The sequence below is a fragment of the Clytia hemisphaerica genome, unplaced genomic scaffold, assembly GCF_902728285.1.
Source record: "Clytia hemisphaerica strain Z4C2 unplaced genomic scaffold, Clytia hemisphaerica genome assembly, whole genome shotgun sequence".
Lineage (NCBI taxonomy): Eukaryota > Metazoa > Cnidaria > Hydrozoa > Leptothecata > Clytiidae > Clytia > Clytia hemisphaerica.
Genome location: NW_027103602.1, coordinates 3,656 through 64,603, shown reverse-complemented (window position 1 = coordinate 64,603; position 60,948 = coordinate 3,656). Strand labels below are relative to the sequence as shown.

The window sequence follows — 60,948 nt, the reverse complement described above, 5'->3', positions numbered from 1 at the left end:
AGGGCTTAAAATATAGCCTAGAAACCAAGAAATCCCTCCCAGATCGAAATAATCGATGAAATCAAGTTGAGGGCCTGAAATTGACATTCTCGCTCGAACTTCAATTTTCGAAAAATGGTAAATTAGCCAAAAGTGCAAATATATTATGGCATGGATTGTAGTTAACTAGGAATTTATTTTTCGCGCACAAGTTTTCGAGTTAGCTATCTTGGGAAAGATTTTCACATCTGAAAGGTTTAGTGCTTAGATTACGGAATTTTGCAAGACCACGTAAAGGATTTTGCAGCGAGGAGTCTGGTAACCCAGCAACCTCGTTCCCTGCGTATTATTAGCTTTTTTGCCCCCGCAAGGAGCGCAGCGACTGAGGAGGCACTCATAGCTTCACGCAATATATTGGACTGGAATCTCGATTTTTTGCGAATTGTTTTTGTTTTTGTGTTTGCGTCGTAATCGGCTTTCCGGCCAATTAAGTGTTCCGCAAAAATATGGCGGTAAATTATACAGCGGTAAATGTTATACATATTTTCATATTACGTTATATGCTATTACCATTATTGCGTATTACATTTTATTAGTTTTGATTTAGAATTGAAAAGCTGAAGCGAGTGTTATAAATGCAAATTATAGAAAAAGTAGTGATTACACCATAACACGAATTACAATATTACTTGTGTAAATCAAAACAAACAAAATGGCAGACTGGTTATGATGATGAGCTGATTCATTGACTGGAAAAAGTGTTTTGTATTTCAAATTTTGTTTCTTGTCTTTGAAACTGAATACTAAATACTGTAATTTAGTCAGAAGTTCATTTCAGCAATGATTTCAATTCTTTTTCTGGAGTCTTTAAAGAAGTTTGCTCAAGTTTTCAAATGTCAATGTACATTTGATATTTTTGTTCAAACTGTAATTTATCTTTGTCTGTTATTATATTAATAACTAGCTTTATTGTTTATAGAGCTTCTTGAGCTTTAAAGAGCATCATATGGTCGTAACTCGAGAAAGTCCTTCTTAACTTGGTAAAACAGGTAAAACAAGATACCGGCAAAGTACAAAAAAGTTGAATGTACACGCATAAGTAAAGTTGAATCCAAAAGTGGTTGAATGTGTTGAATGTCAATCAATGTTTTTTTTTTGGTCTTCAAAATAGATTTACCTCACTTAGAGTGTTTTCACTGTTTGTTCAGTGTGGTAAATCTATTTTAAAAACCTGAAAAAAGTTTGTTTACATTCGTTTAACTTTGCATGCGCACGTTCAACTTTTTCATGCAGTTGTGATAGCTTAAATAACTTACGCTCCAGGGGTTCGGTGAAATAGCTCCAATTCTAGCTTTCCAAGCTAAGGCATTTAACGGTGGTTAGACTAGGCACACAGGAACACCATAAAGTGAGAGTATATAGCTAACAACTCAAAAAGTCTAGTTTCCTGAAGGCCCGTCTCTTCATTGTCTGCGCTGCAATCATATCTTAAGGGCTTCAATCCTTTCAGCTTGGAGAAGAGATTGCATCATGAAAAAGTACTATGTACTTGAAAAAAAGTTAGGCACATTTCAACTTTTCGACTGTACGTCTGAATGGACCTTTTCTTTTGACTGCAATCACAGCGTATGCAAGTGGAGCCCGGGCCTTAACTAGGATTGGTCTATTTCAGATGGCGCAGAACTTTTTGATAAATTTTATCATCTTATCATCTTACTATTGTTTGTTAGGTAAAGTAGCAAAGAGAATTGTTGAAATATATAGCAGCCAATGAAAAATAAGCAAGCTATTTCTATTTCTATTTCTATTGGTTACCTTGTTGATTTATTCACCGCTATATATTTTGCCTACAATCTAAGATGTCTGCAGCATTATCGGAAAAGGTCTATTTAGTGAATGATCATGACATATATTTTGTTGTAAGAAAAAACAAACAAACAAACAAGGAGATGTGAAAGTCAGTAAGATAATGACACCATGATTTTCGAAATATGTTTTTGAGAAGCTTTTCCAGCTTTTTCTTGAATTTTATTAAATTGTCAAGCTGCATGAATTCTTCAAGTATTTTGTTAATGGAATATGATTTTTTTTTCAACCAATCAATAAATAATTAAATCAATCAATTATTCCTGATTATTTTTTATGCTTTAATTTTTAAAGCATTAAAAGCTTTATAAGTGCATGACATGACCTTTCTGTGGGGGCATTTAGTGAAAGCTATGACTAGTATATGCTTACTGATAGCACACCCCCTTCTCACAGCCCCACTGGGAACCCCTCCCACTGGAAAAATTGTCCAAAATATCGTCCCCGGTGGGAAATTAACCCCGAATTTTTGTCCCCATTAAAAATAATCAAATAATGTCAGATCTTTTGTTTTATGACGTTTTGTTTTAAGAAATTCCCCCACTGAGGTCCTATAAATTAACCTTTGTCCGTCCGTCCGTTCGTTCGTTCGTTCATTAGTTTTTTCTAATTTTTGGCAAAAATATGCAAAATGGCAATGCCCAAAATGTGACAGAGCCCAATTTTCGGAAAAAAATATGCCGGAAAAACCGTTTTTTTGGCATTTTCTCGAGATTTCATCATTAGTTTTTTCTGATTTTTTTTACACAAAGATGCGTATTAAAAATGCCCAAAACATTGCCGAGTACGATTTTTGAGAACAACTTTTTTCCGGCCGAAAATACCGGAAATATGCCGGAAATCGCCGTTTTTACAGATTTTCATCGGACTTTTGCCTTATATTTTGTTGTATTTTCACACAAAAACATTATTTATAACAATACCCACTATCAAGCATGGTTCAATTGTCAATTAAACTGATTTTTGAAGCCGGAACTTTCTAAAAATCGCCGGAACAGCCGATTTTCGCCGGAAAAGCTGAATTTCTCGAGCTGTACTTTTATTTTTTCACAAAATTGATGCAGAATGGCAATATCCGGTATAAGATATTATAGAAGTCGCTGTGCATAAAACATACTATATCATATGATGTATGATACCCTGATAGCGTTATATTGTAAGATAATATGACTAAATGAAAAATTATTGCGTGTGGATTACGGTGTTACAATTCTATGATGTTACATACTATTTTTTGATGTTGCAAACTATTTTCTAAAAAAAACTTTTTGCGCAATCATGCAATTATTATTATAGCAAAATAAGAAAACCCAAATAGGAAAACTTCACTCTTTTTCTTGTCAACGGCCGCTGCAGCGAACGAAGCGAAGCGACCTTTCAAATCCGTGCCTGTCTGAAGTTGAGTCCAGTGCTTTAGCATGTTACAGTTTTGAAGATATTGCACTGCAGCGTAATTCTGTAACGTCAGATCTTTTGTTTAGGATACTTTGTTTTAATAAGTTTCCCCACTGAGGGGGAAACTTGCATCTATCAACACAACAGGGTATTCTTAGTCAATTAGATTAGACTAATGTAAATAAAACCTGGGATACACGGGGGCGAGGTTGGTAACCCAGGGATTGGCGGGTCCAACCGTAATATTTTTAGCTTTACGCTCAAGCTTAGTTGCACCCGTTGCACATAAAAAGTTGACTATCACTCATTCCTCTCCGATGGGAAATTGGCCAGTACATACACGAGAGGATTGGAAGAGTATTCCCGAGATAATTTTTTCCGAGTTAATCAAACCGTTTTACGAAAAATCAGACTTTTTCCGAGTTATGACCTCATATCTTGAATTTTGGAATTGGACATTCCATAACTACAAGCGTTAAAACTCAGAGCTAAAACTCTACACTTCGAACCTCCTTTAGAGCACTTACAAGTAGATTGCGTGGTTTTAAAACTTTCTGGGGAATTTCTCTTTTTTCTCAAATACTATGACCATGCTTGTAGGTTTATTTTTCTTCCTTTAGCTTTTCCGATTTATTTTTTTCATTTTCTAACTTGGGGATTTTGCTTCCTTTTGCTTTATCATCAATTTTAGAAGAGATCCAGTCTTCCTTCTTGACAAAAGTTGAAACCAAAGTCAACGAAGCCCAAAAATCGTATGCCAACGCAACATCCGTGCCAGCGAGTGGCTTGAAATCAATCGTAAAAGAGACAAGGTACGCTGAAATCAAAGAAAAGAGAGATCACGACCAACGCCAAAGGAACACCATAATCCATGGAGTAGCCGAACAAAGAGATAGTGAAACAACTGATGGTGACAAAAAGTTTGTCAACGATCCTCGTTAAAACATCAAATAAAACGGTGGAGAGCGAAGCATTGTTTTTCCATTGTTTTAACAATCGAGGATGTAGCTTTGTCCGCAAAGGACAACTGTCATGGCGGCTCGAAGGTCTCTGATTTTGAAAAATGATTAATAATCCAATTTCTAAAAAGTCCTGTAACTTGTTGTTTTTGTATATTTACCGGATGAAACTTTGAAAATGAAAGCAAGAAAGCTCAACGAATACATTTATGAAATCAAATGTGACAAAAACATCATCAAACAAGAAAAATTTAGTAAAAAGCCTAGAATGACGCTAAAAATAATTTTATTGCATAAATTATTCCGAGATTACGAGTATAAAGCGAGATAGAACGGCAAGCTGGTCAGTTCATGACGGATCAAGCAACAGGGCGGAGAAGCTGCGAAAACGTGGAAGAAACAAGAATCAGATAAGTGTTTTTTCTTTACTTTCTTTCTTCTCTTTTAGAACCTAAACAAAATGTCAGATTCCTCACCAGATCATAATTCAAATACAAATGAGCAACTAAGAAATATAGTCAACAACATGCAGAAACAAATAGATGCTCTGACATCATCACAAACCTCCTCGAAAAGACCAACCCCTCAGCAGGGCATAGATACCTCCCCTCAGAGGGACTATTATGAAGAGGAGGATGAGGATATGGAATTTAATGAACTTGATTTTGACGAAGAATTAGAACTATATGCCTCCCAAAATGAGGATTTTGAAAATGAAATAGAGGAAAATACTAGCTCTAAAACTAAGGACGACACCCCTTCTGCGGTCCCCACCAGCATCCAAGTGCAAAATGAACCATCTACAAGCACACAAGATGACGATATTTTCTCTGACATAAGGATTGTCTCAACAGAAGAAGACAAGGGGGAAAAAATAAAAGATGACTTTGCTAGAATAATTCTTGACAGCTACAATTCCAAGAAAGATAAGGAGAATATCAAAAAGCTCAGACAGAGCTACCCTCTACCTGAAAACTGCAACATACCAGTGCCTAAACTAAACGTTGAGTTATGGCAATTACTCAACAGTTTTCAACGAAAAAGTGATGTATCCATGGCTATGATCCAAAGAAATCTAATTTCTGCCCTCTCTGGGGTAATAAAAATTATTAAAAATGTACTCAATGAAGACGCGAACAAGAAAGAGCTTGTTCAAATATCTTCGGATATAGCAGGCCTCATTGGTCAAGCATCCAAAGACATTGCCTTTAAGAGGAAACTTTTTATAAAATCAGCCCTTAAAGATGAATTTAGACTTGGTATCCACAGGAGACAACAACAAACTAACTGAAAAACTTTTTGGGGATAACCTGAGCCAAAATATTAAAGATTTGAAATTAAGAAACAAACTGAAAAACAATAACAAAACATCAAACTATAAACAGAAAAGCCAGTTCTCAAAGCGAAACAGTGAATACAATCCTTACAACAAAAACACTCGTCCAAATTCTTTTTTAGGCCGAGGCCGGGGGAGGATGTCCTCCTCCACAAACACCAACACAAAAAGAAACTAGAGCTAAAAACAAGTGCAACCAAGACCTCAGATGTCAAGAAATCAACCTCAGTTGTCGAGAAATCAACCTCAGAAGTCGAAAAACCAACCTCAGAAGTTCAAGACTTACAACAAAAGGTAAAAGAATTTATTAAAGCATCTCAGATAAATGTCCAACAATTTAAAGGGGGAAGACTAAAAAACTACTTTTCAGAATGGGAAAATATGACCAAGGATCAAAATATTCTGTCAATTATAAGAGGAGACAAATTAAAGTTCACAACTCCTGACTTGCCAATAAAACACTTTGCGAACAACAGCTTCTTAGATAAAGAAGATCTAGAAAATATTCGACATGAAATTGAAAAACTGCTAAAGAAAAAAGTTCTAGTAAAAACAAACCATGAGAAAATAGAATTTATATCCCCTATATTTGTAAAACCAAAAGATGATGGGGGTACAAGGATGATTCTGAACCTTAAAAGTTTAAATCAAAATATTGAGTTTCAACACTTCAAAATGCAAACTATTAAAGATGCTTTACTTATGATATCAAAAGGGGACTACTTGACTTCAATAGACCTCAAAGATGCATATTACAGTGTTCCCATACACAGGGATTATCAATGTTTTCTAAAATTTTCATTTCAAGGAACCATCTATAAATTCACATGTTATCCCAATGGCCTTGGACCTTGTCCAAGAAAATTCACCAAACTCACTGCAGTCCCTATGAGCAAACTGAGGACACTGGGAATACCAATATGTGGCTTTATAGATGACTTCCTACTTGCCAAAAATAAATTTATAGATTGTATGCAATCTACACTTAAATCAGCACAAATGTTTACTATAATAGGGTTTGTAATACACCCAGAGAAGTCTCAGCTCACTCCATCTCAGAGGATTACTTATCTAGGCTTTGTAATAGACTCAACCAAAATGACTATAACTCTTACTGAAAAAAAGAACCAATGCTTTAAAAAGACACCTCAATATTCTACATAGCCTGTCAGAACCTACTATTCGATATGTAGCAAAAGTCATTGGACATATAATTTCAGCTCTACCAGCATCAAAGTATGGTGCTCTACATTACAGAAACCTTGAAAAAGAAAAGATTAAAGCTTTAAAACAAAAATGTGGTAATTTTGATGCAAAAATGACACTCTCAGACCTTAGCAAACAAGATTTGAAATGGTGGATCCAAAACATCAACAAAATTGAAAACTGGATCCAACCACCTCCTATTCAGAAAAAACTCTTCACTGACTCCTCAGATTTTGCATGGGGTATAATTTTTGAAAAACACAGAGTTGGAGGTTCCTGGCATTATGAAGAACTAAAACTACATATAAATGTTAAAGAAATGATTGCTATTCTCTTTGCTCTCAAAACATTCTCTGAAAATTTAAAAGACAACCACATATGTATCTACTGTGACAATACAACTGCCATAGGCATCATAAATAAAATGGGGAGCTGCAAAAGCAACATCTGCAACAAAGTATGCCAAGAAATATGGTCTATTTGTAAAACAAACAATATCTGGGTCACATGCACCTATATACCAGGTAAGGAAAATATAGAAGCTGATGAAGAATCCAGAAAAGACTATAGTGACAGCAACTGGATGATAAATGACAAAATTTTTGCTGATATTTGCAAAAAATTAAACTACCCTCCTAAAACTGACTGTTTTGCAAACAGAATAAACAACAAAACAGATAATTATATCTCATACAGGCCAGACCCAAATGCCCAACATATAAATGCATTTACTATTAACTGGTCAACCTTGAAAAACCCTTATTTCTTTCCTCCCTTCAGTTTGGTAGGGAAAGTACTACAGAAGCTCAAAACCGACCAATGCCAAGGATTGATAGTGACACCAGATTGGCCAACACAAACTTGGTACACGACACTGACTTCAATGACGGTCTCAGAAACCATAACAATAACACCTGGACAACAAGTTCTTGTTCTTCCAGAAGACCCTCAGCGGCTACACCCTCTCTGGAGGAAACTGAAACTCAGAGCTTGCATAGTCTCAGGACTGAATACTTAAAACAAGGTATGTCTAATACTACTACAAATATTATAATGAACAGTTGGAGGGAATCAACCCAAAAACAATATGAACCTGCTCTTAAAAAATGGCTTAAGTTTTGTGGGAACTCTATAGACCCATTTAATCCAAAGATAAACGAAGGACTTGAATTTCTTTCTCAATTATACAAAGATGGGGCAAGTTTCCATGTTATTAGCAATGCTAGAAGTGCACTCTCTATTTTTGTAAAACCCTTCGAAAATGTTACATTTGGAAGACTACCTATAGTAAAACGATACATAAAAGGTGTATTCGAAAGCCGACCAACCTTCCCAAAATCATGTATCACCTGGGATGTAAATATTCTTTTTAACTATTTCAGATCCCTTCAAGATGTTGAAAATCTTAACCTAAAACTCTTATCCTTAAAGCTAGCGAGCCTCCTCGCTATTGCATCAGGAGGACAAAGAGTTCAAACTCTTCAATCTTTGGACATTAAAAACATCAACTTCTTAGCAGATAAAGTTATTATTCCCATAACATCAAAAATCAAACAGACTAGACCATCGAAACACATAGAACCCTTAGAGCTAAAAGGTTTCGCCCAAGAACCAAAACTCTGTCCAATCCTCCATTTAAAACACTATATAGCAAGAGTTGAGAAACTTAGAAATTCAGACAACCTTTTTGTCAGCTACATCAGACCACACAAAACGGTTTCTAAAGATACTATATCTAGATGGTGCAAACAAATGATTGCCAACGCAGGCATCGACACTAATTTATATACTGCTCATTCCCACAGATCAGCAACTACATCCAAGTGCAAAGCCAGTAACATGTCGTTGACTGAAATACTGAAGAAGGCGGGTTGGTCTAACGCAAGAACATTCGCCAAGCACTACAACAAAATAATCGTCGAGGACGTTAACCTCATGGAAGTCTTAACACATTGATACAAAATATTATTTAACAACACCTCAGATTGTGTTTTATATTTGTAACTTTATTAGAAACTTTATTACACCTTAGATTGTGTTATAAATATACGTGTTTAATGAGCTGAACAAAGCTCTAAAGCTTATAATCAACCTCTCACTGCTTCCCTTCTAACATTTAAGGAGACTAATCATGCTGGCATACTGTGAAATCTCGCTTTATACTCGTAATCTCGGAATAATTTATGCAATAAAATTATCCCAAAACAAACGGTACTTACCTGTAAGTTGAAGTTTGTTGGGAGTTTTATTAATAAATTATTCCAGATGGATGAGTATAAAGTGCCCACCACAGGATGAAACCCTCCCATTTATCCTCATCCTTCATCATGCCAGCATGATTATTTACAGCTATGAACCCTGACCAGCTTGCCGTTCTATCTCACTTTATACTCATCCATCTGGAATAATTTATTAATAAAACTCCCAACAAACTTCAACTTACAGGTAAGTACCGTTTGTTTTGGGACAAAGTTGGCAATATCTTTCCAAATTTTTTCTGGGAAGAGCTAGGATTGACATATGTTAGACCGGAGTATCTTGGTTTCATAGTGATATGAAAATCTTTTGGAGGCACGCGGTGGCACGGTGGTTTTGGCGAGGTGGAAGTTTGAAATTTTCTGGTGTCAACATTCAATTTCTTTTACATAGCATGTTTGTCATATTTTTATCATAGTTTGAAACGTCATAACGACATATCATTAGCAATTCATTTGATGCATTTGACTCTCTTGAGAGAACTTTAGGTCTCATTTGAGAATCGTATAATTGTGTTTTGATGAAAAATGCAATAAATAATTTTACGAAAGTTGATTAGTGAAGGGAGGAGGGTTAACAATAATGTCATTACTGCGGACAAGGCTAGTACACGAGAAATCGATGAAAAAACCAGCTTGTTGTGTACACATTTTTTTTTTTATAAGCAACTTCATTTTTCGGGTCAGGCCTAGAGTTGCTTAGGGTTTTTTGAAATCCAGGCCCAAAGTTGCTTGTAAGGTTGCTTAAAAATTTTCAAGCTTAAAATGGTTGAAAAGCACATTTTTGCATTTTTCAACAATTTTTCAATTTTGAATGGGCAGTAGAGGCATTTTTCAAAGATTTTCAAGGCTTTCTTTCAAAGTTGTGTCAAAGTTATTTTTCATTGCTGAGGAAAAAAGTTGCTAATTTGGATTTGAGGCCTCAGGGTTGCTAAACAAGTTGCTTATTTTTTGGGCCATTTTGAGGCCTGAGCCCTTAGCAACTCGGTTGCTTATAAAAAAATGTGTATCCAGAGTCCTATCTATGATAAATCCATGTAACTATAAATATTCCGGCAACGGCGGTTACAGAAGGTACTCAATCTTTTTTACGGAGAGTGTTTCTTTTGTTATTATTCCTTTTATGGGAGTAATTGCTCTCCATTAAAAACACTGAGTACCTTCTGTAACCGCCGTTGGATTCCGACACTAACCATCAAGAATATATCGAGAATCGGTAAACAGGCCGTTTATAAAAACGACCAATAAAGATTGTGCTTGTATCAGAAAGAGAAAAAATTGATATCTTATTCGCTTATCTTAACAATAATTCTCTAAGAAACAAAAGAAAAGATTTGAAAATGTTAATATTACCTCATCTACTATCAGAGTCAAAATATTATGAGAATTTTGGTCGTTTTTCGAAATTTGAAGTTCAGACGAGAAAGTCAATTTTGGGCTAAAACCTCTACTCGTCTATTCCTTTTTTAGAGCAGTTACGAATCGTCTGTAGTTTTGAAACTTCCTGTGGAACTTTCCTTTTTTCTCAAATATTATGACCATGATTGTAGACTTCTTTTCAAAGGATTTAAAAAGCCAATCAGACTCGATTTTTCAAAAAATAGCAGGGGTGTTTTAATATGGAAAAAAACCATCTTCTCAGTAATAACCTGATCTCGCCAGGAATAGAATGCTTAACTATTTCAATACCGCCCAGCCAAATTTCGCTTATTTTGGAACGATACTTTCGGCTGCTGGTAATTTTTATTGAGGACCTAATTTAAAAAAGTTGAAAAGATAGCATTTGAAATTAAAGTTTGAACATCGCCACTTTGAAAGAAAAAAAACCTGAAAAATTACGAGGAGTTAACGTTGGAATTAACCCTTTAAGTGCCGATGACTTAATAACTCGTCATTTCGAAACCTAAAAAATTTTCTTTGAAGAGCTTGATAAAAAATCCATCAACATGCCTTAAGTCAAAAGAGGATAGATGCATTGATTTTATTTTAACAGATCGGCCTCTTTGTTTCAAAAATAGTGGGAAACAGGAATCAGTTACTACCACCGCTACCACCATTTGATTTACAGCATAGACCATAAACTTCTAGTCACGGGTGTTTTGTCGAAAAGATTTTATAGTAGAGTTTGGTGGTCTTTGTTCCAAACTCTACCGCCGCTATATTTTCCGTAAACTGCTATAACGGCTGTAAACTCTGCGCTTATAATTTCTCGGCTTTTACTATCCCTAACGGACGATAGCATCGTCTAGCGGGAGAGTTGACAGCTATATGACATATCGGGGGTGGGGGATATAGTGCCTGGGGGTACTGGGTCAGTGCCGTAGGAAGCATTTTCATATTGGGGGGGCTGAAGTTTAGTGACACCGCGAGGGCCAACCATGGTTTGGCCCGAGGGGGGAAATTTTGAAAATTTGAGCTCTTGATTGCTTAAAAATACACTCAAAACATGCACATAAAGACAATTATGATAAATTAAAAAAGAAAAACTTTGCATTTTGCAAAATAACCATTTTTGAAAAAATTATTGGGGGGCATAGCCCCCCCTTGCCCCCCCAGTTGCTACGGCACTGTGGGTGTTTGAGGGTTTTTGAATGTTTGTCCGGGAATTATACTTGCTGTCCAGGGGTCAAAAGTCTTAATGTTGTTCGGGGTATATTTCCAAACATTTTTTATATCCTCCGCCCCCTCCTCCGAAAGCAGCCGTAAAATATCTGTTCTAAGAAAAACTAGAAATTTGTCTACCTGGAAATTATTGATCTGTTCTTACATAAAATCTGGCTGATTTTTTGGAAATTTGTTATCTGTTCTAAAAGCCCCGCATCACTAGCCTTTACTTTTCTGTGATCTGTTCTGACAGGTTTCCACTTGGAAATTAGCGTTCTAAACATCAAAAATTTCTAGCTGGCAAGTAGAACAGATATTCTCAAAAAAACTAATTTTCATGCCTGTTCTAGGATTGAAAATATTTCGAGCTGGCAAATAAGAACAGATAGGTATTTACGATTTTTTTGTCGTTGGCTGCTTCTGCCCCTCCCTCATATTCGATTTTTTTTTCTGGAAAAGCCCTTTATTTGTGATCGCAAAAAAATAAATACACGAAGTTCGAAAGAACAACCACAGAGATATGTAGATATCTGTAAGTTCAGGGTCCCGGTTTGCCGAATTTCAAAGTCCTGGTTTGCAGAATTCAGAGTCCCACTTCAGTGTCCCGAATTGTGGGTCCCAACTTAGAGTCCTGGTTCGCCGAATTTTAGAGTCCCACCCCAAAGGTCCCGGTTTGCAAAATTTTAGGCCCCCACCTCATGGTCCCACTTATAGAATCCAACTTCAGGGTCCGGGACCCACCCACACCTCATTTTTATGTTGTTTTATTTAACGAGTTTTGAAATAGCCGTAGAATAGAATTCAGACATAGTAGACATAAAGCAAGAAAATATGGAGGGGAAATTTTAGTCGTCTAGAAACCTTTGTGAAAAATATCTAGGGGTCTTGTTCGGAAGCAATGTTTGCTTGATTTCATAATCGATTTGATTGGTTAGAAAACAATCGAGACGCACATAATCGGTGAACAAGGTTGAAACACATAAAAGGAGATATCAGTACACAAAACAATTTCCTCTCCCAAGAAATTATTCTCCATTGTTTTAAACAAAAGAAAAGTGTCATTATTTTCAATTATATTTTTTCCCGCTCAAAAAAAAAAGTTGATTTTGTTTTTTTTTGATGTTTGTGTCTCAGTGCTTATGTTATGATGTCCACTCATCTCCATGTTTATTTATTTACTATGATTGAAGCATCAAAAAGCTGATGATACGAGGATACGTGTGTTGCTGATCAAGAATTAATTTAATTTAATCTATACCCTTCGTGCTTATAACGGAATAGCACCCCCGTCCGATAAACTCTTTTTTTTAGAAAAAGACCCTTTGTTTTCTCGCTACGCAGTTCTGCGTAAGTAGCCGGGATTCTATAAGGCCGGATTACCGGATTCTTCCCAGTCGTTTATACAAACTAAATCCCGTAAATCATAATATCATATAACATATATACTACGGTATCACACGCATAAACGACTCCAGCCTATGTAGTCTCGATTTCCAGACCATTATTCTTATTACGCAAAATAGGACGGCAATTCTACTACATGTATGTCTGCCATAAAAAGCCGCTCTAGAGAGTGTTTTGAATAATTTTCCTCTTTTCATCTTTTGACGAGCGCACTTCTCTTTTGCAGTACTGTTCACCTTTCAGTGTTTGATAATTAGGTGGAGCTAATATAATATTGACCTGGAATTTTTAATTTATAAGTCTAGCTCTAGACTACAGGAGGCCCCCAGCGGTTTGCGTGATTGGGACTTTTTCTTGCGTGATGGCGTGATTAGAGCTGCCGCTGGGGGGCCTCCTACAGTCTATACTTTTTGAGAAAAATGAAATCCGAGTTGATTGCTAACTCGAAAATCCTTTTGGGAAAATGGAAAAGCGAGTAACAGTTAAGTGACGTCATAACTTTCACTTCATCATAATTTAGCTAACTCGAAAATTGCTAACTCGGAAATTTCTAACTCGAATTTTGGTAATTCGATAATTCCGGGCCTAGGTTTTCCGGGCCTCGTTTCATTCCCGTTATTTTATTTTGTCGAACAACTGGTCCGTCGAACTGATGCGCTGTCGAACAACTGATCGCTTAATTGTTCGACATCCACTTGTTCGACAAATGAGTGTCGAACAAGTGGGTGTCTAACAACCATACAGTCGAACAAGTGGATGTCGAACAAGTAACTGTCGAACAACTGGTCTGTCGAACAATTAAACGATCAGTTGTTCGACAGCGCATCAGTTCGACATTTTTTAAGATTTGTCGAACAAATGTACCGTCGAACAAGTATACTGTCGAACAAGTGGGATTTCCCCATCAGTAGCAGAGGTATCGTGGCGATTGCATAAACTGCCATAGCGATCGGGTCTCCTTGAGTCGTACCTTCTTGTGAGAGCAGCTCGAAGCCTCCAATAACAAAAAGACGAGCTGGGTTTGAATAGCAGTTCGAAACAAATCCTGAGACTTCCGGACAGACGACTTTGATGTTGTGTAGGAAGGCTTTTCGGTTTACTGCATTGAATGCGTTGCTTGCGTCAATTAGCAGGACGGCTTCAGTCTCCTCGTCGTCATAAATTGATTTCATGGCATGGATGGCAGCCTCACAGCCACCTTCCTGTCCGGCACAAACTTGGAGAGACGTGACTGATTTAGTGATATGATCGCGAGTGGTAGCGACAACAGCTTTACCGACAATTCTTCGGAGGATTTCTCCAACACCGATCGGCCTGAGTCCTGGGTTTTTGTTTAGTGGTATCAGGCGACTTGCTAGGAGTGCATCGATGTTTTTACATTCTTCAGTGCATAACTTTTTAGTGACGTTGGCTATGGCTTGGCATAGATTTGACGAGCTGTTGCCAAATGATTTGCTAAGAAGAATTCTTCTCCAACCGTCTGCATCCATGTTGGAAGGGCCAGATCCTCCTTTTGTTTTGACGGCAGCTTTCATGATGGTTTCAGATGTAATGCTTTCGAACAGGATCGGATGTACATCTCTCGGTTTATCAGGAAGCAATATTGATTCGCATACATCTTTTGGCTCAGGATGTTTGGCACGGAGTAGTTCGAGTGTTTGGTCATTGAGCGGAAGAATACCATCTTGCACGTTTATTTGAGTTTGCTTAAAATTCTGGTTAAGTGGTTAATTTTCGATATTATGATGTAATGTAGACAAATTGGCCAATCAGTGCTCGGCAAAACGATTGAGTGCTGAGCATACTTTTGGAAAGTTAGTAGTCTAGCAAGCTAGACGACTAATTTATACATAGTAGAAATAAAGCAAAAAGTAATAAAGGGAACAATTTTAGTCGTCTAGAAACCTTTGTGCACCAACACCAAACAAAAGAAAAGTGTCAATATTTGCANTTGTACATTTTAAGTTGGTTTAAGTTCAAGAATTGGTGTTTGCATTTTACATTTTCTGTTCTCCATTTTCTGTTTGGTTTCCTTAGGTTAGGTTCCTTTTTGTCCATTAAGGCTGAGATATTTCGACCAGTCAAATTGTTCAAAACATCTTCGTTCTCTCCACTCACACTCGGTGCTCTTTTCTCCGTTGATAGCTTGCAATTTAATTCTCATTGACTTTACCACACATACCAACAATTGAGCTTCTCCATACCGGGCGATCATCAACTATATGTTGCCAACTATATAAAATTCTTCCCAACTTGAGCACACTTTTACACGTATCTTTATATCTCAACTTCGGACGACCGACAGAGCGAGACCCTTTATCGAGTTTGCCAAACATTGGAGATTTTACGGGACGATCATCATTCATCCTTGCGACGTGGCCGAGCCAACTTAGGCGACTTTCGATTAAAATAATTTCAATATCTTCAGCGCCATATCGTTGTAACACCTCCTCATTACTCACAAAATCAATCCACTTGATATGAAAAATCTTTCTCAAGTGTCGTTGTTGAACGGTACGGAGCTGGTTGATGTTATGTTGATATAGTGTCCATGTCCTGCAGCCGTATGTGAGGAGAGGTAATAAACATTGGACATATACTTTCAATTTTGTGGAGATTGTGATATCATGGGAATTGAAAACACGTTTACGAAGACGTCCATATGCGGATGATAGAGCTTGAATTCGAGTGATTAGTTCAGCGTTCACTGAACCGTCGCTGGTACCGTGGTATTTGAACTGATCTACACTTTTCAGTGGTGTATCATCTATGAAGGACTGCTCTTCAGAACCGACAGACTTGGTTTCAGTTTTCTTGATATTAATAAAAAGACCCATACGTTTAGCCATATCATTGTGAGCTGTTAACAGAGTCTGTAAACCGAGAGGTGAGTCACTGAATATTGCAATGTCGTCAGCATATTGGGCTTCTCTGATGAAATCGAGAAATTTTTTTGTTTTGGCTTTCAATCTTTTTAAATCAAAGAGATCACCATCATAACGAAACCTAATCTTTATGCTGAACTGATGACCAGCAGCATAGATACCATAAAGAGTGGGTGCGAGTTTGCAGCCTTGTTTTACGCCACTGCGGTATTGGAACGGTTCCGTTAGGGCTCCATCGACTATAAGGCAAGCGTTAACTTGGGTATAAGTCTGACGAATTTTGGAGGACAGCCAAGCTTTCCTAAAATCTCCAACAAGAATTCTCCAAGTTGTTTACAAAAATGCACCGGAAAATTACACTACGAGCTTAGAGGCCAGCTCTGGTTCGAACAGTCTAGAATCCGCGCTCTTCTCCTAAGAAAAACCATTTGCTTTGAGTCGAGTTGCAGGTTTATTGAGAATCGGTATCGGCTTCAGAACTCCCAATGAGCCCCGGTTGTGTTGGTTTCAGTCAGACGAAGACACAATACTGTTTTCAGAGGAATTTTTCGATTTCTCTACAGGAACTAGCAGTAAGTCTTATGTTCTTTGAATATGTTGTTAGGGTTTTTAGACCAATATAGTTTGATTTCCTAAAGATCACAAACAAGCGAGGGTCCCTTACTGCTTCGTAGATGGTTTTCGACCCTGATCGTTTTTAACTTACCAGTGGCGAAAACAACTTTGCATTGTGCATTTAATTGCTTTACTCGAGTGTGTCAATGAGGTGACTTTTCTGGTCTTTAAAATTTATCAAATTTTGCAATTTTTATAATGAAGAGTATTGATAGGGTGGTCAGGGTGATTTTTTAACTTTTTATTTCACTTTTATTTTTAGTGGAATCTGAAAGAGCTTTCCAAGACGAGAAAAATGAGGGGTCATAGAACTTCATGGTAAAAGCGGTTCCTGAGATATGAAAGTTTTTGTGTCGTGGAAATCACTGGTTTTAACCCTATTCGGACTAGGGGGGGGGGCTCTTTCTGTTCGGAAGTCAAACTATTGGTAATAGCTCCTGAAATAATAGAGCTTTTGCAGTGAAATTTTCTGTAAATTCCTAACTTTTTTGCTTCAAAATAAAAAAAAATTTGACACCTAAATATTTTCACACCTTGAGCATGAGAAAGGTGTCACAAAAATTGACACTTTTCCAATACAAATTTATTTTTAATGTCAAATATATCGTTTAAACCGTAATTTATTGAATATTTAGGATAAGATAAGCATTTTAAACTCAGGTAACTTTTTTCTAAAGCCTTTGTTAGAATACAATAGCTATTTATAAGAACAATGGAAAATTTCGGTTTTTGCTCACTTTGGGCATGATGAGTGACGTCATCAAAAAATTTTTTTGTCAAAAGTTACCTTACGTGACAAGGATCTTGTGTGCCAAATTTCATCCAAAAAGACCCACTAGATCAAAAGTTAAGGGATGGTACAGGAAAAGCCCCCCCCCCCCTAGTTCTGAACCTAAAAGCCTAGTTTGAATAGGGTTAAGGAAAATTGTACTAAGCTTTTGTAGGCAAAACAAGTTTTTTGGATGGCATCAAAAAAGCTTCATTTTTATGGTATTTAGCACCCTGATTGTGAATTGGCATAACTTTTGACAAAGTTGAGCCTTTGGCTTCAAATTTTGACCATAGTTTCATCTTGGACCGTAAATTTAATTTCTAAATTTGTTTTTATTTTACAGACCAGAATTCGTGTATTTTACAGACCAGTCTGCAAAACTAAATATTTGCTATTTTTACAGCAATCTTTTGTTGTTGTAAGCATAATTTGGTTTAAATTTATAAAAAAATTATGAATCTTGACTAAGATTAAGAAATTTTATCCAGGCCTAAGATTTCACTGACCAATGTGTATTTTGCAGACCGGTCTGTAAAATACAAATTCAGCCATTTTGCAGCTATTATTAGTGTTTCAACTTTGTTTTGATGTATATTTATCAATTATTAATGAATCTTTACTAAAATTATGAAATTTTAATCCGACCTAAGATTTCACTGACCAATTTGTATTTTGCAGACCGGTCTGTAAAATACAACTACAGTCATTTTACAACATTTTTAACTGTTTGAGGCTTGTTTTGATGTGTTATTATCAATCATTAATGAATCGAAATTTTTATCCTGACCTGATCCTGTGTATTTCGCAGACCGGTCAGTAAAATACAACTACAGCAATTTTACAGCAATCGTTTATGTTTCAGGACTGTTTTAATGTATAAATCTATTTCACCTTGAATTTTTAATGTTTCAGACTTATTTTGATGTAAATTATCAAACTATCAGTGAATCTTGACAGAAATTATATAATTCATTCCACCTATGATTTTGCCTAGCAATTTGCAATTTACAGACAGGAAAAAATTCTTACCAAAAATCCACAAATTTCAAATCATATCAAATCACACAATGTTCGCCTCAGCCAATCAGCAGTATTCCCAAATCAAAATTTAAGCCAAATCACAAATTATCACCAATCATTTTTTTATAATTTATTTCTAGCTTAAAGATAAAAGACTGACATTACGAGCTTATTGAAATAACAATACAAGTTGAAACAATTTTTACTTGTATGATAACTGATGATGGCGTAAGCCGAAAAGCTTTTTATCCAATTTTCAAGTATATTTTATATTTCACAACTTAACATGGCGAAAATTCACTCAATTGAAATAACAATATCAAGATTAGAAATGCAAATTTTGGTATAAATTCATTTGGTTGAAAATCCTCCAAGTGAAAAAGTTCATATAGTGACAGTTTTTCATTAATTCAATGATCGAAATATTCCTCAAGATGAAACCTCTCACAAGAGAAACAAAGTTATTTAAATTTCTATAATATATTTCTCACAATTTAACAAATCTTGATAAACAAAATATGGATTTCAAAAAAAACTTTTTACAAATCAAATTTTGTAACTTTGAACTGACACTTTTACATTTTTCAATACAATGAAATTTCAGCCAAAGTGCCTCTCACCTCTTCTGGGGCGTCCGTAATGCTTTGAAAGAGCCATGTGTAGTGCCTCGACCAACTATTGACACGGAACAGTCTTTCTTGACTTTTGAGGGTAATTCTTTAATTTTGATCTTCAATTTTACTTTGCAAAATTGAAAAAAGAATAAGTCAAGTGAAAGTGTACACAACATTAATATAGATTTCGGCTCAAAGGAGTAAAATTCAAAAAGGCATTCTGCAAGTATGAATATTTTGAATGTAAACATATAGAAAAGATTCAAGTAAAATGGTTGAAGATGGGGCAAACTAAACCAGACACATGACAGTCGGTGGCAAACAAACAAAAATGCTACAAAGTCTAAAAAACTTTTCAAATCATCTAGGAGACAAAAGCTTTTGCTCAAATCTAAAAAACTTCAACAGTAAACTTTTCTCTCAAATTACGAGCTTACAGAGAAAACAAATTTAGAGCTTTTAAAATCTTCTAAAATTTCAAGCTAATTTGATAAAATCAAAAAATACATTACAAAACTTTTCAAATCATCTAGGAGACAAAAACTTTTGCTCAAATCTAAAAAAACTTCAACAGTAAACTTTTCTCTCAAATTACGAGCTTACAGAGAAAATCAATTTAGAGCTTTTAAAATTTTCTAAAATTTCAAGCTAATTTGATAAAATCTAAAAATACATTACAAAACTTTTCACAACCATTTTGCATAAAAAAACTGCTAAACATTACAGAAAATTCTAACACAAAGCTCGTTCTTCTTTACAAAATCAAAAAGATTTCAACAAAAAGCTTCAAAATCATTTCAGACTTGTTGAGAAAGTACCTGAAGAGCTAGAAAACTCAGTCCTGAAAATTTCTGACAAATTGTTGTCATTTTAGTTAGAACTGGATCTAAACATTCTACAAGAGGAATAGGATATTGAAATATCTATACTAGAAACTCAAAATTTACAAGTCCAAAATCCTATCAAAAAAATTGAGGACCCTGGCTCTAAAGTTTGACCTCCTTCGAGCCTGAGGGCCAGGATTTGGATTTGGAGCCCTGTTATTTCCACCACGGCCACGTCCACGTCCGTTTGGGTTTTGTTATGGATGAAAGTAGTTGGGTTGCCATTGATTATTATTATAAGGAAGCTGGGGCTGGGCCATATAAATAGGCTGGTTCGGTACCATGAACGGATTGAAAAACTGCTGGTTTGGAACAACATTCGGAACATGCTGGTTTGGAACAATATTTGGAACAAGCTGCTGGTTTGAAACAACATTCGGAACAGGAGGCTGCTGGTTTGGAATAACATTCAGAACAACAGGAGGCTGCTGGTTTGGAACAATATTTGGAACAAGCTGCTGAATTGGAACAATATTTGGAACATGAGGCTGCTGGATTGGAACAACATTCGGAACAACAGGAGGCTGCTGGATTGGAACAACATTCGGAACAACAGGAGGCTGCTGGATTGGAACAACATTCGGAACAACAGCAGGCTGCTGGTTTGGAACAACATTCGGAACAACAGGAGGCTGCTGGTTTGGAACAACATTCGGAACAACAGGAGGCTGCTGGTTTGGAACAACATTCAGTAGAGGCTGCTGGCTTGGAACAGGAGGCTGCTGGTTTGGAACATCGTTTGGAACAAGAGGCTGCTGGTTTGGAACATCATTCGGAACAGGAGGCTGCTGGTTTGGAACATCATTCAGAACAGGAGGCTGCTGGTTTGGAACAACATTCAGAACACGAGGCTGCGGGTTTGCAACATCATTTGGAACAGGAGGCTGCTGGTTTGGAACATCATTCAGTAGAGGCTGCTGGTTTGGAACAGGAGGCTGCTGGTTTGGAACATCGTTTGGAACAAGAGGCTGCTGGTTTGGAACATCATTCGGAACAGGAGGCTGCTGGTTTGGAACAGGAGGCTGCTGGTTTGGAACAACATTCAGAACAAGAGGCTGCTGGTTTGGAACATCATTCGGAACAGGAGGCTGCTGGTTTGGAACAACGTTTGGAACAAGAGGCTGCTGGTTTGGAACAGGAGGCTGCTGGTTTGGAACAACGTTTGGAACAAGAGGCTGCTTGTTTGGAACATCATTCGGAACAGGAGGCTGCTGGTTTGGAACATCGTTTGGAACAAGAGGCTGCTGGTTTGGAACATCATTCGGAACAGGAGGCTGCTGGTTCGGAACATCATTTGGAACAAGAGGCTGCTTGTTTGGAACATCATTCGGAACAGGAGGCTGCTGGTTTGGAGCAGGAGGCTGCCGGTTTGGAACATCGTTTGGAACAAGAGGCTGATGGTTTGGAACATCATTCGGAACAGGAGGCTGCTGGTTCGGAACATCATTTGGAACAGGAGGCTGCTCGTTTGGAACATCATTCGGGAGGGGGTCCAGAACATCAACTGGAACCGTTTCTGGAATTACGATGTCAGCTTCCACGCCGTCGTTCCAGTTCACATCGTTGCCATACTATAGAGAAAAGGTTTATTAGCGACTAGTCTTGTTCAAAGCTTTTTAAGAAATTTCTCAAAATACAAGGTCCATAACTTGTTGAAGATTCCTTCCTAATAGGGTCTTTGATTTACACTGAGATAATGTCCTGACAATAAAACATAAAACTTGGAGACTGAGACTAAAACGCCAACCACAAACGCCGCATCTGAGCGCGATTCCGGCCAACTTGATAGGCTTATGAAGATGAAGCCTAAAGCCATGACTATAATATATGAAGCAATTATCATGTACACCCAAAACAAGTCAGTGGCGTGATAACTTGAGCCCAGAAAAACTTGCAGAAGTAATGGAAATAGCCAGACGTTCTAAAACTAGACAAAAAGAGATTTATCTGAAAAGATAAAAAGAAATTCATGATTTACGTGCATTAAAAGTGAAGAATGACTATGAAGAAAGGGCTACCAAAGAAGCCAATATTATAATGGAGAAAGAGAGGTTGGTAAAAAGTGTTGAGGGGCAAGGTGGGCTTTGGAAAACTAAAATTGAAATGGATGCCTTTGTAGATTCTCTGAAAACTGATAAAATGAAAAGGCAGGCACTTAAAACACAACTAGATTTTCATAAAAAAGTGCTTGGTTTTAAGTGTTAAAAGTCCCTTTTCCACCTCTCGTCAAACAACAAAAATAAGTCAATTTCTGAAATAAAAGCTAATCTTTTAAAAGTAGCTAGCTGGAAATCTTCAGAGTTAATTGAAGAAGATATAACCCAGTTCTTTGATCAACCTATTACTCTAGAACCCGAAATTCACAAAAAGGCAAAAGAAAAAAATCTCACTCAAGCCAGGACAACTACTTTGAAAAAGTCTGGGAAACCTGTAAAAAGAAAAACCAAAAAGATAAGTAAACATATTGAAGAAAAACGAGTTAAGCTGCAAGAAAATATTTCAACTGTGTCTACTCCTAATGATCTTTTAGGAAAACTTGTACATCACTATATTGAGCCTTGTATTAATGATGAGTTGATTGAAGATTGGTTTAAGGGTCTAATTCTGGAAATCAAAGAAACAACGCACACAGAAAATCGAAAATTTACCATACAATATATTGTTAGTGATGACGACGGTGGTGATACTAATGTTTTTCCTTTCTCAGATTTTCAAAAAGACAAAATTGAGTTGGCTAACGTTGAAGTAAAAGACTTTCTTGATGCTAGTATTAGTTTCCTTTATCTTGATGATGATTCTGGGGAGGAAGTGTGGTGGAAGGCTGAAGTAGCTGACATAGATCATGAAAGTCCAGACCCACAAAATCCTAACTTCTAAATTTATTTTCTGGACGGTCATGACCCAAGTAACATTGAATATTTTGAGGAACCTTTGATTGAACTTTATCATAATGGTGACGTAAGGCTTCTTGACTGTCCTCAAGATCATGGATCAACCACGTCTTGAGCAGTCAAATTTGAGCTTTTTTGTTCAAAATTGTTTGTTTATATTGTTAAGTTATTATTGTAACCTCTATTTGACTGTCCACAACCTTGTTGAAATGCAGTTGAATTCAAGCAGTTGCTTTAGAATTCCTGATTTGTTATTAGGATTTGTTTTTAACAGTTGAAATTCAGCTGGTGGCTTAAAATTCCTGTGACTTATTTATTATCATTTTTATCAGTTTTTTATTTGTGTTATTTTTCTCTAAATTTCTCTTGAAACAGTTGAAATTCAGCTACCAGCTTAGAATTCCTGTGACATATTTATCTTTTTTAATTTAGTTTTATTCTAGTTTGTCTTGAGGGTGAAATTGAACGAATCAATATTTTACCTATGCAAATTCTTCTATTTATTAAAATATGATAAACTACGTATTTTGTTTATTAATATCATATTGTTTCAATAATCAATTGAACAAGATAATTTATCCTGTTTTTACTGGCAATTTCTGTACACAGCTGCAATAAAAAAATAACAGCACTCATGAAAAATTATGTTTGTATCTTTTTTTAAATGTTTTTTTTTGGTTAGACCATAATAGCAAAACAAGACTACCGTAACTTGATCTAATGTCGATACCCTCAGCTAAATCCGACACCCTTTTTATCAGCTGAAATTGGTAGAAAGGTCAATATTTTTCTTTGCTTATTGATAGCAAGACATAATAAGTATAAGCAGACTGAGCCTTTAATAGTGGTTTGGGAGAATGCAATAGTCTTTTGAATAACTAATTACTCCACAGCAGTTAGTTACCTAGAGACAAGAAAATTTATCACGCTTTTACTGGCTGAGGAAAAGTAATGTGGAGTAATTTGTTATTCAATAGATCGTTGTGTTCTCGTAAACAACTGTTAAACTGTTAAAATTTCTGCGACAGTAGAAAGAACTTTCAATGAAGCACCCAAAGTCTACTGAATGCAGTTAAGCATATACATAGGATATTCTTATAACTGATATTCAATGAAACAATGTTTGTTTTGCACTGGAGTTGGGTGAATGACGTAACTCGCATGGCAACTAACTCGCCTACTGTTCCTACTGCCTGTTGGATGATTGTTTTCACCGTTTTGGCACTACCACCCTCAAGACCACCGGGTTATGGCAAACAACTTTACGCTAAGATGAATTACTCGAATAAGAGAAAAAGCAATTTCAATTTGAAATGAGATAAGAAAAAATAAAACTGAAAATGAAAGTTGACAGGCAACTGATGATAGCAGGACAAAAGTTTTTAAAAGTGACAGGACTATTTTTTAAGCTAGCTAAACCTTTTGAAAAATTGGGTTCATAGACTCTCAAAGGAGTATTTACACTTTTGGGGGATTAGCAATGATGTTTTGTTCATGTTTTAACAAGATTTCTTCCTCAAACAGGACAGGACATACACTTAAATGGTGACAGTGAAGCTCCATCCAGTCCTTGCTTTTTTACAAAATGTGTCCTGCCAAGCGATTTCCATACAGCAAAAACACACACCGGTTTTGACTCGGTTTTGACTCGCAACACACCGGTTGAGATCGGTTTTTCCCGACTTAAACCGGTTTAAAACGGTTGAGAAATCGGTGTCAAAGTTTCTAAAATTGAGTATCTCGAGCTTGTTGATTTTTACATATAAACCGGTGCAAAACGGTTTGAAAAGTGATCTCTATCGGTTTTGGAACCGGGTCAACCCGGTTTACGGAGCCGACAAAATCAAAACAAATATTGATAAATTGCAGAATGGAATGAAAAGGGAAGATCCTATTGCGACATTACGTTCCGCATTTTAGCCTGAAAGCATGAGCAGTTTGAGCTCTGACCGTGTCTTTCGATGAAACCTTTTTTCTTTGACCTTCACCTTGAGAGGTAGAAACAAAATTTCAATAAATTATTACAGTGTGTTGTTGTCTTGGGGGTGTTTCGATGATTGAGCAAATCAATTTGTTGCTTGGTTTCTGTTTGTTGAAATACCATTAATCTGAAGTACAGTAAGTGTGTTTTTAGATTTAGTAGTTCTGATTCATTCTGTCTTTGAAATGAGTTTCTAGCAGGGTCCAAGCAAAAAAAAAATACGAAAAGAGGCAGGATTGGAGGTCAACATATTGTTATGATATGATAAATTTAAGATTTAATCAGTAGCAAAAACTGTAAATTGTTTCAAATTACTGACTTAAATCCTGTGTTTGGAAGGTGGTTGGTTGCTGTCACCCCAATCCTGAATTTAGGGAGGTGGGTCTGATGGTCTATCTTGAGATTATAACATTTTGAACAATAATCTTTACAATTTACAATCGTTAAATTTAAGATGAAAAAGCTTCTGCAAAAGTATTTCCTCCCAAAATAATACCTTTAACGCCACTTTTTCAACAAGTGAGGTACCAAGCTTAAGGGAACCTTTTTTGGTGAGCACTAATTTGACGAACGAACTAATCTAAGATTTTTTAATTTCGGCGAGAACTAATTTGGTCAAACAGGAATTTTTTTAAACTTCGCCGAATCAAAGATTTTCTAATTTTGGTAAAAACTTATATTGGCGAATGGGCGAATTCCAGAAAATTTTTGTTACCCCCCGTCGGACGACGTGCATTTTTAAATTTTTTCTAGCCTCGGAAATAATTTTTCTTTTCCAGTGGTGGTCGGAAATTCCGATAAAAATCCATTTACTTTTCCAAAATGCATCGAAAATTCCACTCTTTTTTGCCTACGAGTTTAGAGCAGTTGAATTGAATTGAATTGACGGTACTAATTGGACTCTGTTAGCTATTCCCAAAGATTTCCATCAAAATTATTCACAAGTAACATAATCTGACATAATGAAAAATTATAACTAATTGAACTGGACTAATACATGAATGGTGTCAAAAATAAACACTCCCATCCTGCTCAACTTGCATGAAAAATTTACAATTCTAATCTGTAATGAAACTTAAAAAAACAAAACTTCTAGTTTGAGTGAATCTTAGAAAATAAAACTTTGAAAATGGTTCAGGTCAAATAGATCTAGACTTTTAGACGATTTTAAAAATTAGAAAACTTATTTACCAGCTATTATGCAAAAAAAATATGTTAACCAAGAATAATCCTGCTCAACTTGCATGAAAAATTTACAATTATAATCTGTAATGAAACTTAAACAAACAAAAAACTTCTATTTTGAGTTGAATCTTAGAAAAAAACTTTGAAAATGGTTCAGGTCAAGTAGATCTAGACTTTAGACGATTTAAAAAATTAGAAAACTTATTTTACCAGCTATTATGCAAAAAAAATTTTTAATTCAAGAAAAAAATATGTTAACCAAGAATAAGAATGAACTATAAAATTGCTCAATAGAAGTTTCTTGGACAAATGTTTTGAAAAGTGGCAAATATTGATTTAAAAATCTGAGAATTTCAAATATGGATTCAAAAGTCAAAGTTTCTTTAAATAAATAACCTTTCTTACTATTTTTAGACATTGGAACAGCTACACAACATACACAAACAGCTATATAAAATACACAAACAGCTACACAACATGACCCAAACAATGCAAACGAGGATGCAGTTCTTTGGGAACTTATAGAGGTAAGTTTTTCTTTGAGATTCACAAAATTTAAGAACGAACATTACGATGCATCTTAATCTATAAAATATCACGGATACCAAACTCTGATTAAAGAAAGTCAATTAGATTCAAACTATACTTGAAATTTCCAAATAAACCTCGTCACTTGTACGATTTGCATTAACTTTTCAAAAATAAAGTGGATTTTAAGCAGTTGACAAGTCAAAGGCAATAGGCTTATAACATCTTAATTCTTCAAAAGGGCTATATTATTACTTCTTTTTAAAACTTTACACCTATTTCTAGAAAACCCAGTAATATAAAATTGTTCTTGTAAAAAGTGTGTACTTTAATTAGATCAATATTTTGCAAGATGGACTTTTTGATCAGATTGAAGAACAAATGCATTTTCAGTTTTTTGGACCTACCCCGGTGGGGTAGAGGTCCTATAAATTAACCGATGTCCGTCCGTCCGTCCGTCCGTCCGTTCGTTCGTCCGTCCGTCTGTTACCAGCTTTTCTCAGGATTGGCTCATTAGTTTTTTCTGATTTTTGGCACAATGATGCAAAATGGCAATGCCCAAAATGTGACGGAGCCCGATTTTGGAAAAAAACTTTTTTCCGGCCGAAAATGCCGGAAATATGCTGGAAAAACTGTTTTTTTGGCATTTTCTCGAGATTTTATCATTAGTTTTTTCAGATTTTTTGCTCAAAGTTGCGTATTAGCAATGCCCAAAACATGGCCTAGTCTGATTTTTGAGAAAAATTTTTTTCCGGCCGAAAATGCCGGAAATATGCCGGAAATCGCCGTTTTTCTGGATTTTCATTGAACTTTTTCCATATAATTGGTTTTTTTTTCATTCAAAAACATTATTAATAGCAATGCCCACCATCAAACATGTTTCAATTTTCAATAAATTTGATTGTTGAAGCCGGAACTTTCTAAAAATCGCCGGAACAGCCGATTTTCGCCGGAAAAACGGTATTTCTTGAATTTCTTGAGCTGTACGTTATATTTTTTCATGAAATTTTCCATACTGATGCAAAATGTCAATACCTTAATTGTGACGGAGCCCGAATTTCGAAAATAATTTATTTCCGGCCGAAAATGCCGGAAATATGCCGGAAAAACTGTTTTTTTGGCATTTTATCGAGATTTTATCATTAGTTTTTTCTGATTTTTCGCTCAAAGATGCGTATTAACAATGCCCAAAACATGGCCGAGTCCGATTTTTGAGAAAAAAATTTTTCCTGCGGAAAATGCCTGAAATATGCCGGAAATCGCCGTTTTTCAAGATTTTCATTGGACTTTTTCCTTATAATTGGTTGTTTTTTCATTCAAAAAACATTATTGCCACCATCAAGCATGTTTCAATTTTCAATAAAATTGATTGAAGCCGGAACTATTTTAAAAGTCGCCGGAACAACCTATTTTCGCCGGAAAAACAGTATTTCTTGAATTTCTCGAGCTGTACTCTGTATATATTTTCATGAAATTTTGCACACTAATGCAATATGACAATACCTAAAATGTGACGGAGCCCGATTTTCGAAAAACTTTTTTTTCCGGCCGAAAATGCCAGAAATATGTCGGAAAAACCGGTTTTTTGACTTTTTCTCGAATTTTCATTTTTAGTTTTTTCTGATTTTTTGCAGAAAGATGCGTATTCGCAATGCTTAAAAAATGGCCGAGTTTGATTTTTGAGAAAACATTTTTTCCGTTTGAAAATGCCGGAAATCGCCGTTTTTACAGATTTTCATTGGATTTTTTCCTTATATTTCTATGTTTTTCACACAAAAACATTATTGATACCAATGCTCACCATCAAGCATGATTCAATCAATAAAATCAATTAAAACTGATTTTTGCGACCAGAACTTCCTATTTATTTTTTCCCTACAACCCTTCCCTCTCCTCCCATCAACAATCAATGATGAATTTATTGTGTTGTGTATTTTGGCTAAACGCTATATTTTCTGACTGATTTTTTTCATTTTTCTTTCCGCATTGCTATCTAACTTTCATTATCAGGTAGGTCCATTCAGCATGTTGCTTGTTTTGTTTTTTTTTGGACCCACTTAAGTCTTGCAAAAAGTATCAGATCAAAGTACACTCTAGGGATTTGAGGCTGGTGGTAGTTTGATGTGTTTTCGGTACTGTCTCATTTTCTCACCAAGCTTTGAGGCAACATGCCCTTTGTTGAAATCAAACCCAGGCTCAAGGTTAAACTCTTCCTTGAGCTGTGCAAAAACAATCCGGACACGTGCCTCGTTCAATTTCAACAGCCCATAACCTCCGCCTATATTACCAGTTTTTAATTCGTAAGCATGAAATTCGGTTTTCATTAACGCTAAGCCACGCAAAGCTATTCTCTCAACTTCAGTGCTCTTCAACTCTTCACTTCGGTTCCTCACCAATCGGGGGGTGTTGTCTTGGGTGTGTATCGATGATTGAGCAAATCGATTTGTTGCTTGGGTGTTGTCTTGGGGGTGTATCGATGATTGAGCAAATCGATTTGTTGCTTGGGTTTTGTCTTGGGGGTGTATCGATGATTTAGCAAATCGATTTATTGCTTGGTTGTTGTTGTTTCTGTTTGTTGAAATACCATTAATCTGAAGTACCTCATCCAAATATGTACTGTCCAAATTATTAAAAATTAAATTGTTATCTTCTAGGTCAACCAAAGATTGTTGGCAATTACCCAGGTCCGGTAACGCTTGTTGTGATTTCAGTATCTGGAGGATTGCCGAGATGTCCTGTGATTGACGTTTTACAACAGTGGTCAGTGATTCAACCTCTCCGCGCAGCCTTCTGATCTCTTCCCGCAAATTACAATTGTTGGGGTACTCGTTAGACAGATCAAATGATGGAACGTTTTGTAAAGGAGTTAACCCTATGGGTGATAACGGGTTTTTGAACGATTGAAGGACTGCACCAGGCGATAAATTTATTGAATGACTGGAAGAATGATGTGAGGGAAATTTTGAACGATGGCTGCTGGGTGTTGACGTCAAAGTGCTAATGGTTGAAGATGTTGCTCGCGACAAAGGTTTGCGGATAGCTGTCAGATTGGTCAACGTTGCTTGCGGATTCAAGGAAGGATTAGCTGACGTGGTTATCGTAACCAGAGAACTTGTCGACGTAACCAGAGAACTTGTCGACGTAACCAGTGGGCTCGTGTACGTAACCGGAGAAGGATTCGTTGACGTAACCGGCGACGGATTCGTTGACGTAACCAGAGAAGGATTCGTTGACGTAACCAGAGAAGGATTCGTTGACGTAACCAGAGAAGGATTCGTTGACGTAACCAGAGAAGGATTCATTGACGTAACCAGAGAAGGATTCGTTGACGTAACCGCAACCGGAGGAGAATTCGTTGCCGCAACCAGAGGTGGATTCAATGACGTAACCGCAACCAGAGGAGGACTCGTTGTCGAAACCAGAGGAGGACTCGTTGTCGAAACCAGAGGAGGACTCGTTGTCGAAACCAGAGGAGGACTCGTTGTCGAAACCAGAGGAGGACTCGTTGTCAAAACCAGAGGAGGACTCGTTGCCGCAACCAAAGGAGGATTCAATGACGTAATCGGAGCAGGATTCGTGGCTACAAGCGGAGCAGGATTCGTGGCTACAAGCGGAGCAGGATTCGTGGCTACAAGCGGAGCAGGATTCGTGGCTGTAACCGGAGGAGGATTTGATGAAGTAGAAGCACCTGAAGATGGTGGAGGTTGCTTCTGGCAAGCTTTTGACACGGCAGCTACTTCTTTGTCCGGCTTAGGTGAGTTTTTCTTCAGATTCACTTCCTCGAATAAGAAGGAATTCACCAACTTCATTTTGGTACCATTTACAACAGTTCGTTCAGGCTGTAGAAATAAACGATTCTGTTTAAAATTGGTACCCGCTAAGTGAGTGGGTAACATAGACAAGATGGCGCAAGCATTGTTCAGTAGGAAAACTTAGATTAGTGATTTTTACAGTTTTCTGTCCGGGTGACATTTAAGCACAGGCTTAAAAAGCCCAAAAGGCTAGATGTCGTGCTTAAAGCTCTTCCAAGCAAAAAAGTGAATATTGTTAAAAATATTGCTACTATTGTTTTCAAAAACCCAAGAAGCTTCTGATTGGTAAAGCGCTGTGGTTCTTTAAATGAGAAATTTAAACTTTTTTAATTAATAGGGTTAATAGGGTTCCAAATAGGACAGAATCCTCACTTTAAAGACTAATTCAAATTAGCTGACAGTGTTTTTCAAACCTTGTTAACTTTTGATTGAATTTTAATTAAAGTCTGTCTCAAAATAATTTTCAGCTGAGAAAAAATGGCTGTAACTTTTGACAGAAACGTTAAAATGAAAAGATATTTTGAGCATAACAAAATGCTGTAATAACAGTTAAGATCAAAGCATCATTCTACAGGAAGTTAATTTTCTTCTTCTTCGTTTTTCCATTTTTTTTACAAACTAAAGTCTGTCTCAAAATTACAATTTTGTGCCCATTGAAAAGATTTGTGAGTGGAATATTATCAAGCAAAAAAAAAACGAAGAAGAAAATTAATTTCTTGTAGAATGATGCTTTGATCTAAATTGTTATTACAGCATTTTGTCCATACGGGACAAACGAATCTTAACTTTGAAAGGTGACTTAAAGAATAGAAAATTTTACTTCTTGAGTCTTCACGTGTTCTCTGTTTCCCTCTGCTTCCCTGACCTTCTCCACTCTGCTTTTTCTGCTCTTCTTTTCAGCCAATTTCTGAAAATTTAACAAAATATTTTGAAAGTAAGCATCCCCAAAATATAACTGGAAACTTTACATCTTCATATGCAAAGATCGAGCATGAGAAATTTTCTCTTGAAAAATTATGAAAAAGATGATTGTGCTATACAGGGTGTCCGGAAAAAAAGTGTCGAGTTGTACCACTTCTATAGGAAGAAAGCTCTTGTGTGTATTTCAATAAAATTTGCAATGTCTATTGACTTAAAGAAATCATAATAAAAAATGACTGACTATAGTTACCTCTTCCTTAGTCTTTGGTGGTTTCGCTTTCTTTGCGGGTCTCTTCACAGGCTTTTTTCCTCTCTTGCCAATCTTTAAAAAAAGGACAAAAAATTCTAATAACATATCCCCACGCACTAACTGATTGAAATTTCTACTTCCCTTCTTTTATAGGATCGTGATATGAAGTTATTCGCAAAGTATTCTCGGAGCGGTGTCTAGATTCATTAAAGAGAAAATGAAAGTCTTTTCACTGAAACTTGGATTCTTTGCACCAAAAGCTGTGCTGAATTTGAGTGTCAACATTGAATAAATTTGGAAAAAAATTACCTTTCTCGTGTTTTTTTTCTTTTCCTCTTCGTCAGAACTACTACTGCCACTACTGCCCTCGTCGTTTTCAACGGTGTCCTCTCTGTTGCTGTCCCACTCGTTCAATTCCTTCAATGTCCCTATGGTAATAAAATAATATACTTGAAATTAAAACTGATAGAATAGATTTGGGAAATAGGTGCCAAATAAACGGGCCCACCACCGTTGATTAATTTTTAAGAATATTCTCAGTTGGTAAAAAAAAAGTTGCTCCAAAACCTGATTAACTAATATTTTCCTTAATTTTGGGTTTTCAGTAGTACAATTTCCCTTTATTTGGCACCCATAGCAAAACTAGAAATGATGAGAGTAATTTGGGAAATAACCCTTTTAAGTTCTTTTCACGAGAACGTGAATTTTTATCGGTTGTCATAGCAGTCTCGCCATATAAGGAATTTTTTTTTCCCGACATTATGTGAAGTTGACTAATTGGCGTTTCCTTTGGGTAATTCCCCATATTTTTCCTTATATGGTTAAAATTTCTTTTTAACATCGACATTGACTTTTTTAGTCCTTATTAAGTGAATGCATTCCATATTGTACGTACGCAAAGATTTTCCAAAAATTCATACCCTCTCCCACCCTTGTACGCTGAGAACAATCGAAATGATTTCATTTAAACAATAAATGTACGCCTTTGGGGTACCCCCTCCCCCCTTCACTGCGTACGTACTATATGGAAGGCATCAAATAATTTAACTACCTTTCATCTGCAATACATTGCCGTGAAATTCTACACCGTCCTTCCTGATAACGCACTTCTCGCCTCGTACTGTCCAATTTAATGATTCTGTTTTACGGACAATCGTTCTTCCGTCCACATCAAAATGAATCAATACCCAATCAGGCAATGGTTGCAGAGTTTCGCGATTTCGCATGACACGTTGTTGAGTTGTTGAAGCCATCTTTAATAATTTACAAATTTAACAGCACCAAACACCGAAATAAGAAAACACTGAGAAAAGAATATGGCGACAGACGACGCTTTTATAGGGGGCTTTATTCTTATCTCCACAACTATAGAACGACATGGGAACGACATTTGAGTTTGCACCAATCAAGTTTTGAGTTTTAGCGACCAGGAACTTTTAATTGTTCAACCTTTTCTTTATCCACCAATCAAAATTTAGAATTCTGACGACCAGTAATTTGACTGAGGGTGGGCTTGATTTCCACAACTATAGAACGACATGGGAACGACAGTTGAGTTTGTACCAATCAAGTTTTGAGTTTTAGCGACCAGGAACTTTTAATTGTTCAACCTTTTCTTTATCCACCAATCAAAATTTAGAATTCTGACGACCAGTATCGAGACTTGTTTTTGATTTCCACAACTCTAGAACGACATAGGAACGACATTTGTGTTTGCACCAATCAAGTTTAGAGTTTTAGCGACCAGGAAATTTTAATTGTTCAACCTTTCTTTATCCACCAATCAAAATTTAGAATTCTGACGACCAGTACTTTGGCTGAGGGTGGGCATTACATGGATGTGACGTAAATCAGTGTCCACGATGACGTTTAGAATTCGAACCTATGTATTGCTTTCGAATGTTGAAGTATTTGACTTTTGAATTGATGGTCATTTCGCTTCATTTACTTTTGATTTTGTTGAGAGTAAGAACTAGGATTTAAAATGTCTGAAAAAAGACCTCTTGACGTCGAAGAAGAACAAAAAGTGGATAAATTTTGGACAAATGGCTGTGGTTGCAAAATTGGACCTCAGAAGGAACAATGCTGCCTTCAATTTAGTAAGGATGAAATCGCCGCACTTCGGGACACTATTTTAGAGTTGAGTAGCACTGAGAGGGATTTTTTTCATTTTAGCAAACAAACCAAAATCTGGCGATACTACGTATCTTCTTTATGGAAAACGTGTTTGTCGTGCGACCTTTTTATTTCGTTTGGCAATTTCTTCCTCAGTTCTTAATACTTTGTGTAAACATTTTGAGGAGAAAGGCCCGGTAGCTCGTGAACATGGGAATAAGGGACGTTTACCACATAACACTTTTTCGCAAGCAACAAATGAGCACGCGGTTAGTTTTCTTAAAAATTTCGCTGAGGTTAATGCTTATTACCTGCCTGGCAGAGTCCCTCATTATAGAGATGAAGATGGTTCAATACAGCTAATTCCATCACATCATACTAAGAAATCAGTTCATCAAAATTACCTTACTGCTTGCAATGAAATCGACACTCGTCCTATGGGTTTTAGTTCTTTTCGTGGTTTATGTAAAAAAACATCTGCCCAACATTAAGATTGCTAAGACCATGGCTGACCTCTGCTGGACTTGCCAGCAGGGCAATACTAAATTGATTAGAGCTCGTGCTAAAAATGCAGCAGGTAATCACACTGAAGCAGATGAAGAATATGATGAAGTCCTTCGTGAACACGAGGATCATATTATTCAATCGGCCGAAGAAATCAGATATTATCGAGCTCAAGTAGAAAAGGCAAAGGAACATGCCAAAATTCTTGTTCAAAGCTCAGAAAATTTTAATGCATTCGAAAGCAAACCTAAATGTTCGTTTAGAGGCATTGCCCATTTTTCTTGGGATTATGCACAACAGGTTCACTACCCTTATCACCCACAACAACCTGGGCCAATTTTTTTCAAAACTCCGCGTAAATGTGGTCTATTTGGAGTTTGCAATGACGGAATCGGCCTCCAGTACTGTTATTTCATTGATGAAATAAACAGCACTGGGAAAGGTGCAAATGCCACAATCAGCTACGTCCACCACTTTTTGGAGAATTTCAATTTTGGTGAAACTGAAACTTATCTACATGCTGATAACTGTTCGGGTATGTTAGCTTGTGTCCCTTAATTCTTAGCAGCATTGTTTTTATAAAATTATAAAGTGAAAGGCTAAATGTTCATTTTCCAAAAAATGTAAACAGAAAATTCATTGAAGAAGATTCTCATAGACTGCTCAAGGTTTTTTTAATTCCTACTAAAAAATACCTTCTACTAAAAAACCAAAATTAAAAAAATGTTTTTTGTCAACTTATTAGGCCAAAACAAGAACAATGCTTTCATTCATTATCTAATGTGGAGAATCATCAATGGATATCATGAGAAATTGGAATATTCTTTTATGGTAGCTGGTCATACCAAGTTCAGCTGCGATAGGTACTCATGATGTTACATCTTTCTTTGTCTTTTTTTCAGTTTCCCTGTGTACACATTTATACGAAATTCCTACCTAAATGGGTTTAACTTGTAAGGGGAAAATGACTCTAGCTACTAACGTTCTGCTCTTTTGCTTGCTACTAGCTTTTTCTACTAGGCTTTGAGTTATAAAAATCTTTTGCCAATTTGGATTTTCCAGGGCTTTTGGTGCATTCAAAAAGAAATTACGACGAACTCAGGTGTCATCATTGTATGATCTAAGAGATGTTTGTGACAATACTACAGGTAATGTAGCTGTTTTAGTGGGAACTCATGATAAGCAAGTCAATGTTCCAACCTATGAGTGGACAGAGCATTTCCATACAGGGTACAAATTTAAACCGATTGACAACATGTTAGAATATCACCATTTTACTATGTCCTCGGAAGAGAAAGGCATAGTATATTGTTCGAAGAAACTAGGTGATACACCGGTAAAAGTATCTATCCTTGGAGATGTTCCAATTGAAAAAATTACTAGTGATTTGCCAAAAATTGTCAATCCAAAAGGTTTCAGTACGAAAAGGAAAGAATACCTTTATACAGATATTCGTGAATTCTGCACAGAGGAAACAAAGGATCTCACAGCGCCTGATCCAAGAACATATTAGTATTCCTATGATAGGAAATAAAGGAAATATGTTATTTATTTCTTAGTTCCGAGCAAGAAAAGTGTTTCATCAATTCATTGCGAATTGATGTTAGTTGCATTCAATGTGAATTGCATAAGTCTAACATCTAAGATGTTAGATACTCTTTCTTTATTGCAAATTAAGAGAAAAAAAATACTAGTAGATCATTGCGATCGGTATCACTTTTTGATATGCTCGGTTTTTGTTATTGACTATAAATTACAGTCAGCCCTAATAATTAATTTATCTTTTTTTTAGGGCGGAGTACTAAATCCTATTGGCTTACCTTCACGTGGTGTACTCTGTTACGTACTTTCAACAATAAAATCTTACAAAGTTGTGTCCATTAATACCTTTACTTGTATATACTGACTCTGTTTCAATGTGTTGAAAGTGCAAACTAAAAGCCAAAGGTAGAACAAAGGGTAGAGCTCTGATAATAAGAACAAATCAGACATAATTATTTTCTTGGCAAAACAAATATTCTCTTCTTTTTTACGTTAAGTTCAGTTTTTACTTTTCTTTTTTTGATAGTGAATATTAAAAAATTTAAAAAATGGAATTGACAGTGCAGGCATTCCGTCAATACCGAAAGAAGAATCCGGGAGGTGTTAGCCCGGAAGCATTTCTTATATGGAAGAAGGAAGGTGGTAAAGACAAAGATGGATATGTGTATATCCCCAAAAAAAAGAAAAAACCAAAAAAACCAAGAAAAAAGCAGAACAAAGAAAAAGAAAAAAAGATGACTACATCAATAAAAAAAACAAATTTTATATTTAAAAAAGGTTCTAAACCGACAATTCATTACCATTAAAAGATGTTAAAGTGTGAATTTTGATAATCCGTACAAATTTTGATGATTTCTTTTAGCACCAAAAAAGTGTTGAAAACCTGAAATGTGTTTCTTTTAATGGTAATGAATTTAACATTGTATTTTATTAACCTTATTATTTATTTCTATTTATAAATTTTTCAAAAAAATAAAATTTCTACTTACATGATTATGTATGGAGTTTCAAATTCCATATTATAATTTTGTAGTAGAAAGAACATTAATTTATTATCTACCGGGTGACCCACGAAAAAGTTCGGATGGTTTTCGTTGGCTAGGGTCTGAAATAAAAGTAATATAAACTCAATCTTTTTTTTAAAAGATAGAGGATGTTCTAACTTAAACTTTGAGCTATTACTTTTTAAATTTGGTTCAGTGGTTCTTCATTTATGAGCTTTTAAAGTCAAAATTCAATTATCGGAAAGTGTAAAAACACGTCAAAAATGAGGTATCAAATTATAATTGTTTTCTTTATCTTTAACATTGTGTTTTTCGAGTGTGCTGATGTTTTACGACCTCGTTAATTAGTGTTGTAGGTAATTAAAGTTTGTAAAATAATAAATTAACAACGAAGTAGATTTATATAAATTTATTGTAAATATTTTTATCAAAAATATTTAGCAAATAGGCAAAATTTGCCTTCTTTATGAAAATGTCGCGTCTTATAAAAGAACAGAGAGTGTGGGTTTGCCTGGAATATGCTAGAAAGTGTATGGAGGTGGTTCTTTTCTGAACGAATAACTTGTTAATAAATTTTGTGAAAGTAAAGAATCTAAAAAAAGTTTTAAAATTGAATAAAAATATCTAACATGCTCTTTTCTAACGATTTAACGACCTTGCTTGATTGATTGATAATAAAACAATTTGATACCTCTTTTTTGACGTAATTTCGCTCTTTCCGAAAAGTGAATTTTGACTTTAAAAGCTTATAAGTAGGGAACTTGTGGGTCAAATTTAAAAAGTAATAGCGCAAACTTTAAGTTAGAATATCTACTTTCTACATATTAAAATTTCAAGCACTTTGAGACATTTGTTCGGCCTCGAGACGCCGAAAACTGTCCGAACTTTTTCGTGGGTCACCCGGTATCTATATATCTATATTTTTGCATTACATGTTTTTTTTATAAGCATTGCACTTGTAAGCATATAGGCTATGGGGAAAAATTAAGCATATACTAAAGCATTACCTCAAGCCTATGAAAAAAATATAAGCTACTTTGTAGTATGGATATAAGCAGTATTAGCGTAGTATGTAATAGGCTATGATATCATTTTTTTTTCGGGCTGTACTGAAAATATTGCCCTCGGTCAACGCAACAACCTCGCAAGCTCAGTCGTTACTTGACCTCGGGCAATATTTCTCAGTACAGCCCTCACTAACCGGTCATTATTGTATTAGTTGCAAGTGCAATATGAGAAATATTTTACGAGTTCTGAGATTTTTCCGTACAATATTTACGGAAAATCCGTAAACTGACCCAAAAATTGCACTTTTTGTGTTGGAGGACACTTTTGTAGCAATGTGACGTTAGATTGCGTCTACCGCTTCAATGCAACAACATCTTTTCGTCAATTTATAATTTTACATGTAAAATACAAGATATATTGTACTCTTTTTAACCAATCCGATTGCAGATATTTTTTGGATCGCCGATAAAGCAGAGTATAAGCAGTATTAAGTATTACCGCCAACTGCTCTAGCTTGGGACAATTGGTCAAAACATGGGACTGTTGCATATCTGGTCTGTACTTTCACTTACTGTAAAATCGAAAGAGAAATCGTGTATTTTTAATACGCCGTTCCTTAACTCAAATCAAATGACTTTGGAGGTTCAGTGAAATGGTGGCTGAATTGCCGTCCCATGTTTTGTTAGGAAGTCCCAAATTAGAGCAGTTGACGGTAGGATATAAGCATTCATCCTCAAGCATTTTTCGGCCTTATCAAGCTTTTGACCTAAGCATCATCTCTCTCTGAGCCTGTTTTCGGATTTTTATAAATATGTAATAGCTGGACTAGGACTCATTATCTGTTAAAAAGAATGTTACCATCAAAAGAATTTTGGCTGTAGTCATTAGTTCAATAGCTCGTCGTCATAATATCACCTATAAACAACAATATTTTTCTTTGCTTTCAAATAATATTATATCGTATGTATAGAGTACCCTGCCCAGTTGGCGACCAAATTTTTTTAATTAAAATTTCTCACTTACTTTTTACTTTTTTGAAAATCCTTTTCGACTAACGGCTAGACAACTTTTAACATGCTTCGTGTTTGTTAATTATTCAAAAATGTGTGTTAAAACCAAAAACCCTTTTTAGTACACTTAGTGTTTTCTATTGAATTCAATAAGAGATGTTGCATATAGACAGGCTGTGTCTTTATTTAGTAAAATAAAGATTGGTACGTCCAGCCAAACACAGATTCGATCTGTAGCTCTCACTATACCATTATTCAAATTATTTAGAATTTACGAAACAATTCTCTCTCTTCAAATCACAAAGAAAACTCCATTGAGAAAAAATGGAACGCTAATCTATGAGCGTTTGATAAAAAAATTCATCACTCTTCATAAACAAAAAAGAAAAGATTTGAAAGAAACAACGATGGAATGAAAATTAAACATAACCTTACCTATCATATCTTTAAAAATTCAATTCCTTCCGACTTCTCTGAAGATAGATTTGTATGGAGGGGCTTTGTTTACTTTTTTTTTTTTAAACGCATGCGCAGTATATTACTTTGGAACTGCCGGCAGCCGAAATCTATTGCAAAACCGGTCTTCTTCTCTTCCAAACCGGTAGCAACCGGTTCTGATTGACTGAGATTTCAGATTTTTTGGAAACCGGTTCAGATCGGTTTGAACCGGTTGCACAAACGATCGGCACCGGTTCGAACCGGTGTGAAACGGTGCAAAGATCGGTTTTTCGATAACCGGTTCAAATCGGGTGTTATGGAAATCGCTTGGCAGGACACAAATATCAATCCCATTAAATTTCCCCAGGGATAAATTTCTAGTTAGAATACACAAACAAGAATGCAATTTTTCTCAAAGAAATAAATAGGGGGTAGAATAGAAATACTTACGATTCGAGATCTCTTGGGAGCTTGGGAGCAAAACCAAAGAAACATTTTCTGGATCCTTCCTTGGGCTTTCTCCATCAATTCCAGAACCAATGTGATTTTCGTTCAAAAAGTGGCATGTAATTCATGGTACTTTACATATTACGGCTATAGCCATGAAAATTAAAATTGCTGACCCGCTTACTTACCCACACGCACTAAGAAAAATATTACTGGCGAAAGTCGAACTTTTAAGACGGAAACTTTAGTAAGACTGACCAAGAACCGGGAAACTCTCCATCGTACGGCTTCTACTGTAATTTTTTGAAACACACTCCCCCGTAGCCAAAAATCTTTACCTTCAACACGTCGAGTTTGGAAGTATGTGAATAGATTAATCCTTGGGTTTTCAGGTGTATAAAGAAAATCAAGTGTTTCTTTATTGATTTTGTTTCGATAGTAAATTGTTTCCAGGAAGGCTTGTATGTTTGTTTTTAGATCGTTTAAAGGATTATCTTCGATTTTCTCATAAAAAGATACGTCTTTGAGGTGCTCTTCTGCTTTTTCTTTGTATAAGAGGCATCCATTATTGTAATAGACCTTCCTTTATCTGCTTTTTTAATTTCAATTAGTTGGTTATTTGAGAGGCGTTCTAACGTATTCTTTTCTTTAGTATTTAGATTTTGATTTAAGGATGAATGGGGTAGAGTTTTTTTGTATGACTCAATTTCTTTTTTGATTTTAGTTAAGTAGAGTGTTTAAGGTTTGTGTTTTTTGGAATCGGTGCTTTCCAGTTTGACTTTCTGTGTAGAGTTTTTTGGTTTGTTTGTTTGGAAGAGAAAAAATATTTAGTGAACATTCTATTTTCAAATTCTTTATAAGCCGTATTCATTATATCATCCATTATATCAGTCAGATTTGGAGTGGGTACAAAAGTGAGGCCTTTATTAAGGACAGACCTTTCAATGTTGCTAAGTTTCATCTTTGAAAGATTTGTGACAAGGTCGGATGATTTTGAGTGGAATTTTGAAGTAATGTTGTTATAATTAGTATTTGATGTTGATAAATTGTTTTCTGTTTTATATGGTCTACTACTACTCTTATATACACTATTTACATTAAAAGTTCATAAAAATCGTTGTCGTTTTTCTTGTTGTTTGCCATTGTTATCGTTCGATTTTCGTTTTCTTTGCCTTTGGGTGTTTTGCTGGTTATAGTTTTCTTTCACCTCTTTGTCACACTTTTGCAACTCTTCATCGCTAAGTTGATCTTTAAGTTTTTGTCTTTCGACTTTGTGTTGTCCAATCGATTCTCGGTGGTGCTCGATTGTCACATTTCTTAATTTTCTCCCTGCTCCTTGGAGGATATGAGTCCATTTCTGACGGTTTTTGTCGGATAGTGAGAGGGTTGAGTTGATCGTTGGGATAAGTCCCTCAGGTGTTGTCCCATTTGACGAGTGTTGTTCAAGATACGACATTTGTCTATTGTGTTGGAGGATTCGGGTGGTGTGGTATTTGTATTGTTTAGAAATACGGTCTTTGTCAGGTGTGAGTACGGATCCATGTTGTCATTTGGGTGTTTGTCGATGGCTTCTTGATAGAAGATCAACGATGTCTTCATTTTGAGGGTTTGGTTTTTGTTTTTATGCCTGTTCTTGGTTACTGAAGAATCGGTTGTTCGGAGAATCTCCATCTATAAAAAGAGTATTTTAATGGGAGTATTTAGATATAAAGTTGTAATTGTGATGAGCATAAGTATATATGTGTTAAAGTATATTATTAGTGAACATATGGCATATGTGTGTTTATAAGCATTAGTATATTTAAGATATTTTGTCTTTCATAATTAACATGTGATTTTTATAATAAATTAAAGTGGCTTTGTGTATTTTGTTCAAGGTGTGTACAGCGAAAGGACAAGTGTTATAATTTCTAGATTTTTGGTTGTTTTTTTCGTTTTACTCTGTCTGTAAATCTATTTAGGTATTTTTTTATGGTTCTATTTTATTAAAAGCATAAGAGTTATAATTAGTGCGTTGCTTATATAAAATACGTAGTGAGACAAATTCTGTTGAAAGTCAAAATCTAGTTATCACACATTTACTTCCGTTCAATTTTGTATGATTTTTTTGCTAATAAGTTACTTAGGGTGGAATGTTCGTGCACTGTTGCATAGCAAAATGTTAAAATATTTCTTTTGTTAAAGTTTCAGTCCTTCTTTTGTTAAAAGTCTGTTTCTTTTGTGAGAATTCGTGTTTCTTTTGTAAAAATGTATGTTTCTTTTTGTTAAAATTATATTTCTATTGTAAAAAGTATGTCAAAGTGTATGTTATTTTCATGGAAATGTTTTCGTTGTGCTTGAAAATTACGTTTTTCTGTGAGCATTTTGAAAAATGTTTAAGAGTAGTGGAGTAAAACATTTTGGATTTAATCTGCAGTTATTTTGAATATGATAGGTTTTTTATTTTAAATTGAACAAGTTATAAAAAGAAATATTTTTTCAACAAACCGTGAATAAAAGTATGTATTGCTTCTTTATTTCCAGGATGATCGTTACCTTAATGGAGTAATTTTAAAATGGTTGTGTGATTTTAAAATGGCTTGTGTGATTTTCATTTTTTATGATAAATTGATCAGATTTGGATATTGATTATTTCAGTCTTGAGAAATTTTTTGGTGTTTGTAGAATTGTATTATTGTTCTGCATCTTTTTTTGGATTACTCTGTGGATTTACAAATTGAGAGTTAATTTATTATGTAAATGTAGCGTGGTTTGTATTTTTACAGAGTAATCATGGTTTTTAATATCTATGTTCTGGTTGTGGTGTTTAATATTATGATTTTCTTGTTAAGTTATTCCAGACTTTTTTTCGGTCGATCATGAAGAACTGTTCATTCAGATCAACAACAAATTTTCTTGGGTTCCTCCTCATTTTGTTTTAGCAAGTAAAGGCTCGATATTTCAGGGTAGGTGGTGAAGTGAGATATTCTGTGTTTGATATTCTGTGTTTGAAAATATTTTGTAGAGAAAAATGTATAAAAACATAGACAGTGAAATGAGTGTAATTAGGATTGTATTACTTGGTATAGACATATTTCATTGATATCTTAATCCACCAATAGCTAATGACTAAGTTTTATAACACATAGCTAAGTGGATGGTTTCTTAGCTCTTATCCCTCAGAAAAGTTGATACATTTAATAGAACGAATAATGAACAATCATCTATTAATACCGTTGAATATACAGTATATCATAATCCTGTGCTCATAACCATTATATGTGACTCCCCAAGCGAACTGGAGTACATAAAAATCTGACCGGTCTAGGCTGGCCAAGAGACCGGTTACGCAGCGGCCAAAATACGAATGCGACTGTTCCATTGTTTTTTTTGATCTGCCAAAAAGCGGGCAAAAGAAAATTTTGCTCAGTTGTTTTTTTTCGACTGTAACAGCCCTTTTCTACTGTAGCTGCCTTTGTTGAATTTCGAAGCGGCCTTTGGTCCGGTCTTTAAACCGGTCAAAATAAATGCCGGCGAACGATAAAATCATAACAAACGATGTGTATTTTAGGGAATCGTTCGGTGATATTTTTAGATAAAGTTTATATTGCGGAACGTACCGAAATCAATTTGTTTGTCAAAAAATAAACCGTTCCGTATCATATAAAGTATCAAAATCTCAACGTGCGAAGAACCTTTTCTTTTGCCTTCAAGCTGTCGAAGAGTCGGGTGCTTGGATGTTGTTTCAGAAAATTTATTTTTGTTGGCTTTTATCTTTATATCTAAGATTTTAAGTATTTTAAAACATTTATTAAACTGACACTTAGATAATTGAACCAGCTAAGCCAATTGAGAATTTTGATTTTGCAAAGAAAAAAACTTTTGCTTGTGTCATACCCAAAGTTCTCTTACTGTACCAAAGCAAAAAGCAGGACAAGTTTCAAGTTTTTATTTACGTTTTTTCAAAACTATGTACATTTAAAAACTCCTGGTACAACCCAAGGGCTTTCTAGTTCGACAGGATATTGTTTTAAAGAAAGTAAAAAAGAAAAAGGGAAGAAGAACTCTGCTTCTTCAGGTTTTGGAGGGAAGAAAACATTATTTTTTCAAAACAATCTCAAGATTGATATTCAAAAGTATGAATTGTTTAATACAAACAAACTATTACGGCCATCGAAAATTAGTTATGTTCGCGTCGCAGAAGGTCTCAAAATTTGATGCGGACGGGCGGGCAGAAAAATTTCCGGGTTTTTGAAATATTGCCTGAAGCCCTCTGCCCCAAAGAAAAAGAAATACATTTGAAGAACTAAGCTGTTTCTTCTGGATCTTTCCTGGAATTCTTTCGCATCTCCACACTTGAAAATCAGTGAAAATATGATGCGGGCGGGCGACGCACACAGAACAATTTTTCGATGGCTGCCTATAATGAAAATATACAAACTTTCATATCACAAATAACTAAGGGTGTTTGACCCTGAACCCCGTACTCATTTCCCAATCAACAATTAAGCTCTATTTCTAGAAACAAGGTGGATGAAAAAAATTATGTTCGTTGTGATAGTCAATGAACAAATATTTTAGAATCTTAACTTTTCCTCCTTATCAGTACACAATATCCAAACATTAAACATGACTACTCTCTCTTGGAGACAATTGGATTATCTTTGTAACGCAAGGCCTGTAATATATAATTATACATAATATAAATAGATAATATGAATAAAGTTAAACGAATTACATAATCACAAGAAATTTATTATATATTATCTATAAACAAGATCAATTGTATGACGAACAAACATTTGTCTTATCTCTCCGATCAAGTATGTATATGCTAAGTCTCTAAATTAAGTCCGTCTTAAATCATTTCTCAATATATCTCAATTTTCTTCGTTTTATGGTGACCGTTGTCTATGTGTCTTGATCTTCCTTATCCTTGTATAATTATAAATAAACCTAAGGAACTCCCTGAACTAACGAGCTCCTCCCTTGGACGAAAACCTACCTCCCTCGAGCTATAGGGGTCGGCCTTCGTTCGCCAATCTGACCGATCTTTTGGCAGGACAAAAACCTTGGGTCGTTAAATAAATAAATAAATCTGCCGGTGAATCTCCTCCTCGTACCCGTATCGATTTTCTCGGTTCTGCTTCTGTGTCTTCTCAGTCGGTCAGCTGTTGTCCGTCATTTTACGTGGTAAGAACGCGTAAATGAAAAAAGAAATACGTCAAATAATTAAATACGGTTTAAGTACACGACCTTTGCGTTGCAATGAGATGACACGTCTACTAATCTCTCCCTTTTATAGCGCATGCTCAAGAATTCGCATGCCGGTACTTTCGTCCGGAACCGTATAAGATATTCGATTTCCGGATTATTTTTTCAAAATATATCGGAAATCACACATCTTAACTTTTCCTCCTTATCAGTACACAATATCCAAACATTAAACATGACTACTCTCTCTTGGAGACAATTGGATTATCTTTGTAACGCGAGAAACAAAAAAGTAGCAGTTCGAAGAAAGTTAAAGTCAATTCTTAAAGGGATTGGTAACTCATTTTCAAAGGTGATATATTGATTTGTAATGGCTATGTAAGGCTTAATTCCAATGATATTTTTAATATGGTATGCTCCGTGTTTACCTAACTTATTACTCCCATCGACCTGAGCTAAATCTGAATCGTTGTTGGCTGCCTCTAATTCCCCACTAGAGGTATTAAATATTGCTTTCTCTCCTCGTAGCTGTTTTGCATTTTTCTGCCTTTTTCTAATAATATCATCTCTTCTTTCCTTTTCTTCAACCTTGGTTAACCGATAAAAGCGTAAATTGATAAGTGATTTGGGAATTAGGGGACGAAGTTAAATAAGTAAGTCTCTCATACCTGTTGTCCGTCGAAGTTCAAACGAATTCATCAATAATCATTAAGTTCTAATGCCTCTTCTGACACCCACAGGCTGGAAAATGCCTCTACCAATCAATCGACTGGTAAACATAATACGATCCGGTCCACTGACCGATCAATAATTTTTGTCAACTCATTAATATCTCCTTCACTTGTTCTAACGTCACGTCCCAGTTCGTTTTGAGCATGAAAAAGAAGAAATAGAAGAGACGCAATACTCTGACTCAAATGGGAAATTAACGATTGTTTTGCAAGCATGTTCGCCTTAATGCCTTGTTCCCTCGTTAGGCTTTTGAAAATCTTAACATCATCCTAAAATCGACATGAAGCCAATGGACAATTGTTTATTTATTCATTTTTGAAACTATTCAAAATTTATAATGTACTTGAATAATTGGAAAAGGAACCGATCTATTTAAAAATGTCTGACAAGAAACTATTAAACGCCGTCTTTCCTCCGCTGACTTCAATAATCATGAATTCTAATGCTGCGCTGTGCTCATCTGACACCAACGGGCTGGCAAATGCCTATACCGCTCAAGCGATTGGTACGAATAAATAAAATCCGGTCCACCGGCCGATCAACTTCGCTCTAACGCCCATAAACTAATTTTTTTTTTTTTTTTTTTTTTTTTTTTTTTTTAAATAATTAATTCTGGAAACCTTGCGTAAATCCCATCCAGTTCATATACGCTTTCCTTTTTTAGAACAAAAATCATTCTAAATTCGATATAAGGCCAAAGAACAATTGTTTATCTATTCATTTTTGAAGCTATCCTTGTTTTCATTTATTTTCAAAACACACTGCAAAATCGACAAATGTCAAGTCTGTTAATTAATTCTCGAAAACCTGGCGTAAATAACTTATTGCAAAATCGAAATAATGTCTCCAAAATATAATTGATTCTCGAAACCTGGTGTAAATACCATCTGGTTCATCTACGCTATCCGCTTTATTCGCTCTAACGCCCGTAAATTCATTTTTTGAATGGTTGTTTTCATTTTTCAAAAACTTATTGCAAAATCGAAAATAATGTCTCCAAAATATAATTGATTCTCGAAACCTGGTGTAAATACCATCTGGTTCATCTACGCTATCCGCTTTATTCGCTCTAACGCCCGTGAATTCAATTTTTGAATGGTTGTTTTCATTTTTCAAAAACTTATTGCAAAATCGAAAATAATGTCTCCAATATAATAATAATTGATTCTCAAAACCTGGTGTAAATACTATCTGGTTCATATTCGCTTTCCGCTTTATTCGTTCTAACGCCCGTGAATTCAATTTTTGAATGGTTGTTTTCATTTTTCAAAAGCTTATTGCAAAATCGAAAATAATGTCTCCAAAATAATAATTGATTCTCAAAACCTGGTGTAAATACTATCTGGTACATTTACGCTTTCTGCTTTATTCGCTCTAACGCTCGTTAATTTAATTCTGACGTTACCGTTAATTCGACATTAACAGATAATTCAAAGTACAAAACGTTGCTAGAATTTTTTTTTTTTTTTTTTTTTTTAACCTTTCTTAGATGAGATCCCGTTCATTAGCCAATCCACAATTCCGTCAACATCTCTACTTCCCCCTTTACTAGTTTAAGCATCGTATCTATGATGTTTTGGCAAAGGAAGAAATATCCTAAGATTACAAAACGTTGTCTCTTATTTACCACATCTCTACTTTTGTTTCTACAATTTTCGCGTTAAAAGATCGATAAATAAATCGGTAAATAATACGAAGAAATATTTTCGAAATCATTTAGCTCAATAGCTTGCGTAAATAACGCATGTTCCGCTAGCCTATCCACAATTCCGTCAACATCTCTACTTTCCTCGTTTACAGTTTTAAAAACGTCCTGTTTATACAGTTTTGGCAAAGATAGAAATATCCTAAATTAATAAGCGTTGTCTCTTATGAATCATTAGTTATTGTAAATTTGATAAGTAATACGAGGAAATATTTTTCAAAATATATTTTCAAATCAGATAATTCTCAAAAGCTGGTGTAAATAAGGTCTGTTTCACGAACCAATCGGAAATCCTTAAACATAAAACTCGACAAATTATGCAAAATTTCTCAAAACCTTTGAAAACTCATTTGATTGCGGATGCCAAGAAGAAAAAGAATGTCCGAAAATTTTTTGCGTTCAGACGATAACAAAAGCTTTGCAGTGTTAAAAATTTTTAATCTGACAAGAATCTGTCAGTTTTCATTTTTCCATTTGCAATGCGAATGCATTTTTGAAGTATAAGCAATAAAATTACAGTTAAGGGAAAAAAATAGAAGTCTAACTTTTAGGTCCCTGGAGACTCACAGAAAGTATGACAAATTGTCACGTTGTCGTTACACAAAGAATTAAAAGATTATCACGCATACTTTTCAATCAAATACCTTCAACTAAGTTCAATCAGATTCTCTTTGGATTTCCAGCTCCTTTTCTCTTCGACTCTTAAGACTTATCAGTTGCTCCCTTGAGGACGGATAAAAAATCAAAATGCAAAGTTTCTAAAATTTTTAGCTGTTTAAAAAACAACGTATCGTTCCATCTTTCCTCGTGTTATGTTTATAAAAGAAGTGTAGTATAGTAGTATGAATTTTTGAGATCAATACAATGCTATCCCGATTTTACAAATACTTTTGAAAACTTAACCTTTATATGAATTTTCCGAACACACATGAAGCTTTCAATGCACACCTTGCTCTTGATTCTCGATACTAAGTCATTAGATACAAATGTTTGATACGTTCTTAAAAAGAAGGATTTCTTACCATATTGCAAAGCTTTCTTTGTTTCTTTCATCCTTTTTCTTTTTGTACCCTCTTCAGTCTCGTTCATAAATCAAAGTTAATTTCTCATATACGGTGCATTGAGCTTATGATCTAACAAACTATTTTTGATTTCCTTTGAAGTCTCTTTTTGTATCTTGACATTATCCAGTGCTTTCTCAGTTTTTCTGAGGTTTTGCTGCCTACTCCTGTAAACGTCTTCTAGTACACGACCTTTGCGTTGCAATGAGATGACACGTCTACTAATCTCTCCCTTTTATAGCGCATGCTCAAGAATTCGCATGCCGGTACTTTCGTCCGGAACCGTATAAGATATTCGATTTCCGGATTATTTTTTCAAAATATATCGGAAATCACACTTTCTCTCTGTTTTCGATCAAAATTGCTTCACATTTGTATCTATTCAATAAGAAAGAACTTGTAATTTAAAAAAGCTGAGTTAGCAAATAAAATCATTATATCTCAGAACAGAACCTTTAAATGAATAGATAATAAAAGGCAAGATCTTGTGTAAAAGATTGGACATTTCAAAACTAAATTAAAATCATTCTGACAGAAACCATTTCCAAACGTTAAAATAATTTCAATAATGCAAAATAAAAGTGTTTTATGATTAGTTATTAGCTTTTTTAATGATTTTTAATCCATTGTCTGTATTTTTCTAGCCTTGCTGTAATGATCTTTTCAACGTGTGATTCTAAAGACTTAGGAATGTTAAACTTTTGATATGCAGATTTTAAAATTGTTTGCATTTTTGTTTCATCAAATTTTTGTAAACCTTGTTTGCCATTAATGTTGCAGCTTACAATTTCTGGAATGGTATATCATTTTTGATTTCACTGACAGCATATTCTGCGGCAAGTTTGATGATAACTCCATCGCATTCAACACTAGTTGCAGATGCGGCAAGCTGTTCTGCAATACGCTGTATCTGTTGGTTTGAATTTGTCTCGACTGCTAATGGTTGTTCGGCAGTTGCGTTTGGTTGGACTTTTGTGGCCGTGACTTCAACTTCTCTCTCTTGTTCTTGTGGTGATGTTATCCAATATTTAAGGTTGTTGTTGTTGAGAAAATTGTCAATTTGCCCAATGTCATTCATTTTAATGTCATTTATTTTGTCAATTCTGGCATGGATTCTATTGAACTCAATTTTCATCCAGTCTTTTAGTTCGTTCAATTTGGTCTCAAAGTTTGACTCACGAGGTCTTGACGAAGCTCCACTTAAAATCACCAGGGTTTCCCGCTCCTGGTAATGTCCAGTGTTGGTGAGGGGAAGTCAATGAGCGTCTTACTGTCGATGTCTGTTCTGTTGATTGTAATTTCTTACATGTTTCGGGTGATGCTGGCGGGGTTTGTTCAAAAAATGTTGGCTCCAGTGTTCCAGGTGGTGTTTTGATTGTTCCAGTGTTTTGATTGGCTCCGGTGTTGCTGGTGGTGTTTTGGTTGGTTCTGGTGGTGTTTCGGTTTGTTCCAGTGTTTCGGCTTGTTCCAGTGTTTCGGCTTGTTCCAGTGTTTCGGCTTGTTCCAGTGTTTCTGTTTGTTCTGGTGTTTCGGTTGCATTCAGGGTTTTCTGTTTGTTCTGGTGACAGTGTACGTTTCGGTCTAGACTGATGGACTGCAAAGTGTGGCGTGTTTAGTCTAACTTCCTTTTCCATGAAGTTTTTACGTACTTTTGATTTAATGCATTCCCTCTTTGAACAAAGATCAACCTTTTCGAACTTTTTGACCATTTTAATCTTCTCTGATTGTCGCTCACGAAAAGCATTCATTGTCTCCTGCTCCTTTGTAGTCAAGGCTCTCTCGGGTAAATTAATGCGTGTCCAAAATTTCCAGTAATTTTCCGGAGGCACTTCCACCCCGTTAAACATATAACATTATACATCAAAAGAAGCACATTTTGGAATAGAATTTGAAAATCACTGTTACTTAAATTTATTTATCAAATATCACCAAATTATATTACTTTTTCTAATTTTCCGGGGGTTTGCATCGATACAATTTCGACGATTTATTTAAGTATAAGGCCAAAACATTTAAGTAACAGTGCTTTCCAAATGCGTTACGTTGGTACAAATTCATCCAGAAACTTTTTTCCCCAAAAATCGGGTGGCTAATGGGTCCGCCTCGCGATTTGCGGTTTATGACGTAATGTTTCTATATTTGGATGCCGAAACGCGCTTTCCCGTACTTTTACACTTACCCCCGGATTTCAAGACTACTTCGTCTGCCGTGTGATTAAGATGCGATGAAAGGCGCCAAAACGAGAAAATTTGTGTTTTGAGATTGAAATGGAAGGTGATTGAAATGTCCAAACTGGCTGACTGAGCTCCAGCTATCATAAAGTTCTCAACAGAGATAGATGTAATGGTTCACATATTTGATAAAAGTGTTTGTGATATTGTGATTGCTGTAAGAATTTACTTTAAAACAGATAGATAAACCCAGACACCACCACCCAAAGGCTATATAAATAAAATAAGAAGGGGGGCAGGGGGCGGTGGGGAGAGGAACGAGGGGAGGGTCAGATCAGACTAAATATATCAACCCAAGAGAGACTATTTTTGACCATTTAATTTTTGATAACCTTTACAAAAAATACACAAAGTGAGGTAACGTTAACGAGAGATTCAAAAACTGTTTTTGCCTGTGTTTCTTTTTTTATAATAGAGGATATTTTTTTAAGCTTTTCTTAAGTTCTGTTGAAGAATCCTCTCAAATTTAGTATGCTCTTGCTATTCATGAGATTATACCACCGTTCCAAACAAAGGTATTGCTGTCAAAAGTTAGAAGGTGAAGACCCACTGCACTGCGATCGCTGACAAAAAGATGTTTGTTTACCTCCTCAACATTTTTATACAACCTCTTCCCGTGCCATTTCTGAGAACTTCGAATTATATACAGTACAGGAAACAGTCAGGGCCTCTTTGGTCTTTTATAACATTAGTTCGGATAGAATAAAAACATACCTGATCAACACAACCAAACCTTCTGTCTTGCGTTTACTCTTTCCTTCCCAACAACTTTCGTTTTTTCGTTTTTGCTTATGTACCGTAAGTTGGTCTAATGTCAACATCCCTCTTCTAATTTCGACATCCTTCTTTAAGGATAGAAAGCATAGGAAGGTCAGAATTGCTGATTGAAACTTATTTTCTTTTGCTCAGCAATCAGTTGAGGAGTCCATCAGTGATCCCGACCTTCCTATATTCCTATCTCTAAAGAAGGATGTCGAAATTAGAAGAGGGATGTCGACATGAGACCAACTTACGGTAGGTTTTAAAATCCACAAGTAATGAACCTCTTATAGCTCTTATAGCTTTATTTGAATAAATCTGTGCAGGCTGATAGCGGTTATTTGAAGATATTTTCAGTTATAATCCAAGGTGGAACAAACTAAACATAGAAAGGGGGTATTTTTTAGTGCTATACGATGATCGGTATTTTTTTTGAATTCTAGGTTTAGATTTTTCTACCCAACCCCGTTGCTATGTACGCGCGCCCTGTTGCTAAGACCTTTGCTTGAAATCGAAAGTGAAACCAAAATAATTTAGCGCAAACTGCCGTTTGCGTAATGTCGATAAAGTGAAATGAGGTCCTGACTGATTGAATGACAATAACGTTCGATAAAACCTCTAATGTTTAAAATAAATTCTAGATGGACAAGGCTAGAGAAAACCAGATTTCATTATATAGACACAGTGGATCAGGTATCCAAGAGTAGAGAAGTTCAGAGGAATTATCAAGACCTTAGTATAAGAAAGCCGCGGCTGGAATGTTTACAGCATAGTCATCAAATACGACATAAATTCAGACGTTATCATTCCAGCCGCAGCTTTTTTTGATACTATTATAAGACCTATTAAATTTCTTTACCAATAAAAACCTCATAACGTCTTTCACTAAAGCATCTCCGACTTTGAAAGGCTCAGCCATTTCCTCCATACCATCCAAACGTGACTTAACATAAGTCAACTTTTCTTCTGTATTGTCTTTGCATTGGCCAACGATGAAAATTTTGGGTTGTTCCACTTTACTTTGCACATTAATGGACTTTCCAAACAGTTCACGCATCTCCTTGTCAGTGTAAAAAATATCATCTGAATATATGACCTTGACGGTATACAGGAAATAACCGGAACTCAAGATCGAAGTGTGGTCACCCCACGTTAGAAGAAAACGATCATATTCAGCCATTGGTCTCAAGATGCCTGAACAATAACGAAGTTGTAAATAAAAAAATAATTATTTTTTACCTTCATTCTCAACCGAAAATGCTTAAAGTCAATCATAAAGCTTAAGGCTATTTCGTGACAAAAAATGAATCAGCAGCCTCTACACATTGTAAGTGTGCTTAACAAGAATATGTATGTTGACCTGACTAAAGAGAGGGTTAACTAGTTACCCATAGATTTGTGTTCCTCAAACTTTCTCCTTCGAATTTCCTCGAGTGGAAGTTTGCGTCCACGAATTTCAACCTTTTCCTTAATAATTTTCCCCTTTTTAAACTTGATCTTGATGTAACATTTTGGTTCAATCAATTCACCGATTAGAATTTCTCCCTGTTGATTTTCTTCAGAAGTTCTTCCTTTAAATACTTATATGGCCTTGGCATCGGCAGAGACAACCCTATAAAAACAAGACAAAACATAACATTTTTTACCCATTCTCATCAGTATGAAAACTTAGGGGGGTAAGTTATTATTGTTATTAATAGAGACACCAACTTTTCTATCCCAAAAACTATAAAAAGGTCCAACCACTTAATTATTTTTCTAAATTTTGTAATAAACACTATATAAGTCAATAATTCTGGGCAATTGTCTAAATTGAATCCTGATTGAAAATGGTATATCAAAAAACTTACCTTGCTTTTTCAATTTACACCTTCTCACTCTGTCTTTATTTATATAATTGTTTTTAAATAAACTAATATCGACTTTCTCTGCCTCTAAAAACTCTCTGACAACCATGTTAGCCTGAGGACTCTCTGGGATACCAAAAGGTTTTCCAACTGTTGATAAGCAAAGCTATAAAAGTAATAAAATAACAAACTCTAACAAATCAGGAATCACTGTATATTTCAGTCAATAAAATTCACGTTTGTGTCATTTACAAGGAAAAAGAAAACATGAAAGTTTCAAAAAAAATTCACTGAAACATTGAAATTCATTGCAAATAGTTAAACTGTTAGAAAGTGGACTATAAAAGAGCTATAATAGAAGCTCTTAAAATTTTGTCCATCGAACTATTGATGTTTGTTAAACAATAGTCATCATATCAAAAGTATATTTTAACAATATGATGAACTATTGTGGTTGTTACCTTTAGTGGAATAGCCAGGTGTTATAACTATTTAACCCCACTACCCTTTCCGCTTCAGGGCTGTTTCACTCACTGGTAGTGAAATCGGTGGCCGGTAACATTATAACCTGAAGCATATGTTGAATTTCAAGACAGGTTTCTGTTGTTTATTGAGTTTAAACACATAAAACGTGAAGCAGTTATTCCTAAGACTAAATTGATTTTAAATGAAAATCCTTTTAGGAAGAAACCACAAACAGTATTCATTTTAATTCATTAAATGCATTATTTGATACTTGATATAATACAGCCGGTCTAGTAACATCATTTTGGGTATTTGTACAAGCACCAGAATGGAAGTGTTGATTAATTAAAGCTAATTGTGATATCAGACATTCACATGAAGAAATGTACTCAATTTAAATTATCAAGCCTCTGTTTCAAACCTTTGATCCTTTTGGTAAACTGTTGACATGATTCAACAAGCCAGCTTTATTAAAGTCAAGTTGATCAAGGTTTTTTGAGCTTCTCTTTTTCTTGCATTTTCCTGATTCTTCGTCTAGTTTACCTAGGAATTAGAATAGAAAGTTTACTATTTATTTTATTGCTTATAATACATAAGTCATATTATATGTCATACCTTAATGGAAGCAATATTGGCAAATTTTTCAAAATACGAATTGGTTCCTTTTTTTGTTCTAGACAAAAATTGGGGTTGTATTTAGTATTTTGAAAAATTGTTCATTTTGCTAACATAAGCTCTCGCTAAAATTAAAAAATTGCATTATTTTCCTAATTATGTTGTAATTTTTAAAACTATGGAGTTTTTCCAATAATTATACATGTTAGTTTAGCCTTAGAAAAACACTAGGTTCACAGAAATGAAAACTAGATTACGCTTCTCTGTTCTTGCTTTAGCATCTGTAGGAGATTCCATAAACATTGCCTTTCTTTGTGATTCATATTGAGATGCTGTTGACGTGTCAAAGAGAACTTGAGAATCTCGCGAAATAAAACATTCTGAAGCTCATCTCTAACATCTCTTCGGATCTTTCTATCTCTTTTTTTCCTCTCAGCCTCTGTTGGTTTTGTTTGCAGTTTTGCCTCTGGAACTTTACAAACAACATCAGTAATTTTTTTCCCATATAAACAATGGAATTCTTCATTCAGTTTGGTCAAAACAGTCGACGCAGCTTGTTTTTGATGTTTTACAGACGGAGTAGAATGAATGGGGATATCAATCTTTAATGACGAAAATGGTGTTGTTGGCGTCTTTGCATTTGTAGATTTGAGGAAGGTGTGGGATGAGGTGTTGAAGGTGAAGATGAAATGACTGAAATGGTGTTGAGCATGTTGAATCCAAAGAAATTGAAGGCACAGGAAGTCTGGGCGAAGGATCAAAGATGATAAATTTACATGGCTGACATTCACGGACAGTGTGTAAACGTTTATGGCCATCATCCAAAGCATTCCATTTCTCCAAAGACAAACATATCAATCCATGCTTCTCTTACTCCTTTTTGTAGTTTCTTTTTATTAGTATTTAATACAAATCGATTGTAATATGTAATAAATTTTTGATAGCCATGTGATATGCGCAAACTGCGATGAGAATTCATTGTACTTTTTTAGTTTTCTTGGGCATGGTATTTTTGGCTGATTCTGAAGAGAGTCGCTTTCAGATATTTGCAATGAAAACAATAGCCATGTTATTTATATCTTCATTAAAATAAATTGTCGTCAAATATGCCCAATTAGAACTGTCTATTACATAATTGGATTAATTGAATCGGGGACACGCCACAACGCTCAAAATGGTCATCCAACAGACAGTGAGTTAATTGCTGCGCGAGTTACGTCATCGCAGCAAGAGGCAAACAGTGTTTCAGTGGATATATCAATAATTATAAGAATAACTCTCCCGGGCCTTAAGAAAAGCTTAAAAAAACATCCTCTATTATAAAAAAAGAAACACAGGCAAAAACAGTTTTTGAGTCTCTCGTTAACGTTACCTCGCTTTGCGTATTTTTTGTAAAGGTTATCAAAAATTAAATAGTCAAAAATAGTCTCTCTAGGGTTGATATATTTAGTCTGATCTTACCCTCCCCACCGCCCCCACCCCCCCTTCTTATTTTATTTAGCCTTTGGGTGGTGGTGTCTGGGTTTATCTATCTGTTTTAAAGTAAATTCTTACAACAATCACAATATCACAAACACTTTTATCAAATATCTGAACCAATACATCTCTGTTGAGAACTTTATGATAGCTGGAGCTCAGTCAGCCAGTTTGGACATTTCAATCACCTTCCATTTCAATCTCAAAACACAAATTTTCTCGTATTGGCGCCTTTCATCGCATCTTAATCACACGGCAGACGAAGTAGTCTTGAAATCCGGGGGTAAGTGTAAAAGTACGGGAAAGCGCGTTTCGACATCCAAATATAGAAACATTACGTCATAAACCGCAAATCGCGAGGCGGACCCATTAGCCACCCGATTTTTGGGGAAAAAAGTTTCTGGATGAATTTGTACCAACGTAACGCATTTGGAAAGCACTGTTACTTAAATGTTTTGGCCTTATACTTAAATAAATCGTCGAAATTGTATCGATGCAAACCCCCGGAAAATTAGAAAAAGTAATATAATTTGGTGATATTTGATAAATAAATTTAAGTAACAGTGATTTTCAAATTCTATTCCAAAATGTGCTTCTTTTGATGTATAATGTTATATGTTTAACGGGGTGGAAGTGCCTCCGGAAAATTACGGGAAATTTTGGACACGCATTAATTTACCCGAGTATACTTGAAAACAATAATACACTATGAAACTATGAAAAAATACAGAACTCATGCCTTCAACTCGTTGAAATATACACTTTTGTGAAAATTTATTTACACATGAAATTTATAACATTTATATATACATTGTATACAAAGGCTTTTCTTGTATTCAACATGTATTTATATTAGGACTAGAATTAGAAAACAAGTCATGCTAGCCACACAGAGCTACATACAGTCTGGAAATTGAAGATATCGGAAAACAGAGAAATTTGATTTTGACGTAAAAATGTCATAATATTTGTTCCCTATCCTATTTTCCTATTTTTAAATATTTTTTTAGTATAACCAAAAATGGATATGTCATCGATGTATCAAGAATTTGAACACTCTTTGTTTTTGGTATAATTTATATACTAAACTCAATTATTTATGGGAAATAATAGTAAAAATATGCTATTTTTGCACCATTTATATAATATATCCAAACAAAAGCTGTGACTCCCCAAGCGATATTTCAAGTACCTGAAAATCAGGCCGGATTTTAGACAGTCTTTTGGGTCAGTAAATGACCAGTAAAAATTTACCGAAAGACTGCTACTAGTCCAGTTAATTTACCGGCCACTTTGAAACAACCAGTCCCGGATTGGCCTTGATTAAGCGGTGGATGTTGATTTTAGACCAACTTAAGGTAGTGTCTACAAGTGGCCAGGGCCGTTCAAAATCAGATTTTCTAGAAGGTCTGAAGGCCGATATACAACCAAAATCTGATCGCTACTAGGCCGCTCGTAATACCGTACCAAGACCGGTCCTCTGATTTTCATGTACTTTGAAATCGCTTGGGAAGTCACATATTTCAAACATTTCTGACGTCATAATCTGCTAAATGGTAGGCTGACATATTTGACTTTGAATGAATGAAGAACAAGAAAATGTGACCGACTGCTAAATGTGTACAAAGCTTTTCCTAACTTGTGAAAATAAACTAACACATCGCCTTTATTGCATATTGCAGATGACAGCCTGGCATCTTGAATTTTATATACAGCAAAAATATTTGAGAAACGCAATCAAAGCATCAAAGGTTAAAAAAAAGAAACTTCGACTGTGACTTACTATCCAATTTCAACATGCTGATAGCCATGTTAGCTTTATAAGATTTCCAGAGATTTACGATTGTATTGCAACTTATATCCCACAGCACAGGCTGGGGGTCGGAGAGAAATAAAAGTTAGGGTTAACCCCTTGAGATTTTATTTTCCAGTCCTTTCAGTCTTTCAATTAGGATCATTCATCTTTCAGTCCATCTTTTAAACGTTGTCATCATTATACCTTGAAATTAAAATAAAGATCAATGTGACTCCCAGACAGACTTTAATCACTCAAAAAAGGTTTAATCCAAGGAAATATCCTTCCTTGAAACTCCGTCATGATATTCATGACGTAATGTCTTCTACGAAAGACCCTGGTTTTTGCAAGTAGTTGCAAAGTATACACAACTTTTGTCTAATTTAAATTTGCCACTACTGGCTAAAACCGGGGTATTTCCGTAGAAGACATTACGTCACGAATATCATCCGTATAAACCCATCTCCGGTGAAAGAACAACAAAGTCGTACCCACGTGCGTTAAAAAGTCTTTCAACCCATCAAACAACGAGAGTGGTCAGAGCAGTAACAACCACAAACATTGAAGTTGCTGCACCAACAGATGCAGTTAGTGGTGTTTTAGGGGTCTTGGGGGTCTTTGCCGTTGTAGATTTGGGTGGTGGCTTAAGTGTTGCTGGTTGTTGTTGTCGAGGAGGCCTTGTCAACGTTGCTGTCTTTGGTGGTGGTTGAAGGGTTGTGGGTGGTGGTTGAAGGGTTGCGGGTGGTGGTTGAAGGGTTGTTGGTGGTGGTCGAAGGGTTGTGGGTGGTGGCTGAAGAGCTGTGGATAGTGACTAAAGAGCTGGTGCAGTTGGTGGTGTTTCCAGAGTCTTTGCTGTTGTAGATTTAGGTGGTGGCTGCAATTTTGTTGTTTGTTGTTGTTGTTGTTGTTGTTGTTGTTGAGGAGGCCTTGTCAACGTTGATGTTGGTTGAAGAGGCCTTCGCTTGTTATTCGTTGTGGTTGTGGTTGTCTTACTTTTTGAAACTCGCTTCCTGGTTGCACGAGCCGTGCTTTCCTTCAACCAAAGGAATGTCTCACCTGACTGAAAAATAAATTTTTAATGCACCTTAACACCAGTTTTCACTTTCAAATAAATAACGAGCTAAACATTTCTAACGTCGTAACATCACCGGGTTGAATTCCTTTTTCTGTTAATTTTTTGAGATTTGAAATCAATTGGAAAGAGGCTCCGATCACATAGATATCAGCATATAACATTGTTTCAAAATAGAATAAGATTCTCTATGCAGTATTTTTAATATTTTACAATATTTTTAGTCAGTTGAGTTTTAAAATTAAATGGGATTGAAAAAGTTTTACTTACATGGTTAGCAAAGAATTTCGGAAGAAACGATTCTTTAACCTCAACCTTTAGTGAGAGCCACTATGTTCTGAAATCATCCTTCGTGTGCACAGAAGCTATAAAGGAAATTAGCTTAAAAATGACGTCATCGGTGACATCATCGACGATAAAAAAAATCGTCAAAATCGAAAAATTTTGAAAGGGGACCATCTAGTGAACAAAAAATATTACTACAAAAAAATCTGAATTTCTCCTTATAAGCCCGTCAGCAAATTTGTAATTCATTAAATTTGCCTGCGAAAGGTTAGCTTCGGGCACGCCCAGGAATCTTCAAAAAGCTTGAGAGGTAAGTCAAACGCATTTCACAGAATATTTTCCTATCAAGTGAAATTCAAGGTTTTCCGTAGTAATATTTTTTGTTCCTAAGCAGGTCCTCTTTCAAATGAAACAAAAGTTTTTCAATTTTGACGATTTTTAATTGCCGATGACGTCATCGATGACGTCATTTTTGAGCTATTCTATATATTAATACGCTTAAACGTGTGTGTTTACAACGTCCTGTAAAAAGTGTTCGAAATTCTAACAAAGCTCTACAAAGCCTCTTCTTCACGGCGTTGAACCATCGTCTCTTTGCACCCCACGCAGTTTTCCTACCACTAGACTAACTTTGAGACGCCAGTATACTATTTTCTTTACAGCAACATTGGAGCTGGATGGCTTAAAATCAACCTTCTTCACAAATATATTTTTTGCTTTAGAAGATTTCTAATTCAGATGATCTTTAAAACTTTCTGTTTACTATAGTGGCTCCCTATCACTTTCAAAACTTTTCTAAACATCTTTATATTATACTGTGTCCCGGTTTGAACTCTGGTCTTTTAGAAGAATGTGCATTCTTTTGAACCAGCAAGCCAACTGTGGCATGCGTAAAGTTAGTTACTTTATTCAAGGGTATGGCGAGACGGTATTTGAAATTTTCACTTTAAAATTGTCTCTCTAATCTATATATTAATACGCTTAAACGTGTGTGTTTACAATGTTCTGTAAAAAGTGTTCGAAATTCTAACAAAGCTCTACAAAGCCTCTTCTTCACGGCGTTGAACCATCGTCTCTTTGCACCCCACGCAGTTTTCCTACCACTAGACTAACTTTGAGACGCCAGTATACTATTTTCTTTACAGCAACATTGGAGCTGGATGGGTTAAAATCAACCTTCTTCACAAATATATTTTTTGCTTTAGAAGCAAAGGGCTGGCGATTTGCACAATTACTTCGCCACTGCGCAGCCTTTCGCAAGATATAGTTTTTTCTTATTCAAAATTTTTACTTTCGCGACTTCGGCGCAGCGGCAAAACCCAACGCGCGGCAAAACCCAACGCGCAGCGCACCCTTTCGCAAGACATAAATCTTTTTATTCTTTAAAATGTCTACCTTCGCGGCTTCGGCGCAACGGCGAAACATATTGCGCACGCCTGATTAAACTTTCTTTTCTGGCGACATTTGATCTGACGTCACTTTCATTCTCAGAAACTCTGCATGAGCTTCAGTTGCTGTTAACAAAGATTTGCGCTGCGCGATATGTTTCGCCGCTGCGCCGAATCCGCGAAGGTCATTTCAGGACACAAAATAACTCTTTATAAACGGGAAAGACTTCCGCTGTGCAATATCTTTCGCCGCAGCGCCGAAGCTGTGAAGGCCATTTCTGATGTAAAACTAATCATATAAAATGATATTTTAGCATGGATAATACTGCTTCGCGACTTCGGCGCAGCGGCGAAATATACTGTGCAGCGCAAGTCTTTCGTATGATTACACTTCTTCCTGTGACAACATTTGAACTGGATATAAAATAAATCATAACATATGCGAAAGACTTGCGCTGCGCAATATGTTTCGTCGCTGCGCCGAAGCCGCGAATGCTGTCCCAGACATAAAATAACTTATACCATATGTGAAAGACTCGCGCTGCGCAATATGTTTCGTCGCTGCGCCGAAGCCGCGAAGGCTGTCCCAGACATAAAATAACTTATACCATATGTGAAAGACTCGCGCTGCGCAATATGTTTCGTCGCTGCGCCAAAGTCACGAAGGCTGTCCCAGACATAAAATAACTTATACCATATGTGAAAGACTCGCACTGCGCAATATGTTTCGTCGCTGCGCCAAAGTCGCGAAGGCTGTCCCAGACATAAAATAACTTATACCATATGCGAAAGACTCGCGCTGCGCAATATGTTTCGTCGCTGCGCCGAAGTCGCGAAGGTCATTTCAGACTTAGAATAGCCCCCATCACACGCGAAAAGCTTGCACACGTAAAA

At 35.7% G+C, this 60,948-nt stretch overlaps 3 protein-coding genes and 1 long non-coding RNA gene across 5 annotated transcripts; 3 read left to right on the top strand and 1 right to left on the bottom strand.

Moving 5' to 3' along the window:
* The first annotated feature begins 4,489 nt into the window (after positions 1–4,489).
* LOC136802033 (putative neugrin-like protein DDB_G0288135) lies at positions 4,490–8,828 on the top strand. The gene is made up of 4 exons (XM_067058732.1): positions 4,490–5,295; positions 5,658–5,829; positions 7,522–7,765; positions 8,547–8,828. The coding sequence occupies exons 1-3, from the start codon at positions 4,660–4,662 to the stop codon at positions 7,527–7,529; spliced, it is 816 nt and encodes a 271-aa protein (XP_066914833.1). The 5' UTR covers positions 4,490–4,659; the 3' UTR covers positions 7,530–7,765; positions 8,547–8,828.
* A 9,691-nt stretch (positions 8,829–18,519) lies between these two features.
* LOC136802028 (involucrin-like) lies at positions 18,520–21,394 on the top strand. The gene is made up of 3 exons (XM_067058726.1): positions 18,520–18,524; positions 18,901–19,007; positions 20,208–21,394. The coding sequence occupies exons 1-3, from the start codon at positions 18,520–18,522 to the stop codon at positions 21,392–21,394; spliced, it is 1,299 nt and encodes a 432-aa protein (XP_066914827.1).
* A 4,940-nt stretch (positions 21,395–26,334) lies between these two features.
* Positions 26,335–31,670, top strand: LOC136802032 (uncharacterized). 2 transcript variants are annotated; one of them, XM_067058729.1, is made up of 3 exons: positions 26,335–26,378; positions 29,034–30,133; positions 31,516–31,670. In XM_067058729.1, the coding sequence occupies exons 2-3, from the start codon at positions 29,380–29,382 to the stop codon at positions 31,521–31,523; spliced, it is 762 nt and encodes a 253-aa protein (XP_066914830.1). In that variant the 5' UTR covers positions 26,335–26,378; positions 29,034–29,379; the 3' UTR covers positions 31,524–31,670. The 2 variants fall into 2 exon arrangements, with proteins under 2 accessions (XP_066914830.1, XP_066914829.1); XM_067058728.1 differs by lacking the exon at positions 31,516–31,670 and having other exon boundaries at positions 29,034–30,625.
* Positions 31,671–44,050: 12,380 nt separating this feature from the next.
* LOC136802031 (uncharacterized) lies at positions 44,051–46,168 on the bottom strand. The gene is made up of 2 exons (XR_010845945.1): positions 45,292–46,168; positions 44,051–44,580 (listed from the first exon to the last, which is right to left on the bottom strand). It is a non-coding gene; the product is annotated as an uncharacterized lncRNA (long non-coding RNA).
* Between the last annotated feature and the right edge of the window lie 14,780 nt (positions 46,169–60,948).

Coding starts and splice junctions, on each gene's coding strand:
- LOC136802033 (XM_067058732.1), top strand. CDS start 4,660: ATGTCAGATTCCTCACCAGATCATAATTCAAATACAAATGAGCAACTA. Junction 5,296..5,657: donor TAATTTCTGCCCTCTCTGGG/GTAATAAAAATT, acceptor ATTCTTTTTTAG/GCCGAGGCCGGGGGAGGATG.
- LOC136802028 (XM_067058726.1), top strand. Junction 19,008..20,207: donor GTCTTTCTTGACTTTTGAGG/GTAATTCTTTAA, acceptor AATAACATTCAG/AACAACAGGAGGCTGCTGGT.
- LOC136802032 (XM_067058728.1), top strand. CDS start 29,380: ATGGTTGAAGATGTTGCTCGCGACAAAGGTTTGCGGATAGCTGTCAGA.